General features: G+C 43.4%; 1 protein-coding gene across 1 annotated transcript; it reads right to left on the bottom strand.

The window, feature by feature from the left end:
- Positions 1-36054: 36054 nt before the first annotated feature.
- Positions 36055-39804, bottom strand: LOC127312317 (tyrosine-sulfated glycopeptide receptor 1). The gene has a single exon (XM_051342852.2). It carries the CDS (start codon positions 39622-39624, stop codon positions 36442-36444), a length of 3183 nt encoding a protein of 1060 aa, XP_051198812.1. The 5' UTR covers positions 39625-39804; the 3' UTR covers positions 36055-36441.
- Positions 39805-72089: the final 32285 nt, after the last annotated feature.

Raw genomic sequence — 72089 nt, 5'->3', positions numbered from 1 at the left:
AAAACTACTTCTAACTCCAGGCACATGCACTCGTGCAGAAATCGTGTAATCTCCTGTATGGCTGTATCAGATACAGAGAGGCCAGAGATTATCTGCTGTCGCCCACTGCATTCATCATCAATCCCAACTGTTTCAGCAGTTCAGCCGAGTCTGTTTCCGCGACCAGTGGGTGGTTCCTCCATCGGAGCAAAGAGCTATGCCCTCCACGAGTGCAGCTAGCTCGGCATGTCCATTCCTCGACAGTGAGGAACCGGCGCCGTTGGCAGCGAAGATCCTGCTAGTCTCCAAGGACGTACCTTCTTATCAGTTGTGCACGGGAGACCACGTTGAACTCGGTATCTTCTTTCGCCCCAAGCTCGCGCCGGCGTTCTTGAAGGGCTTCTTCTCGCCGCCGACCCGCATCCGCTGCCCCGTCTTGTGCGTGGAGGGCGGCGACACCAGCAGCCGCCGAGCTGGTCGGTGCTGCCTGCCACTCGCGCCATCGCCCAACTCCGCGCACGCCGCCAACGAAGACGGCGATCTGCTCAGCAACAGAAGCAGTAGCAGAAGAAGTGCTGGCAAAGCAACAGGACGGCACGTACACGTGCTGGAAGGACCCATCTCGGGCGCCGGGCCGTCTGGCAAACTCTGGTGGTCGGAGTGGTTTGTTCTTCTGGGACAGTGTGCAGACGACGAAGAAGCTAGGTGGGTGAAGGCGTGGATCAGAGGTGAGCAGGGATCGAGCAGAGGTGGTGGTGTTAACGTGGGCTTTGCGGAGGGTTTTATTCCCAGATCGACGGCAGTGGCAGAGTGGCTAGGAGGAGTATTAGTTAGTAATTTTTTGAAACACTGTCACAATTGTACTACTAGTATAATCGATCGCTATGGCACCAACTACAACTAGCTAGCGGCGATCCGCGAGTTGAGCGCGCGGGTTGGATCTAGGATCCCGGAGTGCACGACCCATGTTCTTCGGTTTTTCATAATCCAAATTCAAATTTGAGATCCATAAAGCAAATCACAAATTGTAACGGCTTCGGTACTTCCGCGCGCCCCAGAAAGTATGATGCAGATTTATCTAAAGTCGGATGTATATCTTCGACCATTTGACGGAGAAAATGTGGTAATGTTGTCAGTTCTTGAACTTATGCATTTTTTTCCCTGCTAGCGAACCGTCATTCAAAACTAAAACAGGTTCGGAATGTTACTGAATACTGATATAGGGAAATGGATTTCAACCCGATCGATATGCACGGTGAGTAACCAAGATAGCATCAAGCCGGTGGGAACAGCTCGATCATGTCATGTGCTAACCAATTATCTAATCTGCATCACATCGGGAGAAGTCAGGGACTGTATGTCATCGCTGTCATGTGCGTGCTACGCCTTTGACTGTACTGCTAAACATTTTCCTGCTTTGGACCGAGAGTGTGACTAGCGTAGTGTTTAGCGCTTGGTTCCATCCAGGGACCGGCTTATTAAAACCCGCAATCATGTCTAGGGATGGCACCCGCAGGGTATGGGTACGGGTAGATCCATCCCATACCCGTACCCATCGTCTTCAATCTTACCCATCACCCGTACCCATACCCGCCAACGGGTACAAGTTTTTCCCATACCCGTCACCCGACAGGGTTAATGGGTACCCGTGGGTAAAAATACCCATGCTTAAAACATATCAAATTAATCAAAAAATATGACATGAGGTGAAGTGATCATAATAGGGATCTAATCATCACTAACCTACCAACGATTGTGACCCTGAGAAGCGTGAGCTTCAACCCTAGCAACATGAAGGGTGATTAGGAGTAAAATTAAGCACTTCAGAATATTACATCAGCTCACTTGTGAAATTTAGATGGGTAAATAGGTACGTGGGTATGGGTTCTACGATCCCATACCCATACCCGCTCTACCCGATGAGTATAATATTTTCCCATTTACTAACCCATGGATAATATTTTATCCCATACCCGTACTCCTATTGGGTTTTTACCCGGCGGGTACGCGGGTGATGGGTACCGATTCATGTCCGATTTGCCGGGATCACGTGATACAGGAACGTGACGCCTCGAAACTAAACATGGTCGATCGGTGCTAGCTGTGTTTGTTTACTTTTACCGATCCAACCAACGGAGTGTCAAAATATGTTTTCTGCAGCTTCTTCTTCCACAGAAGAAGATGGTGGTTGATGTTCTTCACTTTGTTAATTGCCGCCGTGATAGTGCGTAATTAGTCACCCACGATTCCACGAAAAACAGTTGCATCTTCACATAGTCGTAGTGTGGCATCTAAAAATAAACAAGGTAGGAAAGGATCGGATCTGTGGCCTGTGGGAGGATCTTCATTCTTCAGGGAGTGACTGAAGTTTGTTGGTTAAATGTAGCCCATGTTCGTCGGGTTGCAACTTGCAAACAGTTGAAGAAACTAGTAACCCTGTGTGAAACACTGACGAATGTCAGTGCATTTGCATAGGGTTGGAGCCGGCCGGGCGGTCTCAGGGCAGCGGATCCTAGGAAGGATGTCCTCTTGGTCTTGGTTCTGCTTAGTTTGTTTACTCAATTAAACTCCCGCATTTGAAAGTTTTGCAATTGCAAGTCTTTATTTTTTTGTGAGGTAATCATGTCCTCAATCTTAGTAAGTATGCATTGCTATGCAGAGGTCGGGGTAATCCTCTTTTCTCCATGTTAGGGTCATCTTTGTATGTTGTATTGTTGTGTATACTAACCCCAAGGTGGCTGACCCGAAGACCCATAGTAGATTTTCATATAAAACCTCGCCGCCTCCCCAAAATCAAATTGAAGATAGCGACGAGATGGACATCAATGAGGATCAGCCACCGAATACCGGTAAAGTGGACTTAGTTATCCTACCCCTTGTCATGTTGTTGATGCTTTTCCTTCTTCTAATTCGGCCATGCTTATCGTTGATTCAAATGTTTGGTTGGGTTATTGTGGTTTATTCCACATATGTCATGAATGTTGGAAGTCAACTTTTTAATTTTTCTTGCATCAGTAGTAGCATTGCATTTTTCAATAAAATCATCATCAAGTTCCACATAATCTTCATCAAGATCATCACTAGAATATTCAACAGACTCAGGTGAATTAACAGGTGTAGCAGCATTTTCATTAGGAGTTTCAGTATTTTCAATTTGTCTAGACTTAGCAATTGTAGCATCTAGAAAAGATCCTAATGAACCATCATTATCAAGCACAGCAGAAGCATCATCAAAATTATAAGAGGAATTTTCAGATTCAGCAGAAGTATCAGCATTTGAAGCATGTGGTGGTGAAACAAGTTTACTTATCACAGATGGTGAATCAAGAGCAGCAGAGGTACTCAGAGTTGTACCTTTTCTTGTAGTGGATGGTAATATGGCGACTTTAGTATCGCGAGGTTTACCCATGATGGAGAATTTGCAGCGAACAATATCAATCCAAGTGAACTTCCAAATAAAGCTATGCTCCCCGGCAACGGCGCCAGAAAACAGTCTTGATGACCCACAAGTATAGGGGATCGCAGCAGTCTTCGCGGGTAGTAAAACCCAATTTATTGATTCGACACAAGGGGAGATAAAGAATACTTGAAAGCCTTAACAACGGAGTTGTCAATTCAGCTGCACCTGGAAACAGACTTGCTCGCAAGAGTTTATCAGTAGTAACAGTTTTATAGCGATGTGATAGTGAAATAACGGCGACGAGTAACAGAGACAGCAGTAGTGATTATAGTAAACAGCAGGATTAAAATACTGTAGGCACAGGGACGGATGAACGGGCGTTGCATGGATGAGAGAAACTCATGTAACAATCGAAGCAGGGGCATTTGCAGATAATAATAAAACGGTATCCAAGTACTAATCAATCAATAGGCATGTGTTCCATATATAGTCGTACGTGCTCGCAATGAGAAACTTGCACAACATCTTTTGTCCTACCAGCCGGTGGCAGCCGGGCCTCTAGGGAAACTACTGGATATTAAGGTACTCCTTTTAATAGAATACCGGAGCAAAGCATTAACACTCCGTGAACACATGTGATCCTCATATCACTACCATTCCCTCCGGTTGTCCCGATTTCTGTCACTTCGGGGCCATTGGTTCCGGACAGCGACATGTGTATACAACTTGCAGGTAAGATCATAAACAACGAATATCTTCATGAATCAATAACATGTTCAGATCTGAGATCATGGCACTCGGGCCCTAGTGACAAGCATTAAGCATAACAAGTTGCAACAATATCATAAAAGTAACATCTACGGATACTAGGCACCATGCCCTAACAATCTTATGACTATTACATGACCAATCTCATCCAATCCCTACCATCCCCTTCAGCCTACAGCGGGGGAATTACTCACACATGGATGGGGGAAACATGGCTGGTCGATGGAGAGGCGTCGGTGATGATGATGGCGATGATCTCCTCCAATTCCCCGTCCCGGCGAGGTGCCAGAACGGAGACTTCTGGTCCCCGAGATGGAGTTTCGCGATGTGGCGGCGTACTGGATGGTTTCTGGCAACTTCGACTTCCTCCCGTGCGTTTTTAGGTCGAAGGCAATAAGTAGTCCGAAGGAGGGCGTCGGGGGCCAGCCGAGGCCACCACACACTAGGGCCGCGCGGGCCCCTCCTGGGCCGCGCCGGCCTAGTGTGTGGGGCCCTCGTGCCCCCACCTAGCTTGCCCTTCTGGCTCCGCCAATATTCTGGGAAAATAGGACCTTCTGCATAAATTCCGAGGATTTTCCTGAAAGTTGGATTTCTGCACAAAAACGAGACACCAGAACAGTTCTGCTGAAAACAGCGTTAGTCCGTGTTAGTTGCATCCAAAATACACAAATTAGAGGCAAAACAATAGCAAAAGTGTTCGAGAAAGTAGATACGTTTTGGACGTATCAACTCCCCCCAAGCTTAGCTTATTGCTTGTCCTCAAGCAATTCAGTTAACGACTGAGCGATAAAAGAACTTTCACGAACACATTTGTTCATATGATGTAAATATTCTCATGCTATGGCTAATACTTAGGCAGTTCATAATAAGATACATGCAAATAAGATCATCTAATAGCTATGTCAATCATGGAAAGGAACCAACAATTAATAATAAGCATCATGAATCATGTATATAAGCAGGATTGCAATGTTCATAAAAGAGTATGATAGAGTGGTATCTCGCTTGCCCATATTTGATCAGCAAAACATAAATGCTCAGGCACCTCTGAAGTTCATAGAAAGACTAGAAATAGTGATTGTCAAAGATAAAAGCATCAAAGTTATACCACAATCAATCATATTTTGAGACAAGCATATTACACTAAGAATGACAGTTGTGCTCTCAAGAAAGTACTCAAAGAAAGGATGGAGACTCAATGTAAAAGTAAAAGATTGACCCTTCGCAGAGGGAAGCGAGGGGATTAACATGCGCTAGAGCTTTTCATTTTTATAAAGACAGAAGTAAAATGGTTTTGAGAGGTGTTTGTTGTTGTCAACGAATGGTAATGGGCACTCTAACTACCTCATCAACCGGACTTTCAAGAGCGGCTCCCATGAAATTTTATTTTTGGGTGGCACTCCTTCCAACCTTGCTTTCACAAACCATGGCTAACCGAATCCTCGGGTGCCTGCCAACAATCTCATACCATGAAGGAGTGCATTTTTATTTTAGTTTTATTTAGATGACACTCCTCCCCACCTTTGCTTTCTCAAGCCATGGCTAACCGAATCCTCGGGTGCCGACCAACAATCATATACCATGGAGGAGTGTCTATTTGTAAATTTATGAAAGTTAGTTAATTGGGGCTGGGAACCCCGTTGCCAGCTCTTTTTGCAAATTTATTGGATAAGTGGATGTGCCACTAGTCCATTGGTGAAAGTCCGTCCGGAGTAAATGACAAGATCGAAAGATAAACACCACATACTTCCTCATGAGCTATAAAACGTTAACACAAATTGAGAAGCATTTTGAAGGGTTTTAAAGGTAGCACATGAGAATTTACTTGGAATGGTTTGAAATGCCATGCATAGGTATTTATGGTGGACACTCTGGAATAACTTGGTTTTCATGTGTTTGGAGGCACGAGCAGCGTTCCCGCTCAGTACAAGTGAAGGCTAGCAAAAGACTAGGGAGCGACAAATCAAGAGAGCAGTAACTGTCATAATCATGCTTGCGGCAAAATAAATTAACAGAGGCATAAAAGTGATACAAGGACTCTGAAGCAATGTAAATCATTGAGGCTTAATTGACTTTTGTTCAGTCATATGCATGCGTGAGCATGTGCCAAGTTAATTCAAACGAATTATTCAGAGGAGGATACCACAATATCATATCTATTTATGAATAAAACAATGCAAGCAAACATCCATGACATGCTACTCATATTAATAAATTGGAGCTTAACATGAGAGATCATGAACTACTAGACTTTCTTAAGTGACATATACCTCACATGAACCAACCAAGCATGCTCACATGGATGAGTATATGTACAAAAATGAAAACAAATAGAGTTCATACCAGCCTCTCACCACAATTAGATTGTCGTAGATCGTCATTATTGCCTTTTCACTTGTGTAGCTTGAATGATATGGAATGAAAACCACGCTCCAGCCACCGAAGACCATTGAATTCATAAAGAACTTTACAAAACCAAAGAAGAACAGCAAATATTTTTGGTATTTTCGAATTTGAAACAAGAACAAAAGGAAACAAGCAAACAAAGCAAAATCTTTTTGGGTTTTCTTATAGCAAACTAACGATAGCAAATAAAGCAAAATGAAAGCAAGAAACCAAAATAACAAATGGTAAAGAGAAACAACAGAAATATTTTTGGTCTTTTTGTGTTTTAGGAAAGAAACAAAACAAAAACAAGAGAATGAAGACTAGAAGAAACACATAAAAGCAGGATGACAGAAATCTGCCAAAACCTGACAGCAGTACAGAAATCGATTTTTACAAAAATCTTCCGTAGCTCAGATCGAAAAGTGTTCAACTAATGAAAGTTAGATAACAACCTGGGGAACATGCACAAAAATTGGCAGCTCAAAATAACGTTCTGGCTGTGCGCACGAAGTTTTCTAGTAACAGTCCAGAATCTGTTTTCAGGCAGCACCTCCCCAAATATCATCTCCCTCTCATTAGAAAACCACTCAAAGAAACTAAACAAGTATATACAAGTATCCAGCAACCATAATATACAAAGAATGAGTGATGCCGGTATACCTCCCCCCAAGCTTAGGCTTTTGCCTAAGTGGAGATCAATCCCATGGTGCCCATGAAGTAGCACCTTCGTAGTACGACGAAGATGGATCATATTCCGGGTATGTGCTGGAAGAAGCACCCGGATACGTGACGGTGTAGTTATAAGAGGGCTCGGCATCCTCGGAGTCATGCTGCTGGTGGAAGCCTTGTATCTTCAATTGCTCATCCACCTCCTCCTTAGAGCGCGACCATGGTTTCCTGTCAATACTGAACAAATCTGGCTGCGGCAAAAGGATTTCCCTTTCTTCCCCATCAGCAAACAATATTCTATAGACAATGTTATCTAAACTAGAGTCGGCCGTAACAAATTGGTGACTCTTCATAGCAGCAATATCGAGCCTCACAGGGGTTATTTTTACATCAGTAGGGTCAAGAGGAAGCTCTAAATATGCTAAAATGCGCGAAGCAATAATTCCTCCAAATATAGGCCCCTTGTTAGACAAGCGGCGAGCAACAAGAGCACCAAGATAATAAGGTGTGTCCCCAGTCAGTGCAGCAATTAAGAAACCAAGGTGATAGCTAGATATGTTACTAGTGTTCTCCCTACCAAGGATGCTAGTGCCAATGTAATAAGCAAAATACTTAATGGCGGGGAGTTGAATGTTTCTTATCTTGCCGCGCTGAATGGTGCGAAAGTCATCATTGGTGATCCCTCGATAGAGCTCCAGCAATTCCTTGGGGTTGTCCTCGATCCTCCTTGCTGTACCTACAGGGACAATACCTAATGCAGCACAAAAAATTTCCAACTTCATAGTAATAGGTTTACCATAGATCTTGAATGAAACTGCCGGGTGAAAGTGCTTATTGTTGAACTTGAAGCTCTCCACAAAGATTTTAGTGAGCGTGTAGTATTGCTCACTCTCATCTCCCACATAGGTGGTTAAACCTGCCTTACCGACAAGGGTCAAGAAATCCTCCAACAAACCTGCATTTCTCAAAAAGTCATAACATGGGAAGGATGAAGTATTAGGGACTCCATTGTCCTCCTCGGGTGCGAAGCTTGGTGCGATGAGATCCTCATTGTAGGATTGCCTGAATCGGGTGGATGACCTCGAGGGCCTCCCCGTGCTTGTTGTCTCCCCTTGGAACACTTCTCCAAAGTTAAAGTTGTCCATCCCCCTTTTCTGAAATTTTTCAACAAACAATATAAAATCTGATTTGGTGACATATAATTGAGGGAAACTACCATAGGAACTTGCTAGAGTACTAATCATGCATCAAAACTAGTTTATATCATTTAGAACAAGCATGCAAGCTCACTAAACATGTTACCTACAGCAGCAAAATATTCAAGATATACTCCACCAAATAAAATTCTACTTGGATAATTGAAGGAGTCACATACCGGAGAGCAAATGTGCCAAATTTCAGACATAAATCTGGGCTGAGCAAAGAGATCAAGAAATCTGGAGCTCTTGAGCAAAAACGCGAGTGAGAGGAACCTGGTGCGAGTTTTTTCGGGAGAGAGAAGAAAGTGGGAGGAAGGGATGATGAAGTGGGGCAAAGGGGGACCCACACACCAGGGTGGCGCGCCCCCCTTGCTGGCCGCGCCGGTCTGTGGGGTGCCACCCTGGGGTGCCCCACTGGTCATCCCCAGGTGTTCCCAGGTGCCTCATCGAAAAATAGGACTACTGGTATAAGTTTTGTGAATTTTTGAAAACTTTGAAAAATGCATATTTCTGGGTGTTAAATTTATTATTACTGGGCAGAAAAAGATTTTGAAAACTCTAATTAACTAAAGAACTTTGCAAAACAAAAGTGCTACAGCAAGTAGATCAAGTGGAGGAAGAAAGAAATGTTGTTTAGCTCTCCTATGCATATAAAATGTACTTGTTAACAAGGTTGATCAAGTCTTGCCACCAAATAATTTTACATGTCATAAGAAGAAACAAACCTCAAATCAATCATATTAACTTATATTGTATTGATATGGATCCAATCATAATAGTTTGATATCCCTCTTTGAGATCATATATAGGACAATCAATAACTCCCACTTTGACGGTTCTTGAACTGGAAATTGTATTAACTCCACATATTTTATCAGTCTTCTTGGGGAAATAGACAGTATGTTCCTTGTCATCAACATTAAAAGTGACTTTTCCTTTATTGCAATCAATAATAGCCCCTGCAGTATTAAGAAAGGGTCTCCCAAGAATAATAGACATATTATCATCTTCAGGCATTTCCAACACAACAAAATCGGTTAATATCAAGCAGTTTTGAGTAACTTGAACAGGAGCATCCTCACATACACCAACAGGAATAGCAGTAGATTTATCAACCATTTGCAAAGATATATCAGTAGGTATCAACTTATCTAAGTAAAGTCTCTTATAAAGAGAAAAAGGCATCACACTAACTCCCGCTCCCAAATCACATAGAGCAGTTCTAACATAATTATTCTTGATGGAACAAGGAATAGTTGGTATACCTGGGTTGCCAAGCTTCTTTGGAACCTTACCGTTAAAAGAGTAATTAGCAAGCATAGTGGAAATCTCCTCGTTAGGAATTTTCCTTTTGTTAGACACAATATCTTTCATATACTTTGAATAAGGAGGCAATTTAATAGCATCAGTCAAAGGGATTTGCAAGAATAAAGGTTTCATCCAATCACAAAATTTATTATAGTGTTCCTCTTCCTTTGATTTTAGTTTCTTAGCAGGAAAAGTCATTTGCTTTTGAACCCAAGGTTCCCTTTCATTACCATGTTTCTTAGCAATAAAATCTTCTTTAGTATACTTTTTATTTTTAGCATGCTTTTCAGGTTCTTCTTCAACCTCTTCTTTATCAGGAGTATCATTCTTATCATTATCTTTATCATGTTCATTACCACTTTCAGTTTCAGCATCAGAAATAGAAATACTATTAGGATCATTAACAGGTTCAGAGGATTCTACAACATTCTTATGTTTCTTTTTCTTTTTCTTAGATGGAGTACTAGTTTTAGTTCGTTGAGAATCTTGTTCAACTCTTTTGGGATGCCCTTCAGGATATAGAGGATCCTGGGTAGAAACACCACCTCTAGTTGTTACTTCATAAGCATGTTTTTCTTTAGAATTATTTTCCAACAAGTCATTTTGCACTTTAGTGAGTTGATCAATTTGAGTTTGAACCATATGAAAATGTTTAACAAGCATCTTAACATCATTGGAGGTTCTCTCCACAATATCATGCAATTCACTAATAGCTCGAGAATTTTCCATTAAATGATTCTCTATTCTCATATTAAAATTATTTTGCTTCACAATATAATTATCAAACTCATCTAGGCATTGTGCAGGAGGTTTTGAATACGGAATATCTTCCCTAGTAAAGCGTTGAAGAGAGTGTACCTCAATCATGGATGAAGGGGGAGTTATCTTATATAAATCTTCTATAGGAGGCAAATTTTTCACATCTTCAGGTTTAATACCCTTCTCCTTAAGAGACTTCTTGGCTTCCCTCATATCTTCATCATTTAATTTAATCATACCCCTCTTCTTCAATATCGGTGTCGGGGTTGGTTCAGGTGTAGTCCAATCATCATGATTCCGGCCTATTTTAGCCAATAATTCTTCAGCGTCGTCTGGAGTTCTTTTCCTGAAAACACAACCAGCACAACTATCCAGGTATGCCCTAGACTCAATGGTTAGTCCACTATAAAATATATCAAGTAAATCATGCTTTTCCAAATCATGTTCAGGCCGAGCTCTAATAAGAGAGCAAAATCTCGCCCAAGCCTCAGGCAATTTCTCTCCATCTTCCTGGTCAAAATTATAAATTCTCTGCAAAGCAATATGTTGAGCACTAGCAGGAAAGTATTTCCGGAAGAAAACATCAAGCAATTCTTTTGGACTTTTAATAGAATCAGGTGGCAAACTATTATACCAAGTTTTAGTGTCATCCTTTAATGAGAATGGAAAGATTTTAGCAACAAAGTAAGTACGCTTCTTTACATCATCAGAAAACAAGCTACTCAGAGTAGATAACTCAATCATGTGTTCAACAGCACTTTCTTTTTCAGTACCACAAAAGGGTGTTTTCTCAACAATAGCTATATGAGATAGATCAAGAGAAAAATCATAATCCTTATCCTTAATGTTTATAGGAGATGTGGCAAATTTAGGATCAGGAGACAGTTTATATTTAACAGCATGTTCTGCAAGCAACTTTTTAATTTTTCTTGCGTCAGTAGTAGCATTGCATTTTTCAATAAAATCATCATCAAGTTCCACATAATCTTCATCAAGATCATCACTAGAATATTCAACAGACTCAGGTGAATTAACAGGTGTAGCAGCATTTTCATTAGGAGTTTCAGTATTTTCAATTTGTCTAGACTTAGCAATTGTAGCATCTAGAAAAGATCCTAACGAACCATCATTATCAAGCACAGCAGAAGCATCATCAAAATTATAAGAGGAATTTTCAGATTCAGTAGATGTATCAGCATTTGAAGCATGTGGTGGTGAAACAAGTTTACTTATCACAGATGGTGAATCAAGAGCAGCAGAGGTACTCAGAGTTGTACCTTTTCTTGTAGTGGATGGTAATATGGCGACTTTAGTATCGCGAGGTTTACCCATGATGGAGAATTTGCAGCGAACAATATCAATCCAAGTGAACTTCCAAATAAAGCTATGCTCCCCGGCAACGGCGCTTGAAAAACAGTCTTGATGACCCACAAGTATAGGGGATCGCAGCAGTCTTCGCGGGTAGTAAAACCCAATTTATTGATTCGACACAAGGGGAGACAAAGAATACTTGAAAGCCTTAACAGCGGAGTTGTCAATTCAGCTGCACCTGGAAACAGACTTGCTCGCAAGAGTTTATCGATAATGTAACAGTTTTATAGCGATGCTTGATAGTGAAATAACGCAGCAGAGTAACAGAGACAGCAGTAGTGATTATAGTAAACAGCAGGATTAAAATACTGTAGGCACAGGGACGGATGAACGGGCGTTGCATGGATGAGAGAAACTCATGTAACAATCAAAGCAGGGGCATTTGCAGATAATAATAAAACGGTATCCAAGTACTAATCAATCAATAGGCATGTGTTCCATATATAGTCGTACGTGCTCGCAATGAGAAACTTGCACAACATCTTTTGTCCTACCAGCCGGTGGCAGCCGGGCCTCTAGGGAAACTACTGGATATTAAGGTACTCCTTTTAATAGAATACCGGAGCAAAGCATTAACACTCCGTGAACACATGTGATCCTCACATCACTACCATTCCCTCCGGTTGTCCCGATTTCTGTCACTTCGGGGCCATTGGTTCCGGACAGCGACATGTGTATACAACTTGCAGGTAAGATCATAAACAATGAATATCTTCATGAATCAATAACATGTTCAGATCTGAGATCATGGCACTCGGGCCCTAGTGACAAGCATTAAGCATAACAAGTTGCAACAATATCATAAAAGTAACATCTACGGATACTAGGCACCATGCCCTAACAATCTTATGACTATTACATGACCAATCTCATCCAATCCCTACCATCCCCTTCAGCCTACAGCGGGGGAATTACTCACACATGGATGGGGGAAACATGGCTGGTCGATGGAGAGGCGTCGGTGATGATGATGGCGATGATCTCCTCCAATTCCCCGTCCCGGCGAGGTGCCAGAACGGAGACTTCTGGTCCCCGAGACGGAGTTTCGCGATGTGGCGGCGTACTGGATGGTTTCTGGCGACTTCGACTTCCTCCCGTGCGTTTTTAGGTCGAAGGCAATAAGTAGTCCGAAGGAAGGCGTCGGGGGCCAGCCGAGGCCACCACACACTAGGGCCACGCGGGCCCCTCCTGGGCCGCGCCGGCCTAATGTGTGGGGCCCTCGTGCCCCCACCTGGCTTGCCCTTCTTGCTCCGCCAATATTCTGGGAAAATAGGACCTTCTGCATAAATTCTGAGGATTTTCCTGAAAGTTGGATTTCTGCACAAAAACGAGACACCAGAACAGTTCTGCTGAAAACAGCGTTAGTCCGTGTTAGTTGCATCCAAAATACACAAATTAGAGGCAAAACAATAGCAAAAGTGTTCGGGAAAGTAGATACGTTTTGGACGTATCATTGTGCCAAGTAAAGTCTTTGATAGTAATGTTGATACTAGATTTGGATTACTGCGCAGAAACAGATTTCTTACTGTCACGAAATTGAGCAGCCCCTTCTGTAGGAAATTTAGAAAAATCTGCCAATTTACGTGCGTGATCCTCAGATATGTACGCAACTTTCATTCAATTTGAGCTTTTTCATCTGAGTAAGTTAAGTGCCCCAGAAAAATTCGTCTTTACGGACTGTTTTGCTATGCTTGATGGATTTCTTTGTTCCATTAACTTTCAGTAGCTTTGTGCAATGTTCAGAAGTGTTAAGAATGATTATGTCACCTCTGAATCTATGAATTTTCAATTATGCACTAACCCTCTAATAAGTTTGTTTCGAGTTTGGTGTGGAGGAAGTTTTCAAGGGTCAAGAGAGGAGGATGATACAATATGATCAAGAAGAGTGAAAAGTCTAAGCTTGGGGATGCCCCCGTGGTTCATCCCTGCATATTTCAAGAAGACTCAAGCATCTAAGCTTGGGGATGCCCAAGGCATCCCCTTCTTCATCGACAACTTATCAGGTCACCTCTAGTGAAACTATATTTTTATTCAGTCACATCTTATGTGCTTTACTTGGAGCGTCGGTTTGCTTTTGTTTTTGTTTTTGTTTGAATAAAATCGGATCCTAGCATTCTTTGTATGGGAGAGAGACACGCTCCGCTGTTTCGTACGAACACATATGTTCTTAGCTTTATTCTTAATGTTCATGGCGAAGGTTGAACTACTTCGTTCATTGATATATGGTTGGAAACAGAAAATGCTGCATGTGGTAATTGGTATAATGTCTTGAATAATTTGATACTTGGCAATTGTTGTGCTCATATAGATCATGTTTAAGCTCTTGCATCATGTACTTTGCACCTATTAATGAAGAACTACATAGAGCTTGTTAAAATTTGGTTTGCATGATTGGTCTCTAGAGTCTAGATATTTTCTGGTTAAGGTGTTTGAACAACAAGGAGACGATGTAAAGTCTTATAATGCTTACAATATGTTCATATGTGAGTCTTGCTGCACCGTTTTATACTTGAGTTTGCTTGAAACAACCTTGCTAGCCTAGCCTTGTATTGAGAGGGAATTCTTCTCGTGCATCCAAATCCTTGAGCCAAAAACTATGCCATTTGTGTCCACCATACCTACCTACCACATGGTATTTCTCTGCCATTTCAAAGTACATTACTTGAGTGCTACCTTTAAAATTCTATTCTTTGCCTTTACAATATATAGCTCATGGGAAAATAGCCTTAAAAACTATTATCGTGAAGAATATGTACTTATGTATCTTATTTCTTAATAAGTTGCTTGTTGAGCGGTAATCATGTTTCTAGGGACGCCATCAACTTTTACACCTTTGTTGAATATCATGTGAGTTGCTATGCATGTTCGTCTTGTCTGAAGTAAGGGCGATTTTCATGATCAAATGGTTTGAGTGTGCATATTGTTAGAGAAGAACATTGGGCCGCTAACTAAAGCCATGATTCATGGTGGAAGTTTCAGTTTGGACATAAAACCTCAATCTCTTATGAGAATATTACCTGTTGTTGAATGCTTAAGCATTAAAAGAGGAGTCCATTATCTGTTGTCTATGTTGTCCCGGTATGGGTGTCTAAGTTGAGAATGATCAAAAGCGAGAAATCCAATGCGAACCTTCTCCTTAGACCCTTGTACAGGCGGCATAGAGGTACCCCTTTGTGACACTTGGTTGAAACATATGCCATGCAATGATAATCCGTGTTAATCCAAGCTAATTAGGACAAGGTGCGAGCACTATTAGTATACTATGCATGAGGCTTGCAACTTATAGGATATCTTATACATAACTCATATGATTTATTACTACCGTTGACAAAATTGTTTCTATGTTTTCAAAATAAAAAGCTCTAGCACAAAAATAGTAATCCATGCTTCCCTCTGCGAAGAGCCATTCTTCTACTTTATTGTTGAGTCAGTTTACCTATTCTTTCTATCTCAGAAGCAAACACTTGTGTAAACTGTGTGCATTGATTCTTACATGTTTACCTATTGCACTTGTTATATTGCTTTATGTCGACAATTATCCATGAGATATACATGTTGAAGTTGAAAGCAACCGCTGAAACTTATATCTTCCTTTGTGTTGTTTCAAAGCTTTCTACTAAGAATTTATTGCTTATGAGTTAACTCTTATGCAAGTCTTATTGATGCTTGTCTTCAAAGTATTATTCATGAAAAGTCTTTGCTATATGATTCAGTTGTTTACTCATTGTCTTCATCATTGCTTCGACTCGCTGCATTCATCTCATATGCTTTACAATAGTATTGATCAAGATTATGATAGCATGTCACTTCAGAAATTATCTTTGTTATCGTTTACCTACTCGAGGGCGAGTAGGAACTAAGCTTGGGGATGCTTGATACGTCTCAAACGTATCTATAATTTCTTATGTTCCATGCTACTTTTATGATGATACTCACATGTTTTATACACATTATATGTCATTATTATGCATTTTTCGGCACTAACCTATTGACGAGATGTCGAAGAGCCAGTTGCTATTTTCTGCTGTTTTTGGTTTCAGAAATCCTACAAAGGAAATATTCTCGGAATTGGATGAAATCAACGCCCAGGGTCTTATTTTTCCACGAAGCTTCCAGAAGACCGAAAGGATTACGAAGTGGGGCGACGAGGCGCTGCCACACCAGGGCCGTGCGGCCAAGGGTGGGGCCGCGCCGCCCTAGCGTGTGGGCCCCTCGTGCCGCCCCTAAACCTACCCTTCCGCCTACTTAAAGCCTTCGTCGCGAAACCCCCAGTACCGAGAGCCACGATACGGAAAACCTTCCAGAGACGCAGCCGCCACCAATCCCATCTCGGGGGATTCAGGAGATAGCCTCCGGCACCCTGCCGGAGAGGGGAATCATCTCCCGGAGGTCTCTTCATCGCCATGATCGCCTCCGGATCAATGTGTGAGTAGTTCACCCCTGGACTATGGGTCCATAGCAGTAGCTAGATGGTTGTCTTCTCCTCATTGTGCTATCATGTTAGATCTTGTGAGCTGCCTATCATGATCAAGATCATCTATTTGTAATGCTACATGTTGTGTTTGTTGGGATCCGATGAATATGGAATACTATGTCAAGTTGATTATCAATCTATCATATATGTTGTTTATATTCTTGCATGCTCTCCGTTGCTAATAGAGGCTCTGGCCAAGTTGATACTTGTAACTCCAAGAGGGAGTATTTATGCTCGATAGTGGGTTCATGCCTCCATTGAATCTGGGACAGTGACAGAAAGTTCTAAGGTTGTGGATGTGCTGTTGCCACTAGGGATAAAACATCAATGCTTTGTCTAAGGATATTTGTGTTGATTACATTACGCACCATACTTAATGCAATTGTCTGTTGTTTGCAACTTAATACTGGAAGGGGTTCGGATGATAACCTGAAAGTGGACTTTTTAGGCATAGATGCATGCTGGATAGCGGTCTATGTACTTTGTCGTAATGCCCTGATTAAATCTCATAGTACTCATCATGATATATGTATGTGCATTGTTATGCCTTCTTTATTTGTCAATTGCCCAACTGTAATTTGTTCACCCAACATGCTATTTATCTTATGGGAGAGACACCACTAGTGAACTGTGGACCCCGGTCCATTCTTTACATCTGAAATACAATCTACTGCAATACTTGTTCTTTACTGTTTTTCGCAAACAAACATCATCTTTCACACTATACGGTTAATCCTTTGTTTTCAGCAAGCCGGTGAGATTGACAACCTCACTGTTACGTTGGGGCAAAGTACTTTGATTGTGTTGTACAGGTTCCACGTTGGCGCCGGAATCCCTGGTGTTGCGCCGCACTACACTCCGTCACCAACGACCTTCACGTGATCCTTGACTCCTACTGGTTCGATAAACCTTGGTTTCTTACTGAGGGAAAACTTGCTACTGTACGCATCACACCTTCCTCTTGGGGTTCCCAACGGACGTGTGTTAACTGCACACATCAGTGTTCTCGTTAAGTTTCGCGATAAACCAATATTTTGTGTGGTATATGCAAAAAAGAGAAAATTTATCTTCTGAAAAGCCTTATTTGTAGCATTGAATTGTGTTTTTTTACACACGCCACATGACAAGTCGATTTTTCATGAAACGACTTTGTGAGCGTGTAGCACGTCAAGATGTATGTGTGAATTTTTGTTTCAATTTAAAAAAAATTCAAAATATGTGTAACCTGCATTATCTCAAGAGTCGAGAGCCTATGATGCACACCGTCGTTCTCCAAGAGTTACAAAAAATAGCATAGGTTCTCGGCAAGACAGTTTGTTGTCGCATTATCTCACTACCTCATATTACGCCTTTGAGGTAACATGAGGTAGTGAGATAATGTGGGATCAGAAAAAACAAGATCATAGAAATTGAATCCTTGATACACTATGGTATACAAGTCATTGTTGATGAACATTTTGTGTAAATTAGAGTTGATGGACATGAGATAACTAGCTAATACTATCAGAATCAAAGTTAGTGAAATGTACACATAACAGTAAATAAATGAAATGACATTTATTCCCTTGATCTTTATCCGAGGAGAATTACATCTTGTTTACATGTTACCTGTGTTGACAAATAACCATATAACTATGACCTACATTTTGAATGAAAAATCATACAAAATATACTTTTCTGGAATTTATTTCCATTATGGTGTATGTGGTACAAATAAGAGAAGATAAAAATATCCATTTGTGTTTTTTGGCCTTCTCTTAGTAAAACTAACTCTTGGAGGAGCCCCGATTTCTAATATTGAAATATCAAATTATATATAGACTAATATAAAAACTAAATAGATACAAAGCATTGCACAAATACTATATAATAGCTCGCTTTCTCTCTTGATCAACAATACATGGTTATAACTATGTAGTAGAGGGTTTGATGGATAATGTGGATTGATGCCATTGATTTCTCATTGTTTAGAAAGAGTGGGACTCAGCAATGAGTCAGAAAATGATTTTTTGTGTTCTTCATGTGTTTGACATATTCTTATCAGTCAATTTTTGTGTGTGTAAAAACATACTGAACACACAACTTATGCACGTGGATTAAACGAGGCACCTATTACACAAGAGAGATATGTCAAATATTTTAAAACGCAAAAAATAACCACAATACAACAAGATACTATTAATTAGTGGCTACTTATCCTTACCCAATACCATTTCACTCTTCTATAGCGAGCACAATTTCACAAGCTTATTTTATAGTGAATTTCTCATGGCACATGTGGGGGAAGGTGTTCTATTCGTATTGCTATCCAAGGTCAAGACCGTTGGATTGGCGCCACATGGAAACTACCCCAAGGCATATGACTACAACAACTCTTCTCTAGAATTTGTTTCATTAAGTAGCTATGTCTAGATAGTTCCTATTTATCACAAATGATATTTTCTTATGCATTTTATTTGAAAATATATATTCATCTGTTTCTCTCATTTTTTAACATGGTAAATAGTGTATTAAAGAACCTTCATGGTCGATTAGTCTCTTGCAAACTTTCAAACATCCGCAAAGCTTAGCAAGTGTGAAACACACGCTATATTATGTTGGAAGTTGATGCGTCCAAATCTCATTGTGTTTTTCGTCCACCACATATGTCTAACCGATTTGTGTTTAGTACTGCCTATATTTTCTAAATGTTACTTTCAATGTACTTATTCCTTTTATCTGTTGTTTTGCAAGGTTACTAGGTGTTTTTAATCTCATGCGAACACTCAACTTGGAATAGGCTTTCGGGTTAAACCGAAAATCATGTTCTCTGATTTCATGTTTTGGACAATTTTGGTTACGCGAATAACAATAAAAACCATTTTTTTCATAAAACATAAATTTTGTTAAGAGGGGATTTGGGTTATCAAATGTAATCGGGGATTGAAGGGACTGACGACACTTGTATGCATCTGTGCGACATCGCAGGACGAAAGAGCCAAAATTGCTCCACGGCCGGGCGATGGAGGGAGTGGTGAAGCTCCATCGATCCACACAGCTGTTAGCCTCGTGCACGCGTGATAAAATAACTGAATTCAATTAAGCAGATCGATCAGATGGCATGCATGAAGAGACATCCATCGTCTCGTCGGTTGCCTGTGTAACGTGAAGCTTTATGTACGGCGCCGTGCCATCGCCACACGCGGCCCCCAAGCATGGGACACGCGAGCGGACACGCACACGGCTCGATCGGTCGCCGCGCTACGCCTTTTTCAGCAAAAGCAAAAGCCGGTGAACTTTCCAGCAAGTTCCCAGCTGACGAATGGAAATGAACGTAGCAGTTCGATCCTCTGTTTTTGCTATTCTTGTTGTTGCGTAACCTTGTGAGTTGTGACGGTGTGCGGGTGGCAATGCGTAGCTCGACATATCGATCGATTTGAAGATAATAGAGAGCGCGGCGTAGCCTACAAGAAGAGAGCCCTCTCTGGAAGCAAATTTGGTGCACATGAGCACCAGTGCTCCTGGTTTTTAAAATACTAGCACAAATGCCCGTGCGTTGCAACAGGAGACAAAAAATGCATCGCCGTTCAGACCCGGCGCCACTACTTCATTTGCATGCCGCACCAATATTTTGTATTATAACGTGGCACTAAATCAGGAACCCCCTATGATAATTTTGACTATTTTATATTAAATTTTGAACCTCTAAATAATTCAGATACATGATTTATTGATTTGAAATAGAAATATAAAAAAAGAGACCAAGACTTACCTGTTTCGCCCTAAAAGTATCCGGCGAGCTAAAACCCATGAAATAAAAAAATCCAATATCCGACACTAAATTCTCCTTGCAGCGTGATCGACATGAAACGAAGTACTCAGGGTGAGCATGTAATAGGCAATTAGGCACCATTTACTAATCATAACATCGGATGGCATCTGTCTTTTCTTTCAGAGTAGCTTAATTAATTTTTTCTAAGAATGTCTGCATTCATGAAAAATAATGGTATTACAGCAAAGCTCGGCATAAGCTCGGCATTCTTGAGGTTGTATTGCATGATATCCCACTCCTGAAACAAAAGACGTACAAATACAGCTATTGTTGACCATGTTCCATTGCTCAATTATGTTGGTCTCTATTGTAGGTATGCTTCCATCCTAACATCATAATCTCATATTGAGTAACACAGTTTGTTCATGTTTGAAAGCTTCAAGGACACCCAAAGATTGTGAGCTGGGTAATACAGAACGGTTATAAGCCCACTTGTGTGATGCAGTTAGCATTATCTACAAACCAGCTTTCCAATTTCAGTAAGTGCAGATAGCCTTGGCCTCATTCCATCTGCAAATAATCGACACAAACACCAACATTAACTTGACTGGGTGCTCCTGGAGGAAGAAAAAAGTGCTTTTGAACTGATGGTCAGTTGAAACACACTGACCCTGTTAAAAAAAAACACACCGACCTACAAGCAGGATTCTCAGTGTATATTAGCAAGTAGTACATTGCTGAATTCAATTGAAGAAGCTCGAGTTCTTGGATACCATCTGAGGTGCAGGTGCATTGGCTGAAGGTAAATTTTGATGCCACTCTAAACCTGAGAAATTCAGTTAGCATCAACTACAAATCATTCCAAATTAATAGCTACCAGCAGCACCAAAATTCAGTTATATTATATAAGCATTAAACTTGAGCTATCTGTAATTCCTACTTCATAATAAAGGTCTATTTTTACCCGCAAAAAAAAAAAAAAAACTTGACCAGCAAAACATAGCAGTGAGCAGGAGCACGCGAGCATCCCAGTCCCACACGCGACCACATCTAGCAGTAGCATCAGCCAGAACACAACATCTCTATGTTCTTCTCTATCTATCCAAAAATTCATCACCCTAATATCGACACGCGTGAGAAGCCGAGCCCCAATCCTGTAGGAAATATGTGTCCTGCAACTTTATTCAAACTACTTGGTATTATCAATATTTGGAAAACCTTATATGGAATCGTACGTGTGTTAGCACATGGAACTGCTTTTGTTGTTTGGCATGGAATTAAATATATACTTGCTGGAATATACTTAGTGTATTATATACCTAAGGAAGCTGGTCGATTATCAATGGAATACAATGTATCCGCGTATACATTGGAAAGAATACCCGGGTACATTGATAATTGGAAGGAACTATGTCATGGTTAGATTACAGCCCTAATGTCGACTTACATGATTACTGGAATTATTACATGATCATGACACATTGCTCACAAGTGCGTGTTCCTGGGACTAAACGGGTAGAATCCGTTAACAGACAAATTATATCGTGGTTGGTAGTTTGATCTGGACTCTATCCCGGAAACTAGTTTAAACAACTAGGAATCTTATCTGGAAACACAGTATAAGAAGGTCCCTACCCCCTAGCCTCGGATATGCGAATTGTGAGCGGCACCACGGATAAGCGCAGAGGAATAGGGGGTAGACCACAAATCTATTCTCTTCTACATTGGTATCAGAGCGCACGGTTTTAGGGTTAATGGCGATTAACCGGAATTTGGTACGGTTAGTTTAGCCGTGAGCTCGTTTCCGATCTGAGGGAAAATTCCGCTGCAACTCTGCATGTCCACCGCACACAGGAAGGGAAGCCACCGTCTCGCTGAACCACAGGGTCTCGATCGATTCCAGATCGATCTAAATCCCGTGACTCCAGATTCCGCCGTTGACTCCAGGAAAAGCTCCTCGCGCCGTCACCTTCACCGCGCTGGTCGTCGACCCAAGGTTCTCCCACGCCGCCCCGCCGATCGCCGCGGAACCACGCTGCCCTGCCAGCCGCCGCTGAACCACGCCGCCCCGCCGGTCGCCGCGGAACCACGCCGCCCTGCCAGCCGCCGCTGAACAACGCTGCCCCGCCGGTCGCCGCGGGATCACGCCGCCCCCAAGGCATCAGCAGCACCTGCGCCACCGACACCAGACCGTTCTCCATCGATCTCGTCGTCCTGCTGTGCCTCGAAGGCAAAACCTCCACAGTACGATCAGGTAGCGCCCAAGTACTCTGTCTCCAACAAGCTGGTTGCTTGGAATCCGAAGGTCAAGCCTGTTTTGCTGCTACTGTTCTGTGGTGTTCTCTGCTGTTACGGGGATAGTCTCCAATGGCTTCAAATAGCGTTTTTGCTGAGTTGCTTAGATCGTACAAGCTGGATGGCACGAATTTCACTGTTTGGAAGAGGAAACTCATGTTCCTGTTAACTGCTGAAAATTTGGACTACATAGTTGGGAAGCCTGCACCAAAGGAACCAGCCAATGATGCAGACGATGAGACAAAGGAAGATTATCAGGAAGAGATGAAAGAGTGGACAAAGGACAATAAGAAGGCTAGGATTTTCATACTTGGTTCAATGTCTGATTCTTTGGCTAGTGAATATGAATCGGAGGTAACTGCATACAAAATTATGAGCAGATTGGAGCAGGATTATGGAGAAGTTTCATTGGTGAGGGTGCTCAGTTTGGTCAATAGAGTTTTAAATACTAAGATGACAGAAGGTGGGTCTGTTAATGAACACTTAAACAAGTTGTGTGTAGTAAATGAGGAATTGAGGATTGCTGGATATCCTTTCTCTGAAGAAGTGCAAGTTATGATTGCGCTCAACTCTTTGCCGCACACTTGGGAACAATTCAAGATGTCATTCTGTCATTCAGAGAGAGTAATTAACATGCGCAATTTGAGGTATCATTTGCACATGGAAGAAGATAGGAAGTCTTCACAAGGGAAAGATAAACACTCACAAAATCATGAGTTACACCTTGGTGAAGAAAGGAGGCGTTGGCAGAAAGGGCGTCAAGGTGGTGATCAGAGGGACAAGATCAATAGGAAGAGGGGCTGGGATGATCATACAAATAAAGGAGCCAACTCTGATTTTGATAAGAGGAATTTTAGATGCCATGGTTGTGGAGATTCTGGGCATTTTCGCAAAGACTGCCCAAAGAAGAAAAAGGTATACAAGCCAAATGAGAAGCCTAGGATGCATCATCAAGACAAGCGTCATGATAGGAAGAAGGACAATTCTTCCCCTGATGGTACGTGTGATTTATTTGTGTGTTCAGAATCATTATTTACTACTTCTGCTTCAGACCATTGGGTAGTAGATTCTGGTTCCACTTCGCATATTGCACGGAATAGTGATTGTTTCACTTCTTTAACACCTATACCAAAAGGCACTAGATTTATTTATCTAGGAACAACTGCAAAAGCTGATATACTGGGCATAGGTGATTATGTTCTTAAACTCCCAAAAGGAGGAAAATTAATATTGAAAGACACAGTCTATTCCCCTAGCATGAGAAAGAATCTAATCTCTGTTTCTAGACTGGAATCAATTGGATTTAAAGTTTTATTTGGAGATTGCAAGGTTAAAATACTGATGGACGGAATTTAGTTCAATCAGGAAATAGATTTGATGGTCTTTATTATATTGAGGATTTCCTAGATATTGATAAAATGGACTGCATGGTCACCGAACAAAATTCCGTACTGAGGAATATAAATGGTGATAATAATTGTTCGGAGTCATACCTTTGGCATCTTCGGTTGGGTCATATCTCAAAGAACAGAATTAAAAGGTTAATTAGTTCTGGAATTTTAAACTTCAAGTGGGAAGACTACGGCATTTGTGAGGCATGTGTCGTAGGAAAAATGACTAGAGCACCCTTTCCCAAGGCCTCAAGGTCAAGTGAACCACTTGATATAATTCATTCAGATATTTGTGGGGAAATGTCTACACCCACAATAGGACAGAAACTCTACTTCATTACATTTATAGATGATTACTCAAGGTACGGTTATGTTTATCTCATTAAGCATAAATCGGAAGGTTTTGGCATGTTCAAGATTTTTAAAGCTGAAGTAGAGAATCAACTCAATAAAAAGATTAAAGTGCTAAGAACTGATCGTGGTGGTGAATACACATCAGGAATTATGGATGATTTTTGCAAGGAAAATGGAATTGTTCATCACTATACTTTACCTTACACTCCGCAGCAAAATGGTGTGGCTGAAAGGAGGAATAGAACCTTAATGGACATGGTTAGGTCTATGATGGCATACTCTGATCTTCCTTTATCTTTTTGGGGAGAGGCGCTTCATACAGCTATTTACTTGCTTAATCATTCACCTTCTAAGTCTGTTAGCTCTACTCCTTATGAATTTTGGAAAGGGAGGAAACCTACATTGCTGAACTTAGCTGTGTGGGGCTATAATGCCCAAATTAGAGTTCCTAGTCAACTGAGAACTAAACTGGAACCTAAGATTTTTCCAGGAATATTTATTGGCTATGCTTCTGGTTCAAAAGGTTATAGATTTTATGATGCTGAAAAGAAAAGGCTAATAGAAAGTAGAGATGCAGTTTTTCTGGACCAGGATACACCTCGCCGTGCTAAACGTGCGAGAGTGGAATTGTTAGCAACCCCAGAGGATGCAAGTGAACTAAATACTGAAACTGATTCTAATAATCGGGAAACTCCATCTACCGTTGAAATTAATGGTGGCACTCCCTCAACTAGTTTACCTAGGAGAAGTGGGAGGAATGTAGCTGCACCGTCATATCTTGATGATTATTATGTTTTTATGGGGGAAGTGCACTCTAAAACTTGTAGTTTAGAGGAAGAACCAAAATCTTTTAAACATGCCATGTCTTGTCCTGAATCTAAATTATGGATGGAAGCCATGCGTGAGGAACTAGACTCCATGGAAAGAAATAAGGTTTGGGAATTGGTTGATCTACCTAATAACCGGAAACCAATTGGGTCTAAGTGGATTTTTAAAAGGAAATTGAATGCTTCTGGTGATATTGAAAAATATAAAGCTAGACTGGTTGCTAAGGGGTACACACAAAGGGAAGGCATTGACTTTGTGGAAACTTTCTCCCCTGTAGCTAAATTTACTTCTATTCGAATATTGGGTGCATTGACTGCATACTTTGATCTAGAATTGCATCAGATGGATGTTAAAACTGCTTTTCTCAATGGCCATTTAGATGAGGAAATTTATATGTTGCAACCTGATGGTTTTATTGAAAAGGGAAATCAGGGAAAGGTATGCAAGCTAAATAGATCAATTTATGGTCTTAAACAAGCTTCGCGACAATGGAATATCTTGTTTGATAATGCTATAACATCATATGGGTTTACTATGATGGAAGGAGATCATTGTATATATTTTAAAATAGTGGGAGGAAATTTTACACTCTTATCGCTGTATGTTGATGATATACTTATTGCTTCTAGTAATAAGGAAATGTTGGTAGAAGTTAAAACATGGCTTTCTTCTGCATTTGATATGAAAGATATGGGAAACGCTTCTTATGTTTTAGGAGTGGAAATACTTAGAGATCGGAATAAAGGAACTTTGGGTTTGACTCAAAGGAATTATCTAAAATCTGTATTAAAACGATTCTCTATGGAAGACTGCAATCATGCTTTTGTGCCATTAACGGCAGGAATAAAACTCAGTGAGGAAATGTGTCCTAAAACTCCTGAGGAAAGGAAGAGAATGGAAAATACTCCATATGCTTCTGCCTTGGGATCTCTGATGTATGCCATGTTATTCACACGTCCTGACTTGTGCTATGCTGTTGGACTTTTAAGTAGATATCAAAAGAATCCAGGAATTGAACATTGGAAACAAATAAAACATGCTCTTCGTTATGTTAAAGCGACACTGGATTATTCTCTTTGTTTTAACTTGAAGGATTTACAGCTGCAGGGTTATACTGATGCCGATTGGCAGGGTGATCCGGACGACCGAAAATCGACTTCTGCATATCTATTTATACTTGCGGGTGGTGTAATATCTTGGAGAAGCAAGAAGCAAGATTCAGTGGCAGTGTCTTCCATGGAGGCGGAGTATATTGCCGCGTCTGAAGCTGTGAAGGAGGCTGTCTGGTTGAAGGAGTTTCTCTCAACTTTGAAGATCATTGAAAGCGCAAGAAAACCTGTGGTGGTGTATTGTGATAATCAGGCTGCGATTAGGGTTGCCAGAGATCCCAAGTATCATAGCAAAAGCAAACATATTGAGGGAAGGTATCACTACATACGTGATGCTATTAATAGACTTAAGTCAGTGTGTTTAGAATTTTTACCTGGTGTTAATATGGTTGCTGATCCCTTGACTAAGCCGCTTAGTCAGGAGATATTTGGTAAACATGTTAAGGCTATGGGTTTACGGATTTTTGAATAATCGTTTTGGACAAGTGGGAGATGTAGGAAATATGTGTCCTGCAACTTTATTCAAACTACTTGGTATTATCAATATTTGGAAAACCTTATATGGAATCGTACGTGTGTTAGCACATGGAACTGCTTTTGTTGTTTGGCATGGAATTAAATATATACTTGTTGGAATATACTTAGTGTATTATATACCTAAGGAAGCTGGTCGATTATCAATGGAATACAATGTATCCGCGTATACATTGGAAAGACTACCCGGGTACATTGATAATTGGAAGGAACTATGTCATGGTTAGATTACAGCCCTAATGTCGACTTACATGATTACTGGAATTATTACATGATCATGACGCATTGCTCACAAGTGCGTGTTCCTGGGACTAAACGGGTAGAATCCGTTAACAGACAAATTATATCGTGGTTGGTAGTTTGATCTGGACTCTATCCCGGAAACTAGTTTAAACAACTAGGAATCTTATCTGGAAACACAGTATAAGAAGGTCCCTACCCCCTAGCCTCGGATATGCGAATTGTGAGCGGCACCACGGATAAGCGCAGAGGAATAGGGGGTAGACCACAAATCTATTCTCTTCTACAAATCCTCCCTCAGGTCAGCACCAGAATGAGCATGCCAGCCCCATCACCCCTCCACCACGCGCAGCTGCTAGAGACGCACGCCTGTGCTCGCCGGCGACAGAGCATGGGCAGGAGAACGCGTCCTCTGCTCAGAAGACAGGGCGGTGCATCCACTGCTCCACCTCACCCTCCGGCTTTGCATGACATCTGGTCCCGATTTCTGAACCATATCCTCCACCATTCCTGCTCTCTCTCTCGTTCTGGTTCGGCCGTAATTTGAAGGAGGTTGCTGCAGTCGGCGCTTGGCGCGGGGCTGGCTGCCGGCCTCCAGGAGGGAGGGTGGGGTGCAGCGCACGGGCAGGAGACATACGCGTCCTCTGCTCAACAGAAAGCAACGGCCTGATACCTCGCCAATAGTCCTATCCCGGGCGCAAGGCCATGGGCAATTGCAGCCGACAATAATAACCAGGCGCGCGGGCACCAGCCAGTGACGTCGGCGGAGCCTCTCCTCTCGCGCTAATCAGAGTGGCCAACTCTCATCGGCTTCGCTTCCGCCCCCTTCTTGCGGGAAGAGAGGCGGGGAGAATGGGAATTTGTCGGCGATAGGTGGGCTGCGCCGTCCAGTGGAGCGCAGAGAAGCAGCGAAGCAGCCCACGATTAGTTGGAAGAGAAGCAGCGACGCAGGAAACAAACAAACAGCGAAACATTATTTTGATGGCATTGGTGCGTAATATGCGATTTGGTGGGAGGGCAAAACGGTCTAAAAAAAAGTTGGACGAAAATTTTGGCAGAAACCTTAGCTCCTTTATTATTAGGTATAGATTTAAAAACTGTATATTTATGTTTCAAAAAATTGTCACATTTATTCCGTGAATACATACATATGTCATGAATACTCGTGCAAAGTTTCGTTAGAGATTGCATTGTATTTTGAGCTACAGGAAAAAAACAAATTTGTTGCTACGTATAGTGGCATATATTTGTCAGAAATTTGTCTTTTTTGTATAGCTCGAAATACAACATATTTTTCTACAAAATTCACACCGTATCTTCGAAATGTTTATATGTATGTGAGTATTTAATATCAATTTTTTTGGAGTTCGAAAAATATGATTTTTAGAAAACAAGAGCACTGGTGCTCATGTGCCAAAGACACTTTCCGGCCCTCTCCATCCTAAAAGACAAATCTTATGGAAGGATGGCTACTCTCTCTTACATGTTCTCACTCTTGATAACGAGATGGGACTAAAAATCACTGGCAATGATTCGTATCTAGTGACATGTATTCAGAGCGGTGGTTCACCAATGACGAATCTAATTAAGTATACGCCACAATGAGTGAGGTAGCCAGGTACTGTAAGTACGTAATTCCTTTCTGTTAAGTTTTCCTTGCTGTTGAAAGATTAAAAAATCTTTTGAAGTGGCATGTTACCTGCATGCACCGTCACCACCGATGTCAACATTACTGAATGTCAAAGTGTCCTGCACGGAGCACGGCGCCGCGCATGCTGAACAGGTTCGGTCCTCGTTACACACGGGCACAGTCACCGCCTGCCCTCCGCCGCCGCGCCGCCATGTTCCTCTTAGCGTGGTCGGTGCGGCCGGCCACGACAAAGGCGACCAAAAACTAAAAAAAAGGCCGAATTGATTTGCGGTCAGATTTTACAGTAGTCTGGGCTATTCCCAGCCCGCGTTCCCGCTCGGGCCCAACAGTCCGCACGGCCCAAGCTCGGTCGAACATGCCGCAACATCGCTCACAGGACCCGCCGGTGCCCGCCTCGTCCGCCGCCACCCACTCTGTCTCACAGCTGTGGCAGGCAGGTTTAGAGCATGTCTAACGGACCCCCTAAATTTCTGCCCCGTATAACATGAGTAGAGGGCCCTGTATTCGATTTCGATCAGCCGAAAACTCGTTCGAGCTAGCAGACCCCGTATCCCGAAACTGTAAAAGAGTATATTCTTAAAATATGCCAAATTATTTTTTTCTTTTTTTTCTCATCTTCCTCCTCTCTTTCTTCCTCCTCTGGGCACTGCACGCCACGGCCCAAATCGGGCGACGCCCCCGCCCCCGCCCGACACGGCCTGGCCTCCGGCCGCCCCGTCCCGCACCGGCCTCCGGCCGCCCGCCGCCACTCCCCGTCGCGCGACGGCCTGCTCCCGCCCGCCACGGCCTCTCCGGCGGCCCCCGCCCCGCACCGAACTCCGGCCGCCCCGCCCGCCACGGCCCCGTCGCGCGACGCCCCACCCCGCCCGCCACGGCCCGGCCTCCGGCCGCCCAGCCCACCACGGCCAGGTCTTCGGCCACCCCGCCCCCAGCGGCCACGGCCGGCCTCGAGGCGCCGCCGCCACGGCTGCTGCTGCTCGTCGCGCCCTCCGGCCTGCTATTGCTCGTCGCGCCATGCCCTGCACGGCCTCCGGCCACCATGGCCCTGTCGCGCGACGCCACCCCGGCCGCAACCGACGCGAGGCACGAACGATTTCCTGGAAAAAAAAAGCCCGCCACGAGTGGGGGGTTCGCCCTGTATTCAGCCTCCCACCCTGTACTTGTAAGGGGCGAGGAGCCGCCCCGTAGCCAAAACTGTAAAAATTCGATACCGGGGGCTGATTTACGGGGTCTGTTAGACGGCCGGGTAGAGCTCTACCCCGTATATTGGCGGTTATTTTACGGGGTTGGGGCTTTTAAGGGGTCTGTTAGACATGCTCTTAGGTGGAACGCCTAGGTGGCGTGGTCAGGGTGTGGGACGTGCCACCCACAGGCTTTCTGCATTCCGGGATCCGTTTGCATGATTTCAAAGCTTCATATCATCAATCTTTGTAAAAATATTGATTCCCCAAAAAATCCCAGATCCATTTGACTACGTATAGGTCTCTAAAGTAAAAAAAACCAGTAAATTGCTGTTATGCAGAGTTATAACTAAAATAAAGGGATCATTGAAAAATCCCCAATAACAATATAAAAAATTGATATAACCTTATATGAGATACAAATATGAAGAAATATGTGGCAATAAACTACAAAGTTCATGTATGCAGTTTAGATGCATTAGTGTGTGTTCATGTTGTTCGGGTCTCTGTTAGGTTTGGCTCTAGATGTTTGTGGCGTGCTAGATATTTCATTTTGAAAAAAGCGAATCTACGGAAAAAAGGGAAAACTGACACAACCCAGCTCTTTTCTCTCTTCCCTCCTCTCCACCTTGCTTCCCCCTGCGACACGTGGCGAGCAAGGAGACTACTTCCTAGAGATTTTCTGGCACCACAACGCACCACTTGTCGCATACGGAGCGAGTTGTCTTCCCTTCACGAAGGTCGGCCTTTTTTTAACGATTTCGCTAAGGTAGCTCTTGTGAACGATTAATGACAAGCAGTTTACTGCTGTGTTTGGTAACAAATTGCAATAATGGGCCACTTTTTCTCGTAAGTGAACATTGAGCATCAAAGTGTGTAATATGAGATAGTCAGAGAATGCGGGATTGGCAAAACAAAAAAAATGCAAATTTAATGCTTAATACACTATGGTATACAAGTCAAATACACAAGTCACTGTTGATGGAACATTTCATGACAATTAGAGTTGATGGACATGCGATAACTAGCTAATAATATAATATAACAACCAAAGTTAGTGAAATGTACACAAAAGTGTAAAAAGATACAATGACATTTATCTGTGATGTTTAGACATAGAGGAGAATGACAGCTTCTTTTGATGTAAACAAATGCTAACACATTACCATATCATCCTGCCATTGTTATATATGGACAATGAGAAACATCAATTTTTTCTAATAGTGAAATATCAAATCATCTATATACTAATATAAAAACTAAATAGTTGCAAATCATTGCACAACTGTTAAATAATAGCTTGCTTCTCTCTGGATCAACAATACAACCTTATAACTATCTAGTAAAGGGTCTGAAGGATATCGTTGATTGATGTAATTGATTGCTCATTGTTTAGAAAGAGTGGGACTATGCGATGAGTCGGGAAATGACTTTTGTGTTCTTCATGTGTTTGACATATTCCAATCACTCAAATATTTTTGTATAAAAATGTATTAAATACATCACATAAGTATGCGGATTAAAGGAGACACCTATTATACAAGATACATATGTTGAGTATTTCAAAAGGCATAAAATAAGATCGGTACAACAAGAGACTCTTAGTGGCTACTTATCCTTATCCAATACCAAGTCACTCTTCTACAGCGAGCACAAGTTCATAAGCTTACTTTATAGTGAATTTCTCGTGGTACATATGGGGGAAGACGCCCCATTTTTAGGGTTATCCAAGGTCAAGATCGTTGGATAGGTGCCACATGGAAATCTCTCCAAAGCGTATACGACTACAACAACTCTACTCTGGAATTTATTTCATTAAGTACCTTTGTCTAGATAATTCCTATTTATCGCAAATGATATTTTCTTACACATTCTATTTGAAAACATATTCTTCTGTTTCTCACATTTTTTAACATGGTAAATAGTGTACTAAATAACCTTCATGTTTGATTAGTCGCTTGCGTACTTCAAATATTCACAGAAGCTTAGCAAGTGTGAATCACACGATGTATTATGTTGGAAGTTGATGTGTCCGAATCGCATCGTGTTTTTCGTACACCACATGTGTCTAACCGAATTTTATTTATTATTGTCTGTATTTTCTAAATGTTGCTTTCAATATGCTTAGATCTTTTATTTGTTGTTTTGCAAGGTTATTAGGTGTTTTAAATCTCATGCGAACACTTGAATTGGAATATAGGCTTTGGGGTTAAACCGAAAATCATGTTCTCGGATTTCATTTTTTGGGAAATTTTGAACACTGAAAAAACAATGTAAACCAAGTTTTTTCATGAACCATAATTTTTGTTAAGTGGGGATTTGGGTCATCGAATGTAAGCGGGGATGGAAGAGACTGACGACACCTCTTTGCATTTGTGAGCGAGATGGCAGGGCGAAAGAGCCAAAAGAGCTCGGGCGATGGAGGGAGGGAGTGAAGCTCTCCATCGATCCACACAGCTGTTAGCCCGTGCACGTGTGATAAAATAACTGAATTAACTTAAGCAGATCGATCAGATTCAGATGGTAATGGTATGAATGAATCGTGAACTTTTTCGTGTGATTCAGATCCATCGTCTCGTCGGTCGCCTGTGGCCGCGGGAGGGTGCATGGATCGTGAACATTTTCGTACGGCGCCGTGCCGTCGCCACGCGCGCCCCAACTCCCAAGCCCCCAAGCATGGGACATGGCTCGATCGCCGCGCTTTGCCTTACAAGGAAAGCAAAAGCTGATGAACTTTCTAGCAAGTTCCCAGCTGACGGCGATTTACACAAAAATAATCTTTTGTTGAAAAAACGCACAAAATGACCTTCCGGACAAACTATTTCACGCCTCTAACCTTTTTTTGTGGCGCCCTTGCGAAGGGCGCCACACCTGTCTATGTGGCGCCCGTGGGAGCGGCGCCACACATTGTCGGCAGACAAGCTCGAGCCGTCACGTATGACAGAATGTGTGGCGCCCTTGCGAAGGAAACCGTGGCGCCCTTGCGAAAGGCGCCACATAGAAGGGTGTGGCGCCCCTGCGAAGGGAGCCACATAAAAAGGTTAGAAACGCGAAATAGTTTGGCTGGAGGGTCATTTTATGCTATTCTTACCCAAAAGGGTTATTTCTGTGTAAATCGCCCCAGCTGACGGATGGAAAGAAACGTTGGAGATCGACGCTCTGTTTATGCTAATCTTTGTTACAGTACGTAACCGTGTGAGAGTGGCAGAAAGGGCGCGGCCACATGGAGCGCACTGGAAGTCGAGGCCGAACATGCATGCATGAGTAAGGAAGGGTGCAAGTCCAATTTTGTTTACCCTTTGCGAAATGGATTCAGAGAGCTAGTGCACAATGAGCTAGCTAGTTGTGCTACTCATTTGTTTTGTGCATTGTTAGTTCTCCGCATTTGGTTGATGGGTTTGCCTGTGATTCGCAGATCTCTGAGACCAAAGATGAGCCAAAAAAAGGAAGTATTTTAGATGGCATCTATAGCAAGGTTAATGCGACTGGCAGATCTCTGAGGCCAATATTACAAATTAAGTAATTCTACATGGCAGTCGGTTGCTATCCATGCCATCAATACCAGTACAGGACATAAACAAAAGAAATTCTACTCCCACGTCTTGGTCTAAATTTAAATGTATCTAGACATGACTTGATATACATTCAAATTTATGCAAATCTACCACATATTTATGGGAGAGAGGAAATATTAAGTTATTTTGTGATTGATAGATTAGAAAAAAAAATCTAAGTGTCAGCCTCTCAAGAAACCAAGCATCGCCTCCGTCTCCATATCCACCTCCTCGATAGATTAGTTCATCCTCCTTTGGCTGGCCACACCACCATTGAGGGAGGTGGAGAACCCGATCTGTGTGCAGTTTTCAATCAAAACATTGATTTTAATAGATAATGATATAGCTTTGGTAGCCATTTTCTTGTTGGCCTTCACCTCAATGGAGATATCATCGTCTATAACAAGTGATCTTCGGCTATTTGTTCGACGACAAGATCTCATTCCCAACATTGTGTTGGAAAATTAAATTTCTCTAGGTGCGGCCCTTCAGATCTCGTTTCGTCATATCGATTTTAAATTCTTTCTCATGGTTGTTGCGAGGAGGATTATCCTTACAATATTTGTCCCGGTTGCTATGCCTTCCACAATAGTAATATCGTTCTCTTAGCTCCCATCAACATTAACCAGGCTATTTGGTTACTTTTCTCTAGCATACGGGTGGTTGATGTTGATTAACTATTTTAATGGCTGCGTGGGTGCACGCAACCTTGAGTAAAATTACGGGAGAACATTCTTTAGGTGTGGTTCGGTTTTCATTGTCTAGCTTTATAAAAAAAAAAATTTATCATGGAAGAGAAGGAAGAGTTTAAAGATACAGTAAAAAAAGAGTTTAAAGATCTCGAAAAAAATTTATTTATATTTTCTTTTGCAATCGCACGAGACAACTTATACATCTCTACCATTACGATAGTAGTACTATAAGTATATGTTATACATATGCATGCATGGTATTGTATTCACTGTAACGAAAAAGTGTCCCGCCTATGTGTTGCATGCATGCGCCACCACCACCAATGTCAACGTGTATAGCACGGAGCACGGCGCCGTGCTTGTTGAACAGGTTCGGTCGTCGTTACAGACGGACAAGGTCACCGCCTGCCCCTCCGCCGTCGCGCCGCCATGTTTCTCCTAGCGTGGTCGGTGCGGGGAAACCTATACACCGACCAGGTCGGTGGCTACCGGCCACCGCACACCCCCTGATCGGGTATGGGCCAGGCCCAATTCGCTGTCTTTTTTTGGTTTTCTGTTTCTTTTTTCGTTTTTTTATTTTTTTCCTTTTTTCCTTTTTCTTTTCTGTTTTCTTTCTTATTTTTGTTTTTCTTTCTTCTTTTTTTTCAAAATAAAAAAATATTCAAATTAAAAAAATGTTCAAAGTCAAAAAGTGTGCAAATTCGAAAATGTTCAAATTTGAAAATTGTTCAAATTCGAAATTTGTGCAAATTCAAAAATCGTTCAATTTTCGAAATTTGTTCAAATTCAAAAACCGTTCAATTTCAAAATTTGTTCAAATTCGAAAATCGTTCAATTTTCAAAATTTGTTCAAATTCGAAAATCGTTCAATTTCAAAATTTGTTCAAACTCGAAAAATTGTTCAATTTTTGAAATTTGTTCAAATTCGAAAATCGTTCAATTCGAATTTTGTTCAAATTTAAAACTGTTCAGATTTAAAACAGAGAAAAAATGAGAAAAGAAAAAGAAAAACAAACTTGGGCCGGCCCATCCGGAGCGAATCACAGCAAACAGTCTCAGCAAATCGTGGGCCGGCCCAACAAAGATCTAGGGGGGTGGTCGGTGGCTGCTATACACCGACCAGGTCGGTGTAAAGCAGCTCCCGGTCGGTGCGGCCGACCACCGAAAGCGCCCAAAACAAAAAAAGGCCGAATTGATTTGCGGTCAGATTTTACAGTAGTCTGGGCTATTCCCAGCCCGCGTCCCAAGCTCGGGCCCAACAGTCTACACGGCCCAAGCTCGGTCGAACTTGCCCCAGCATCGCTCGCAGGACCCGACTGGGCCGGCCGTGCTTCCCCGCCGCCTCGTCCGCCGCCGCCAACTCCGGCTCACGGCTGTCACCGGCAGGCTCCGGTTCCGCCCCAGATTATGCGTGACGAGACCACGGCCGGCGGCGAGCTACCGAGGTAAGGTTCAGTATGGCCACCGCTATACACCCCAGGCATTGGTTCGGTTGGTGACGCGCATTAATTTTCGAGTTCTTGTCCGTTGGGTAAACCTGCTCTAGATGCCATTGTTCATCGCGTTCCACGAAATCGGTAGTAGTATTTTTTTGCGGCTAAAATCGTTAGGATTTGCTGGAATGCCTTGCGTGCGTCGCGCTGTGTTGGCCCCATTTACTCGAATCAGATCGTTGGGGGCTTCAACTTCAAGTAGCCTGCACAATATGATTATACGGCCTGCATCCACCCTGATACACTCGCACTCTGAATATCTAGTGGTGATTCATAATAGGAATACGTTGGAAGGGGATAGATGAAAATCCCAACCGAATTGCATCGTGCTGATGAAGGTTTGTGGAGTTTGAACAAATTCTGAATGTTTAGTGGCTGAACTGAGGACGGTTTGCGTCTCTTACCTTCTTCAGATCAATCGAAATCCTGATATTGTGTACCACATGGCCTCACCGGTTTTCGCGTGATTCTTCTTAGAAGTTAGCCCCACAACTGAAAATGACACCTCTTAACCTGTTCTCTGTAACAGTTAGCAAGGAAGCAAGACCACGGAGATAAATTATGTATCATAGGGAATAGCAGAAACTCTAATTAAACAGTGCTGTATGAGAAGATGCTTCTGAATATAGTGCATAGCACTGTAGTGACAACTAGATGCCGTAGTGCTGAATGAAGGGATGTTCCATCTCTTGTATTTCTGTCTCTGAGCAATCAAGTAAATCTGCGGTCTTACCTGAGATTCTATACCCACATCCCACATCATGTCTGGCTGGATTACGTTGGGAAGTATACTGAACAGCTTAATAACTGCAGATAGATTTTACAGCAACTTTGAACCAACTTTTCTCTAATTATGAAACTGAGTTTGGAGCTGCAATGTTTACACACACAAAATAACAAAATTAAACAGGGGGGCTTGTAACCCTGGGCCTTTTTCTTTGAGATGTACACTAAACACACGGCTGTACGATATGTTAGAAAGCAACGCTTCTACTCAATCTACACCTACTCTAGCGAAGTACAAGCTTGCCACCTATTTCTGTTCTTCTTTAACTACATCTCCACCTGCAGGTTTGCATCTGCAGTGTCCAGGCAGGACGCTACCTCTTGGATGGTTGGCCTCAGGCAAGGATTATGGTTGATACACTTGCAAGCAACGTCAAGCACCTTCAGCATTTGCTCTTCATGTCCTCTTCCTTTCAGCGCTGGATCCAAGACATCAGTATGCTTTCCCTGGGACCTCATCTCCCGTACCCATTGGACAAGTTCCTTCGACTTGGACAACACCTCGACAGGCCTTTTCCCCGTGAGCAGCTCAAGCAACACCACTCCAAAACTGTACATATCTCCCCTCAGTGTAGCGACCCATGCATGTCCGTACTCGGGAGGAATATAACCCAGAGTGCCAACTAGCTCAGTTGAGACATGTGTATCAAAGGGACGGATCAATCTTGCAAGGCCAAAATCTGCAACATAAGCTCTGAATTCTCTATCAAGAAGGATATTGCTGGACTTGATATCACGATGTACAATGTGAGGCTTGCAGATATTGTGGATGTAAGAAAGGCCCTGGCTTGCTCCTTGTGCAATCTTGAGCCTTGTTGGCCAGTCAAGCAATGACTTGGCGCTGTCCCTGTTGTGAAGCCAATCATCCAGGCTCCCATTCTCCATGTAAGAATATATGAGGAGCCTTGAGTTTCCCTGGATGTAGTAACCCCATAGAGGCACGAGATTGTCATGTTGTGCCACGGTGAGTGCTTCAACCTCCGCAGTGAATTCTCTTTCCATCAGACACATTTCGCCGTTGAGCTTCTTGATGGCAAGCTTGGGTCCGTTGGGTAGCTCTGCCTTATAGACTAGGCCATTACCTCCGCATCCAATAATGTTCTGCTGGTTAAAGTTATTTGTGGCTTTTAAGATATCTTTGAGGGTGATTTTGTCTGTTTCTCCCTTGCCTTGTGGTACCATAAACAAAATGGTCCCTTTGATCATGTTACACAAGTCATCCGAAGAAGAAGTGCATGTAGTTGCTTCTATGTCGCCGCTATTGCTACTCTTGTTTTGGTGGACAGAGTGTGATCTTCTGAAGGACATAAGAACACGTCCCAGCAAAAACAGGACTGCAAGCCCTCCAAAGAACACACCTAATGCAAGCGCAGCAATAATCTTCTTGTTCCTCCGCTTCGCGGAGAATGAAGATTCTCTTGAGCTGCAGTTATTGCTGAGCATTGGGCCGCATAGTTTTGGATTTCCACTGTAGCTTGAATTTGAAAAGGAATCAAACTGTCCTCCTCTTGGAACTGGTCCTTCTAGCTTGTTGTTGGAAACATCAAATCTAGAAAGGAAGTGCATATTACTCAATGCAGATGGTATTGCACCTGTGAGCTGGTTGCCTGACAGATCAAGGGTTTGCAGGTTTGTGAGGTTGCAGATCTGTTCTGGTATTTCACCAGTTAAGCTGTTGGAGCTTAAATTGACTACGTCGAGCATTTTTAGCTGACCAATCTCAGGGGGAATTACACCAGTGAAATTATTGCAGGCTAGACTCAAACTGATGGGGAAAGCACTGACCATTCTGTATTGACGTGATGGTGTCCAAAATACAGGCAACTCAAGGAAGCTCGTGTCCAACTTGGCAGCATTCTTCTCTGACATTAGCATCGGCATATTTGTCAATGCAGCTGGTATGTTCCCTGACAGTTTGTTGCTTGATAGGTCTAGAAAGAATAGAAAGCCCAGACCATCAATCCAGGGTGGTATTGGTCCGGTGAGGTTATTGACTGATAGATCTAGCATCTCCAATTTTGCAAGCTTTGATATCCAAGGAGGTATTTTTCCAACCAATGGGCAAGCATCTATTGTCAGTACCTGAAGCTTCTCAAAACCATCAATTTTGTCATCCTGTGGCATGGTTTCACCCTTGAAATTGGTTCCAATAAGCAGGGCGGTGAGGTTCTCACATTTCTTGAGCACCTGAAGTGCATTTGTGATATTTGTAAAGGAGTTGTTGGTAATCGAAAAGAAGGAGAGGGACCTGAGATTGGCAATGCTTGGTGAGAGCTGGCCTTGGAACTTATTGAAAGCCAGGCGCAATGCAACTAGGTTGGTGCATGTGTAGATACTTTCAGGAATTGCACCAGTGAAGAGGTTCATTGAAAAATCAGCTATCCTCAGATCCAACATGGTGAAATCGACTTTGCTAAGAACCCCGGTAAAACTGTTGTTTCTGAGGGTAATATATCTGAGATTTGTGCAGTTACCTAGTGCTGATGGCAGCTCACCAGACATATTGTTGTTGTCCAAGTAGAGATCCTTCAATATTCTTAACTGGCCTATAGAATCTGGAATTTTTCCAATGATTCCATTCGATCCAAGATTAAGGACAGCCAGACTGCTTAACTTGACTATGAGGGCACCATCAAGAACTCCTTGCAATGCATTGTTTGGTAGAGAGAGTTCCTCCAGTGATGTAGCATTGAAGAGTTCGTCAGGGAGAGCTCCAGCAAGGTCATTGTGGCCTGCCTTGAGCACTTTCAGCATGGAGCAACTTCCAAGTCCCGGGGAAATATTGCCGCTGAATTGGTTGTAACATAGGTCAAGCATGGCAAATGATGGGGCGTTGATGCAGATAGAATATGGTATTTGTCCTGTAAAGCTGTTGTTGCTAGCATTAAGAGCAACCAGGTTCTTCATGGCTTCCCATATTGTGGATGGAAACTGTCCTGTAAACAAGTTGCTTGAGATATTCAGCACCTGGAGAGGAAGGCCCGGATTTGAGGCTTGATGCTCTTGCAGATGACCATTGAGGTGGTTGAAGCTGACGTCGAGGACAACAATGCTTCTGGAGAACACCAATTCGGTTGGCAGGCTGCCTCCCAGTGAATTACGGGACAGGTTGAGGCGCAACATGCCAGTAAGATTGCCGAGGGATGGTGAGATGACCCCTTTGAGACCTCTGGAAGCCAGCAGGACATCTGTGACTGTCCCATCGCGGCCGCAGATGACCCCGTCCCAGTTGCAGCAGTCTGTGCCATTCACCCATGACACGTTGAGACCGCCGTTGCCTCCTGGCACGAGCCCGCCCAGGAAGCCGATAAGGGAGCTTCTCTCCTGCTCTGTGCAGGAGCTTGCTGGACAGGTGAAGGAGAGCAGAACAGCAACAGCAAGTCCAAAGAGAGGCACGGATGATCTGGTGTATCGGCTGCTACTACTGGATGATGAACCGAGCGGCTGCATGGCTCTGTCCTGAAACTAGCCTGCTGCAGCCTGCAGGGATGATCTATTTGGATTCTGGCTACCTAAAGAACCATGGGGTTGTTCTGCAAAGCAGCATGTGGGGAAGAAGCTGCCTGCTGTGTTTTCCTGTTCTTTCTTGGTCGACCTCCCTCAAGGAAGATGGCACAGGTGAGAGATGCTATAGACACATCCTAATCAGCCTTTTTTTTGCACGTTTGCCACTAACGTATTTTCAATCCACAGAGGAAAACAAATACTTCTGTGGCCCATTTCACATGTTTGACCTTTTGCTTGGGCAGTCTAGTTCTACGCTAAAGTCCAACTTTCCTATGCAATACGTTAGTTGTTATCCTTTTTCAGATCGTCACCAAACTTTGGAAGTTGGTGTGGAATACTGCACCACGCCCATATAATTCACAAGTATTTAGGCAGATATCTTCCGATTCAATGATACGACTGTAATGGTCAGGAAATCAAAATCATCAACAACCTGACTACTGGGTAAATTCTGCCTAGTATTTGCTTGACACGGGCGAAACCCGAGAACTGTTGACCTGATTGCCGTTCATAAGTTCTCACGGCGAGCTAACAGTACATCAGGGAAAAAGAAAATTACTGAAAATAAACAGCTCGTTTTTCCCCGATTCTGTCCTTACACGTGTAACCTCTTTGCAGAGAAGGCTTCTGTTGAACAGGAGAAAAAGGCAGGCGTGAAAGGAACCGGTGCTGAAGATTCCAGCGTTTGCAAGGCACTTCCTTTTCCGCTAGTGGTAGGTGCATGTAGAGGCACTTAGAACTTATCTAAATCAATGATTAACGTCGTCGTCGATGCGTATGTGAGCGTGGTTGATTGAGGAGCAAGTGGAACCTCGCGAGATCTGGTGGCAGGTCTGAGTTATTTTCGGCGCGAATTTAGGTTCCTATTTGTTAGTTAAAAGCTAGAAAAGCGATATCTTCCGCTAGCTTAAGAAAATTCTTTGCTTGATACGCAGTTCTTTTTCTCGATGTTTCATGAAATAAGAATTTGTTGGAGGATGACAGGGTGGGTGGGCACTCTGTTATTGACCCCGAGGCGTTTACTTTTGGAGCTGCAGGAAGCTTTTCCGGTTAGTTCTCCTTTGGCCCTACGGCGTATGTATGAGTCTGACCTATGCTATGCATGGATCACGACAAGGAACGGAAAATCAACGCTTGGGACTGCGTGGCGATCGAGCTCGGCGTTGGATCCAAGATACATGGTCAGGTCAACAAAGTCACATCGTAAGCTGTAGCCACGGAGTTTTGCGATGTAGGCTACTGGCAGAAATTGGTATCCATTCCATGTGCCTGCCCGAGATAAGCTAAAATTATTTCCAATCAGCAGTGATGGATCGATTGAGATATGGATCAGATTGCTAATCGCAATCCACTACCTCAAAGTAATGATTCCTCAAAAAACAAAGTGCTGATTCCTCAAAATAAATGAACATCTCAAGTGGTAGGCATAAAATGTGGTTCTCCACTAGCATGTTCTGCTGGATTCGATCTGAGATAGTTCCATGCCCGTCGCGACTGGTTCGTCACATACTCACATTTAGAGGTACTACACCTCGCGTGGCCATCTCTGTCGGAAAAGGCGGCCTGTTCTAAATCAAAGAGTGCAATTCAGACCTCCACTTCCTTATTTTTTTGCAGGAAATTCAGACTTAGGCCTCATTTAATTCAAAGAATTTGTATATGATTTTACCCGCAAAAAAAAAAAAGAATTTGTATATGATTTGTGTAGATTTGGATCATATGAAAAATGTTCTACACGAGCCGTTTGATTTATAGGAACATATCCCGTAGGAAAGATTCCTATAGAACTCTTGTAGTGTAAATTTTATAGTAAAAAAAGAATTAGATCATATATCATGGAAATTTTTTTTGCCACAATCAAAAACACTTCGTCTACCCATAGGATCAATGTAGACATGACATCCAAATCCTATGGCTTTCCTATTTCTATATTTTTTTCTATCCCATGATTCAAATGAGCCCTTAGACTTTGTAACTATGCAATACGATGGGGAACCTTACCCCGCCTACTTTTTATTTAGGGGCTACTATTGCACTACGCTCATATTGACCCATAAAATGTTTAGCATAAGAAACACAACGCTCATATTGCACTACGCTCACTATATGCAGTAGGTATACAAATATAACAAAAGTATGAAGATATGTATAGTGAATAGTGCACTTTCCAAAACTATAACTTTTAAAGATTTTATTTTTATATTTGTGTAGCCTAGAATAAAAAAGAATTTCACATTGTGTTTTTGCACATTTGTAGGATACATCATTCACTACATTCAAGATTTTTTCAAAATAAACTTGTAAATATGATCTTCGGATTTAAGAAAATGAAGAGGTACATGTAACTCGGGTCTCTATTTGTCGACACAACCTATCTTGATAATGAAAATGTTGATATGTCTTTCTAGAAAAATACTTTTCCACAAAAAATTATTGGGCTCTGAAATGCCTTTGGTTCCGGCGACGTTGATCGCGCACACGGAGATCGAAACAAGAAGGTTGACGAAAGAGTAGGTGGCCGTGCAAGACCGGTTGACATGATCGCTGATTCAAGTATTGGTTGGGGAACGCGACGCGAGTCCATCGTCGTCGTTCCGGCCGGCGTGTGAGCATCGAAAGGGTAACCAAAAGAGAGATACTGTTAGGTTGTTGGTCCTAGTAGTCCTAGGTAGTAGTGCATGATGCCGGCCATCGGAAGATCTTGCTCTCAACTCAACCACATGTAATACACTAATACGCATCCCTCAATTCTATTTTTGAGTACTTCCCGCACGAGCTTCTTTGCAGAAACAAAATATTAAAATCTTCCTGCTTGAACTTGGGCTCGTTCGTACCTACTGTCAACATCTTTTTTGGTGAAAGATTATTCAGTTGTTTTTTCCCTACTAGTTGGTACGTACTACGTCGGATTAGGTGGGGTGGTTTTGAGTTTTGCGATTGTCTTATTGACTAGGCCATACTCAGCTAGTATTAGCTTAACAACATGTTTCTTTCATTGACTTATCCTGAAGTGACAATTGATCTAACAAATACTTCCATTTCTTACCAGCTTTTGTAAGACGTGTCATATATATTTGTATTGTGAGATGGCAGGGATACTAGCTAGTATTGTGCAATCTTTAAACATGCGTGGAAAGAAACATAGTACTCCCTCTCTTACAGTTTATTAGGCTTACGCGTATCCCTAGGTCGTAAATTTGATCAAGTTAGCATTAGTTATATGTTATAAAAGTTATATCATTAGAAAGTTTAGATGTTCTATTTTCTAATGATACAATTTTTGCATTATATAATTTAAATTATATAGGTTAAATTAGCGAACTAGGGATACGGGGAAAACTAGTAAACTGACACGGAGGGAGCACTGTGGAATCTTTAATCAAGGATACGGTGAGCTATAGGTATTTGCTAGCTTGGCTATATGGTTTGTTAAAGAGGATGGCGGTGACCGTGTCAACCATTGCCACGTTGAAACGCGTGAGTGCTTTCGTGTGATGTGCATCTACCTTATTCTGCCCTTTGGTAGTTAAGAGAAATTCCGTAGACCAAAGGGCACCTGAACCAGAAAATCCGTGCAATGGGAGGACATAATTTCTATACCTAGGAAATATACGATTTTGTAATTGTGCGGTAGTGTGTATGCATGTTGTATGTTGTACCTCCGGACATAACCGTATCGACTGTAATGTACCACCTACCATGATGAGGTCTAAGACCTAGATTGTGGCCCAATCTTGCGAATTCGACCCGAAATTGAAAGGGGAAATGAAGAACGGGATGAACACGAAGAACAAACACACACCACAACCCAATACAAACCAATTATACTCCCTTGGTTGGTTAGACCAAACCAATAAAATCAATCCTTGGAGACACCCTAAGGTTGAATCCAAGAAGAGAGAGATTGGAGGAGGAGATTCAACTAGAACTTGGATGAGAGAGGGGGAAGCCTTGAATCATCCATGAATGAATCATCCATGAAGAGTAGAAATCCCTCAAGAGTGCCTTGATACAAAGAACATAGTTCTAGGGAGACAAAGCTCTAACTAGTCTAAGCCAAATCTTGTCTAACCTTAGCAAAGAGGAGTACGGGAGATACATATAGGCCTAATTCAAGCAGGGGCAGTTTGGGTATTACAAGGCATAAAAGAGGGACGTCCAGATTAGATCGAACGGTTCAGATCTGGGCTGTTTTCGGCTGAGCGGTACCTCGGGCGGAGGTACCGGCCGTGGTACCGGAAAAACACCAAAAGATGGCCGAAACGTCCAGGGTACTCGGACCCCCAAGCAGTACCTTGGCCGGTACCAAGGGCGGAGGTACCGGACGGCCACGGGCGGTAGTATCGGCCATGCATGGCCGGTAGTACCGGTCTTAGGCACACGCGCGGGAGGGCCTGGGGGAGGCGCCTGGACTCCAGCTGGAGGTGCCGGCCACCCATGGCCGGAGGTACCGGCCCTCCTTGGCCGGAGGCTCCACCTCCTCTTCCCTTTCTCCTTCTTTCTTTCTTCTTCCCTTCTCTTCTCTTCTCCTTTCTTCTTCTTTCTTCTTCCCTTCTCTTCTCCTTTCTTCTTCTCTCTTCCTTGCACCATGGGAGTTCCTCCTCTATTGGTCCTTGTTGACGTTTGCACCTAATGACACAACACATATGGGCGTGAGGTAGCATACCATTCAAGTGTGTGTTGAGATCGACCACAGAGAGGATAGAGTTCACCTTGTCATGTATAGCTTTTAGTCGGACTCGTGTCATCGGTCCACTTGGGGGACCCCTTGGCCATGGTGTAGTGTCGTCGTTAGGCGGGGCTACATAATCTCCCCCCCTTGGGGAAGAGTCGTCCTCGACTCTTGTTCCTCCTCATCTCCATGATAGGGTGAGAGATCCGAGATGTTGAATGTGTTGGTCACCAAGTATTTAGAATCTTTGTTGTCGATGATGTAGGCGTTGATCCTTGTAGCTTGGCGAGAACATGTTCGTGTATGGTTGCCCTTGTATCCTTAGGGATGTTCGTCGTGTTGCGGGCGTCCTTGTTGAAGTCCATGACGGTTCTCCCATGAAGTGGTGGAGGGAGAAAGTCGTGGTCAAAGAAAAACTTGGGGAAAAGCAACTTGCGAATAGAAAGCTTGGGTATGCCAAATTTGTTATCGGTGAATAATAAGCTCTCATGCAAATACGAAGCATCAAGTCCTTTCTCAAAGGGACACTTGGCAAAAATAGGGACATAAGGCGTGTCGGTGTAGTCAAAATTTGGTAAAGCGAAGGGTGTTTCATGTGCAAAATTCTTTTGAAAGTTGTCAAAAATGTGTTGTGTAGCGTTGTCCCAAACAAATGGAACATTCAAAATGCAAGTAATGGTGGACAAATTTTGGTCAAAATTGCTATGTTCAATGGCAAAGTTATGGAAACTGCTAGCTTGGGTAATTATGGTTGGCGTGAGCCGAGTATGAGTATCCTCAAGTTTCAAAGAATCCATTTTAATTGCCATAGATGAAATGATAAATCCAAAGGAGAGCAACTTTTTGTGTGACAAGTGGCACAAGATGCATAAGGTGTCTCTCAAATGTATGACATGGTCCTTGAGATTCTCAGAGTGTATGATGATATCATCAAGACATACAACTGTTGGAGATATGCCCAAGAGGCAATAATAAAAGTAGTTATTATATATCTTTATGTTTATGATAAATATTTATATACCATGCTATAATTGTATTAACCGAAACATTGATACATGTGTGATATGTAAACAACAAAGAGTCCCTACTAAGCCTCTTAACTAGCTTGTTGATTAATAGATGATTAGTTTCATAATCATGAACATTGGATGTTATTAATAAACAAGATTATATCATTATATGAATGATGTAATGGACACACCCAATTAAGCGTAGCATAAGATCACGTCATTAAGTTATTTGCTATAAGCTTTTGATACATAGTTACCTAGTCCTTTCGACCATGAGATCATGTAAATCACTTATACCGGAAAGGTACTTTGATTACATCAAACGCCACTGCGTAAATGGGTGGTTATAAAGGTGGGATTAAGTATCCGGAAAGTATGAGTTGAGGCATATGGATTAACAGTGGGATTTGTCCATCCCGATGACGGATAGATATACTCTGGGCCCTCTCGGTGGAATGTCGTCTAAATGTCTTGAAAGCATATGAATAAGTTCATAAGAGACCACATACCACGGTGCGAGTAAAGAGTACTTGTCAGGAGACGAGGTTGAACAAGGTATAGAGTGATACCGATGATCAAACCTCGGACAAGTAAAAATATCGCGTGACAAAGGGAATTGGTATCGTATGTGAATGATTCATTCGATCACTAAGTCATCGTTGAATATGTTGGAGCCATTATGGATCTCCAGATCCCGCTATTGATTATTGGTCGGAGAGAGATCTCAACCATGTCTACATAGTTCACGAACCGTAGGGTGACACACTTAAGGGTTGATGTTGTAATAGTAGAACTTGAATATGGAATGGAGTTCGAATATTTGTTCGAAGTCCCGGATGAGATCCCGGACATCACGAGGAGTTCCGGAATGGTCCGGAGAATAAGATTCATATATAGGAAGTCATTTTATGTGTTTGAAAATGATCCGGTGCATTTATGGAAGGTTCTAGAAGGTTCTAGAATATTTCGGAAGAAAGTCACTTTGGAAGGCGGAGTCCCGAAGGGACTCCACCACCATGGCCGGCCAACCCTAAGGGGTGGAGTCCCAGGTGGACTCCACCTAAGGTGGCCGGCCACCCCCTCCCAAGGGAAGGTGGGAATCCCACCTCTAGTGGGAGTCCTAGCTTGGGTAGGTTTCATGTCATATGGAAGGTTTTGGTTTGGGGTCTTATTCGAAGACTTGTAGACCAACTCTTGGGTGTTCCACCTATATAATGAGGGCCAAGGGGAGGGGGCCGGCCACCCCAACACAACAAGGTGGCCGCACCACCTAGATGGCCGGCGCCCCCCTCTCCCCAAACCCTAGCCGCCCCACTCCTCCTTCTTCCTCGCACGCTTAGCGAAGCTCTGCCGGGATTCTCCATCGCCACCGACACCACGCCGTCGTGCTGTCAGATTCAAGAGGAGCTACTACTTCCGCTGCCCGCTGGAACGGGGAGGTGGACGTCGTCTTCATCAACAACCGAACGTGTGACCGAGTACGGAGGTGCTGCCCGTTCGTGGCACCGTAATCAAGATCTTCTACGCGCTTTTGCAAGCGGCAAGTGAACGTCTACCGCAGCAACAAGAGCCTCATCTTGTAGGCTTTGGAAATCTTCAAGGGTGAGTCTCGACCATCCCTTCGTTGCTACCGTCTTCTAGATTCCATCTTGGCTTGGATTGCGTGTTCGCGGTAGGAAATTTTTTGTTTTCTATGCAACGTTATCCTATAGTGGTATCAGAGCCGTGTCTATGCATAGATGGTTGCACGAGTAGAACACAATGGTTTTGTGGGCGTTGATGCTTTTGTTGTCTTTAGTTTGAGTACTTTGCATCTTTGTGGCATAGTGGGATGAAGCGGCTCGGGCTAACTTTACATGACCGCGTTCATGAGATTTGCTCCACGCTCGACATGCAACTTGTATTGCATAAGTGGCTTTGCGGGTGTCTGTCTCTCCTACTATAGTGAAGATTCAATTTACTCTTCTATTGACAACACTAGTATCACCGTTGTGGTTCATGTTCGTAGGTAGATCGGATCTCACTCGAAAACCCTAAACCACGTAAAATATGCAAACCAAATTAGAGAACGTCTAACTTGTTTTTGCAGGGTTTGGTGATGTGATATGGCCATAATGTGATGATGACTATGTATGAGATGATCATTATTGTATTGTGGCAACCGGCAGGAGCCTTATGGTTGTCCTTAAATTTCATGTTGAGTAGTATTTCAAAGTAGTTGTAATAGTTGCTACATGAGGTGAACAATCATGAAGACGGCGCCATGGACCTTGACGCTACGCCGACGATGATGGAGATCATGCCCGTTGATGATGGAGATCATGTTCGTGCTTTGGAGATGAAGATCGAAGGCACAAAGACTAAAGGGCCATATCATATCACATATGAATTGCATGTGATGTTAATCCTTTATGCATCTTATTTTGCTTAGAACGCGACGGTAGCATTATAAGATGATCCCTCACATTAATATCAAGATAATAAAGTGTTCTCCCCTCGTATGCACCGTTGCACAGTTCGTCGTTTCGAAGCATCTCGTGATGATCGGATGTGATAGACTCAACGTTCACATACAACGGGTGTAAGCCATGTTGCACACGCGGAATACTTGGGTTTGCTTGACGAGCCTAGCATGTACAGACATGGCCTCGGGACAACGGAAACCGAAAGGTTGAACACGAGTCATATGGATGATATGATCAACATGTTGATGTTCACCATTGAAGCTACATCATCTCACGTGATGATCGGTTTTGGTGTAGTGGATGTGGATCGTGTACCACTTAACAACTATGAGGGATGTTGTATTAAGTGGGAGTTCATTAGTAATTAGATTAAAACATGAACTAATTATCATAAACATAGTCTGAGTAGTATTTTGAATTAATTTGTAGTATTGGCATCCGTTTTCTACCAAGCGCTAGTCTTGTAATTGAGATAGAAATACTGTTAAAATCTGACAAGAAACTTTACGGACTGGTACCGTATTGTTAAAGAATCAAGAAATGATTAAGTCCTATTGCAAACTTTTAGTAAACCTCACATTGTTGATTCAAAGAGCTATGGTTTCAATTAGTACCTAAAGTTATCTTGTCTCCGTGAAACTTGAAGTTCAAATCTGTTTGAAAAGTAAGGAGCTGAAAATTTTGTTTTCAGAAATAATCAAGGTATGAGATATATGTGATATCTAAGACCTTATTGCAAGATGATAGAATATAATTTGGTGAGACTATATAAACTCATAAGTTTTATGGGAATGTAGGAAGGTTGAAGACGCAAGGCGTCCCAATCCTCCAACTATTGGGGGCACTAACGATATTCGCATATCCATGAAGTAATCGTCCTTAGTATGCACCGTTGCTAAGACTCGTCGTTTCGTAGCATCACGTGATGATCGGGTGTTATAGATTCTACGTGTGCATACAACGGGTGCAAGCCAGATTTGCACATGCGAATACTGAGGTTAAACTTTACGAGCCTAGCATGTACAGACATGGTCTCGGAAAAGTCGTCATGATATGATGGATAAAATTATGAGTGAAATTGTTCATCATATTACAAAGTTACTAATAGTGAAATCTGAAACACTTGTCATATGATGATCAACTTCAAAGTAAGAACCTCAAGGTTATTGGTATTTGACCAACAAACCTAGAAGTTATTGAAGGTGAAGTATTTTCTGAATAATGAGGAAAGCTAAAAGAGAAACTACAAAAGATATTTTGGCAGAAAGAAAAGAGAAGACTAGAAAGTCTAGCTCAGGTGTATATACATGATATACATGTTATGGTTGTATTCCTAGTTTGGTCACACAATGAAATTCTTGGGTATTAGTACCATATTGGTTGGTATGAAATGTCATACAAAACAACGCAATACAAGAATACAATGGCCTAAGTGACTGACAAGGAATATGATAGGAATGCATACGGAACAAAAATAAAGTGTTATTATGTTCGTCGTTGGCATCCTATCTAGCCCTTAGAATTTATAATAAAGAACTTAATAATTGTTATTTTGCTCTGGTCAAATGAAAACAATGAGTTGTTAAAATTATGACATTACTCCATGTACGATGGATAAGTTATTATAAATCTTAATGGTGAAACACACATACATAATACTGACGCTAAAATGCCATAAGGCAAATGATTTGAATTCTACTTATTTGTGGAACCGCAATTTAGGTCATATTAGAAAGGAACGCATGAAGGAACTCCATGCAAATGGATTTTTGGAGTCATTCGATTTTTGAATCGTTTGGCGCTTGCAAATCTTTTCTAAAGAGAATGACTGAAATACCGTTCATAGGCCAAGAGTTGAACGGGCAACTAACTTAGTGGAAAAATACATGATGATGTATGTGGTTCACTGGGCGTAGGTTGTGCGGGAGATTCTTCTACTTCAAAACTTCCAACAATGAATTGAGTATATATATGTGGATATATTCGATAAGGAAGAAATTTGAAACATTTGAATGGATTCAAATAAATTTCAGCATGAGGTGGAAATCATCGTAATAGAAAAGTCAAATATCTATGATTGGATCATAGTGGAAATATTTGAATTACGAGTTTTAGCGAACATCTAAGAGAGTTATGAAATTGTTCTACAACTCACGTTTCTTGGAGTATCATAGTGATGATGGAGTATCCGAGAGATGTATCCAAACCTTGTTGGGTCAATGATGAGATAAAATATTGATGCTATTATATTTTTGTGGATTATGCTTTAGTGACTACCGCTTTTACACTAAATAGAGCATCATCATGATCCGTTGAAATGACACCATACGAGTTATGGCATGGGTATGAACCCTAATAGTCCTTTCTTAAATTTTGGAATGCATAGCATAAAGTAAATAAGTTTACAACCAAAATCGGATGAATGTCTTTGTTGGTTATCCCACAGAATTGATTGGGAATTCTTTCCACTATGGAGACAAAGACAAAAGTGTTTGTCGATGTTTCTTACTTATTTCCAAGAAATTGTTTTTAGCGAAGTATTTGAGTGGGAGGACAATAAAACTTGATAAGGTTTATGAACCTGAGCATAATGATCAGAGTAGCACAGCATCGGAATTGGTTCCGGAAGCGGTCACGACGATCATGGCTCCCATGTCTACAAAATGTTATAGTCATGGAGATCGAAGTACTTATTGAACCTTGTAGGTATGGTTTACTTTGTGATCAAATAAATGATTTGTGAACAAAGGATTGTTTTTGAAAAATGATAAACCAACTACATACAAAGAAGTTATGATGGGCCCTGACTCCGTTAAAATGGCTATACGTCATGAAATCCAAGATAGATGAATACTTTTTGAAAGTAAACAGATCTATAAAATTGATGGACTTGGATGGAATATCCTTGAATAAGCTCGACTTGTCGAAAAGTTGTTTACGACAAAGTTCAAAGAGTTGACTACGATAAGATTAGATCTTCCGTAGCAATGCTTATAGTCTATGTGGATTATTCTAGTAATCGCTACATATTTCTTTCATGAGATATGATAGTAGGATGGCAAAATACATTACTTAACAGAAGTGTGTATTTGTTGCGGTCAGAAACCCACCGGCGAGCAACGACGGGCAACACAGGAGAGCCGGGAGCAACTTAGGGCTGCGGCTGGCCCTGGTCCCTCCGAGCGACGGCCCGCAAAGACTCCGGCACGCACGTCCGATGCTGGTGCAAGGGCGTGCCACCTGACCTATACCTGGTTAGGAAGGTGATGGAGATGCCTCGCTTAGTTTCCTGCATGGCATACACGTAAACATTAAATACGAGCCTCGATCGGCTCTCAGGTTGTCCTGTGAATCGGCTCAAAGAGCCGATCCACCCATGATTCGCACGAGGTGTACGAATATATGGTGGTCCTGCTTGATCAAGATAAAGCTAAAATGATCTACGACAATTTAGGGTTTTCACCGCATAATCGGAACATCCTACTCGTGATTGAGCCTCGCGGCCGCGCACGGTGATCGTAAGCCAATCCTAGACAAGGCCTAAAAACCAACACGAAGTTGATCCCCGGAACATCCTGTCTAGGGCTAGCAAACTACACCCTGCGCGCCGCTGGATCCTTCAACCCTTTGTAAGGCCTAACTATGCAGATATTAAACTAATCCTTGAAGAACAAGGAGCAACCATAACGGATCGGATCTACTAAATAATGATCAAGCGGGGTGCCGCCCCTACGCCTAAGATAGGTGTAAGGGCGGCTAGATGTCTAAGGGTTGCACGACGATAGCATATGATACGAAGAACAATGCTAACCCTAACACATCTAAGATAACTACGTTGCTCGCCATCAAAAAGGCTTCAGTACGAGCAACGCATGAACAACGAATAAACTTGTACTGCCTAGATCGCAAGATGCGATCTAGGCAGCATGATGCTTACCCGGAAGAAACCCTCGAGACAAGGGAGTTGGCGATGCGCCTAGATTGGTTTGTGGTGAACGTGATTGTTGTTTATTTCATAAACCCTAGATACATATTTATAGTCCGTAGACTTTCTAACATGGGAATAATCCCAACCGTGCGCGAGTCAAACTCTAACTAACCGACACGTATCCTACTAAATTACAGATACACGGGCAAACTAGCCCAAACTTTGCATAACAGACCGATTCACGTATTTCTTCCATGTATATTCTTCAAGTCCATCTTGATCGCGGCCCACCTCTGATCCGGTCAAATTCTGGTGATAACACATGCCCCCCTGGTTTTGGAATTGATAATTCCAAAATTACTCTGCTTTTTCTTCGTCGGGTCATGTCGTGGCAGAACAGAACCGCCGCAGTATTCTTCATCATGATGCCTTGCCTTCTCAACTTCTCTGCAAAATTTGATAAATTTAGCATCACTTCCTCGGAAACTGCAATGGCATTAACTCTCCACTAGGCTTCCCCTTTATTTAACTGTGCCGATTGATTAGCCTTTTCATCCCCTTCCTCTGTTCTAGCTATCGGCACCGAAAAGCCCTCTTTCCCTGTAGCAATGTCTTCTTCTTCCTCCGTCTCCTCCGGCCTCTCTTTCCAATCTTCTTCCTCGAGTGAGCTGATGTCAGAGCCAGAGTGGGACTTCGACTTCATGTCAGATGGTCCACCAGAAGCCCTTGTCGGATCAGATGGCGACATGCCCCTGACTGATGGGGAGGGCGACCTCCAGTTCCTCATTGAAGGGGAACTGGAGAGCGAGAGCGAGGATGACCTCCACTCCTGGAGGAACCCCACTTCCTCCGATAAGGAGGAGGAAGAGGAAGACGAGGAGGAAGAGGAGGAACAGGAAGAAGAGGAGGAAGACGACTCCTCCTCCTCCGCTGGGTACCCGCCGGCGAAGCGCTTCCGCGCTTGGGCGGACAGTGAAGATGACGATGATGACGAAGAGGAAGAAGCTCCGGCCGAAGGCTGGGGCAGCAGTGACGAGGAGTTCTCTGGAAGCAGCGCCGGCGGCAGCTACGACGCCGATGACGAGGGCAGCGAGGATTAGTAAAGTAGGATCAGTAGTACGCGAGCAATCGGCTCTTCTTTTGTTCCCCCTTTCTTGAGCAATCGGCTCTTCATTGTAAAAAACCCTCCTTTTAGTAATGAAGAAGTATTTCCAGTCAACTTTTTGCCGATAGTCAAAGTCAAACGATCCCCCAAAAGAGCCGATGGCATCGCATTGGTCTCTACCATAAAAACACGAGTAAGGTCGACCTAGCTGCCCCTCAAAACGGTAACCTGCGACCTCCGTCTGAGAAAGCAAACTCAGATCCCCAAATCGCCGCCTGAGCAGTTCCAACTCACGGCCACCTGCATCCCAGATCTCGACCGCGCCGCCCCCAACTCTACAGCGCATCCAATGGCGGAATCATCCAATACCAACGCCATGGTCTCCGGTCTGAAGGTAATCCTTAACCTCCTCTCGCCATTCGAATCGACGTTAGGATTAATAGCAAACACCTGAATTAATGTTTTGTTCCGCTATTAATTTAGGTCTCAGACATCCTACTGCCACATCCTTCTCTCGCAAATTCTATGTGCCTCGGTCCTCGTTCTTCCGAGAGTCCCGCCCTCTTAATTTCATGCGAAGCTAACAGAATCCCCTTCGTGAATCAGAACTTAGATCTGACTTCCTGGGCCGACTGCCTGCGAGCCTGGCCTAATCCTCCTGAGGGTTATAGGGATAGCCGATGCCTTGTCATTATCATTGTCTCCCCTTGAGAAGAATGAAAATATTCTGAAAACCATCGGCTACTTCTGGTCTGATGCACTGAACTGCTTCATGTTTGGCCATGGCCCTATGACACCAACTCTGCTGGATGTGGCCACGATCACAGGCCTAGACATTGCATCCCCAAGCCCTTCTGCATTCAAACTGCCGAAAGTCCCTTTCACCCTTTCCTCTAAAAAAGAGTGTACCAGCTGGGGTGCCTACCTCAATCGTTATATGAAAACCAAAGGCCCTGTGACAGAGAGAGAACACACAGCCTTCCTGAACTTCTGGTTGGAGCACTTCATATTCTGTGGCCCGTCACTTGCCCCTACCAAGAATTACCTTTCCCTGGCCTATGAACTTGCCAAAGGCACCCAACTTGGCCTAGGTAAACTGTTTCTTGGAGAGGTCTATCGATCTCTTCAACTGATGTCTGTCAAACTGTTCTCTCAAAAGACAGTTAAAACTGGCGGCCCCTGGTGGTTTATTCAGTTATGGGCTCAGCTATACTTTCAGAACCAGATCCCAGACTTCGCACCTTTGGCCACCTGCACCTTTCCGAATGCTAATGGAAAGGAGATCCGATGCACCAGCTATGGCCAAGCTTTGTATGGTCTCCCAGGCAGCAGGCTGATCCCTAAGGAGGCAGCAGGGTGGTTCAAGGTTTTCTTCCAAGGTTTGGACAACCCCCTGTTCTTTCCTTATACTGAATCGGAGAACTTTGAGAACCTAGTCTCCTTTCGATTGGATAACTTTGCCGATGACGCTAGCACCCAGCATCTGTATTCTATCATGATTCGTCCTTGCTTCCTCCCCGTTGGCATGAGTACCTCGAACCGGATCATCAAGCCTGGTTATGAGTCTTACCAACCGGTAGTGGTAGCCCGACAGCTTGGCCTCGGGCAGGTGCCTCCACACTTCTTCCTACACCACCTGACAGCAAGCAGAGCTGAACTGCCTGACATCCTTACTGGCCAAAGGTGTTATACCTTCTTTGATGCTTTGGCCATTCCAATTCCCCACAACCTCCATTTCTCCTTCACTACCGATGGTTTCGAGACTTGGTGGTCCATGTGGAAGACCCATGTCTTCAGAAGGGCTCTAGGACCGCTGCTGAGACAGCTTGATGCCGAGTATGACGTTCCTGCAGACCAGGTATCATTACTTAAACATTTCTTGCAATGGCTCATGGTGATTGTCTGTAACCTGACTCCATCTCCTGGCAGCAACAAGATGGCCCAGCTCCCACGCAAGCCGATGGCTCCCCCTTCGCATTCCTTCCTCCGGCCCCAGTGGTTCTCTTACGCGAGCTCGCCACCCCTGAAGAAAGTCATAATGCAGAGTCAGCCGATTTCACCGAAATCGGCTCCCAAGAGTAAAGCATCTTCGGGGCCAGTTGCCCCCCGAGCCTCGACTCAGGCGAGGACGGCAGTGAGGAAGGTGGCTGCTAGGAAGACCCTGAAGCGCAAAGCTCCTGCCCAAGAAAGCTTGCACGTAAGTTGATTTGTGCCCTGTCCACATTTATCCGCTTTCCCAGTCTTTTGCAACACGCTCGTATTCTTTTCTACAGACTTCCACCGAAGAAACCTCCAGCGGGGCCGCAGAATCCAGCCAGAGGGATTCGAGCTCGGGCAATTCCGAGAGGTCCACCACCCAGAGCCAGACGGCTTCGCCAGCGTCGGCTTCTAAGAAAAGGTCGATTCCCGAGCCTCCTGCTCCCCAAGCCCCGACAAAATCGGGGTCACGCGTGAAGCGTCGATGCGTCAAAAGGGCTCGTAAAAACCCACGAGCTTCTCCATCAAGCCAGGAGGTCTCAAATGTAATTATCTCCCTGGTTTACACTTCATGCTAACCCATTGCCATTTGGATCGGCTAACCACTTCCTTTTGCAGACCAAAGAAACCTCTAGCGGAGACGTAGAGGAGGTACTGATGCCGTCCGCCACGCTAGACCTAGCCACCTCGACGATCGCGGCTGACCAAGTGGCTGACCTAGCCAAGTCCACGGAAAAGCCGATTATCACCACATCGGCTGCTCCTCCTATCTTGGGAGAGGTACACCCCCTTTCCTTGGCTCTATCACTTTCTTCGTTGTATGCTAAACCCACTTTCTTTGCCTTCTCAGGGTTGTGATCTCTCGAGCTTGCTGACGTTCGATCCAGAATCCATCGAACCAACTACTTCCAAGGTAAGTGGAGAGCCCAGTCCTAGCACGGTCCATGGTCCACTCCAGCGTCTCAAGGATTTGCTCTCTTCCTCAATTGAGACCCTGATTGAAAATTCCGAGGAAGTCAAAGGCATCCTCGAAGATATCCAGCCCCATCTCCCTATGACACTGCAAGTGAAGCTCTGGCCAGTTGTTACTCTATCGGTCTTCAAGTCAAGGGTGCAATCGGCTCGACAAAGGATTACTCTTCGCCACACCCAGCTTCCATTGAGAGCCGATATTGCAGACAAGTGTCAACGGCTCAACGAGAAGAAGGCTGCTTTAGACGCCAAAACTGACACTTCTGCTCACAGTGCCGAACTCGGAACCCTGCGCAAGGAACTGGAGAACCTTGAAGAGAGGGTCAGGGTGACCAAGCAGCTTATCCAAGACAAGGAAGCCCTTATTGCCCGCTCTCAAGAGGAAGCACAGGGCCTCACAGCCGACCTGAAGACCGATCTGGCTGAAATTCGTACCCTGAGCAGTCAGCTGGTGACGGGCAAAGATGAGGACGACGAGGCTGAGATCGCCGAGGTGGATCGCATCCATGCTGATGCCCTTCACGCCCTCAGCGTGTTTCTTCGGTAGAGCCCTTAGAGATCGATGTTTTACTGAACTTGGCCTTTCGATGACTCCGCTTCGGCTGTACTGATTGTTTTTCCATCGGTCCCTAATATTTTATTGCCCATGTATCGCACATGTTCATAGCGTCTGTCTATCTGATTATGTGCCCCCCCGAGCCGAATCTGTCAGGTTACTGCAGATATCGGCTCTGCAGTTATCGATAGGACTATACCTGAACATCGGCTCTGCAGTCATGACCAAAGCCGATTTCCACGAGCTCGCAAGCCGATGTAAGCCCATACCCTAACTTTCCGTCACCTGTTAGATCGACGCTGAACACAGGCGAAGCATATGGCAAGGATAATACGGGGCGATTGCTGGAATTGGCCCCTATCTTGATTTTATTGCTCAAAGAGGCTCACATCTCGTTTGTGCCAGCCGATGTCTCATCACCGGCTTTCCTTCGTTTGGGGCGCCATACTTTCCTTTGTGGTCGACCCTCTTCGTCCAGGGTTCGTTGAACTTTCGCGGCCAGATTAGGCCGCACCTTCCTTAGCGCGTGCAGGTACAACCTTTCGGCTTCCTCCAAGCCACGCAGTCGCTGAACCCTACGCCTTCGAAAACGGCTGAGTCCATCAGGGCACCACCTTGGCCGGTGGCATCTGTCCTCTTCTCCTTCACGGTCATCTTCTAACCCCTCGAGGTCTTCTTCCTGAGAGGAGTCAGTTTGCTTGTTCTTAGATGGAAGAGACCCAAGCCGTTTAGTAGATACCATGTGGGCGGGTTCTGTGAAAAGAGCCGATGAGGTCGGCTTCGAGGATTGCTTTGACCTCGTCATACTTCTTCTTGAGCTCCTCGGTCAGATCCTCGTACGTGACTGGAGTGCCGTCCGCCATCTCAGATGTAGATGGTGATGTGGTTGATGTCGAAGATTGTCCCACCGGGCGTGCCAGAATGTGTTGCGGTCAGAAACCCACCGGCGAGCAACGACGGGCAACACAGGAGAGCCGGGAGCAACTTAGGGCTGCGGCTGGCCCTGGTCCCTCCGAGCGACGGCCCGCAAAGACTCCGACACGCACGTCCGATGCTGGTGCAAGGGCGTGCCACCTGACCTATACCTGGTCAGGAAGGTGATGGAGATGCCTCGCTTAGTTTCCTGCATGGCATACACGTAAACATTAAATACGAGCCTCGATCGGCTCTCAGGTTGTCCTGTGAATCGGCTCAAAGAGCCGATCCACCCATGATTCACACGAGGTGTACGAATATATGGTGGTCCTGCTTGATCAAGATAAAGCTAAAACGATCTACGATGATTTAGGGTTTTCACCGCATAATCGGAACATCCTACTCGTGATTGAGCCTCGCGGCCGCGCACGGTGATCGTAAGCCGATCCTAGACAAGGCCTAAAAACCAACACGAAGTTGATCCCCGGAACATCCTGTCTAGGGCTAGCAAACTACACCCTGCGCGCCGCTGGATCCTTCAACCCTTTGTAAGGCCTAACTATGCAGATATTAAACTAATCCTTGAAGAACAAGGAGCAACCATAACGGATCGGATCTACTAAATAATGATCAAGCGGGGTGCCGCCCCTACGCCTAAGATAGGCGTAAGGGTGGCTAGATGTCTAAGGGTTGCACGACGATAGCATATGATACGAAGAACAATGCTAACCCTAACACATCTAAGATAACTACGTTGCTCGCCATCAAAAAGGCTTCAATACGAGCAACGCATGAACAACGAATAAACTTGTACTGCCTAGATTGCAAGATGCGATCTAGGCAGCATGATGCTTACCCGGAAGAAACCCTCGAGACAAGGGAGTTGGCGATGCGCCTAGATTGGTTTGTGGTGAACGTGATTGTTGTTTATTTCATAAACCCTAGATACATATTTATAGTCCGTAGACTTTCTAACATGGGAATAATCCCAACCGTGCGCGAGTCAAACTCTAACTAACCGACACGTATCCTACTAAATTACAGATACACGGGCAAACTAGCCCAAACTTTGCATAACAGGCCGATTCACGTATTTCTTCCATGTATATTCTTCAAGTCCATCTTGATCGCGGCCCACCTCTGATCCGGTCAAATTCTGGTGATAATAGTATTAAAGGTGTATACAAGATACAACCAATTGTTTTGCTAGTCCGTGGAATAATAGATAGGTAAACGAACTTCAATTGGATGAAGTGAGTATCACGGAGTTGGAATCTTCATCGGATGAAATAGTCAAAAAGTTTTTGATTTCATCAGAAACGATGAAGAGGCTTGCATTTGCAAGAAATTAAGTGGGAGCGCTGAGACATATTTATAATACTTTATGTAGATACATATAGTTGGTTATAAATGATGTAATTATATACTTGATTATAAAAGGTTTCATTGAGAATTAACTTCAATGAAAGGATATGGACTGAAACATATTTAGTGTCAAGATCTATGAAGATAGATTGAAACACATAATAAGTTTAAGTCAAAGTACATAGAAAGGATATTGAAGTAGTTCAATATAAAAATATTAAGAAAATATTCTTGTCATGTGAAGTTTTAACAAAACTTGAGTGTATCTGACACTCAATGAGTAAAAACACATGAGTGATTTAGATCACAATTAATATGTACACAATCAGATGTCCTGTGCTCTAAAAAGTTAGGAGCATATACCAGAATAATTCATGTGATGATCATTGGACAAACAGTAAGAATATCCCTGTGTACTTTAGAAGAACCAAGGATATATAAATAGTTTTGTATGGAGAAATGACAAACAAATCGCTGTAAGGTGTTGCACCGATATTGGTTTTGTCACATATAAAAATAAAATTTCAATCTCAAAATTAGGCTAAGTGTTGTTTAAAAGGTAGCACAATGCTAGATTTAGAAGAGTTCTAAATGTTGTGACGGATTCTACAAACGAAGGCAGAATATGTCATTGTTTTGACAATGACTGAGGATGTTAAGTCAAGAGGTTCTTTGAGAACTTGGTGTAGTTCCGATAGTGTCAGAACTTTGAAGCTATATTGTGCATGACAATATTAGTGACATATTTCAGACCGCGAAATTAAGGTTCCACCAGAAGACCAAACATATTTAATGCCGACTCATTTGGAAAATGATTGATGCATGAAGATGCAAATGAATTGCAAAATACATACGTTTCTGAGTGTGTCAGAACCGTTGACTAAAGCTCTCCCTAGGGCAAAGTATGACCAACACCAGAATGCCATGGGTGTTAAGTACCTTACAATGTAATCTAGATTATTGACTCTAGTGCAAGTGGGAGACTGTTGGAGATATGCCCAAGAGGCAATAATAAAAGTAGTTATTATATATCTTTATGTTTATGATAAATGTTTATATACCATGCTATAACTGTATTAACCGAAACATTGATACATGTGTGATATGTAAACAACAAAGAGTCCCTAGTAAGCCTCTTAACTAGCTTGTTGATTAATAGATGATTAGTTTCATAATCATGAACATTGGATGTTATTAATAAACAAGATTATATCATTATATGAATGATGTAATGGACACACCCAATTAAGCGTAGCATAAGATCACGTCATTAAGTTATTTTCTATAAGCTTTTGATACATAGTTACCTAGTCCTTTCGACCATGAGATCATGTAAATCACTTATACCGGAAAGGTACTTTGATTACATCAAACGCCACTGCGTAAATGGGTGGTTATAAAGGTGGGATTAAGTATCCGGAAAGTATGAGTTGAGGCATATGGATTAACAGTGGGATTTGTCCATCCCGATGACGGATAGATATACTCTGGGCCCTCTCGGTGGAATGTCGTCTAAATGTCAGCATATGAATAAGTTCATAAGAGACCACATACCACGGTACGAGTAAAGAGTACTTGTCAGGAGATGAGGTTGAACAAGGTATAGAGTGATACCGATGATCAAACCTCGGACAAGTAAAAATATCGCGTGACAAAGGGAATTGGTATCGTATGTGAATGGTTCATTCGATCACTAAGTCATCGTTGAATATGTGGGAGCCATTATGGATCTCCAGATCCCGCTATTGGTTATTGGTCAGAGAGAGATCTCAACCATGTCTACATAGTTCACGAATCGTAGGGTGACACACTTAAGGTTTGATGTTGTAATAGTAGAACTTGAATATGGAATGGAGTTCGAATATTTGTTCGAAGTCCCGGATGAGATCCCGGACATCACGAGGAGTTCCGGAATGGTCCGGAGAATAAGATTCATATATAGGAAGTCATTTTATGTGTTTGAAAATGATCCGGTGCATTTATGGAAGGTTCTAGAAGGTTCTAGAATATTCCGGAAGAAAGTCACTTTGGAAGGCGGAGTCCCGAAGGGACTCCACCACCATGGCCGGCCAACCCTAAGGGGTGGAGTCCCAGGTGGACTCCACCTAAGGTGGCCGGCCACCCCCCTCCCAAGGGAAGGTGGGAATCCCACCTCTAGTGGGAGTCCTAGCTTGGGTAGGTTTCATGTCATATGGAAGGTTTTGGTTTGGGGTCTTATTCGAAGACTTGTAGACCAACTCTTGGGTGTTCCACCTATATAATGAGGGCCAAGGGGAGGGGGCCGGCCACCCCAACACAACAAGGTGGCCGCACCACCTAGATGGCCGGCGCCCCCCTCTCCCCAAACCCTAGCCGCCCCACTCCTCCTTCTTCCCCGCACGCTTAGCGAAGCTCTGCCGGGATTCACCACCGCCACCGACACCACGCCGTCGTGCTGTCGGATTCAAGAGGAGCTACTACTTCCGCTGCCCGCTGGAACGGGGAGGTGGACGTCGTCTTCATCAACAACCGAACGTGTGATCGAGTACGGAGGTGCTGCCCGTTCGTGGCGCCGTAATCAAGATCTTCTACGCGTTTTTGCAAGCGGCAAGTGAACGTCTACCGCAGCAACAAGAGCCTCATCTTGTAGGCTTTGGAAATCTTCAAGGGTGAGTCTCGACCATCCCCTTGTTGCTACCGTCTTCTAGATTGCATCTTGGCTTAGATTGCGTGTTCACGGTAGGAAATTTTTGTTTTCTATGCAACGTTATCCTACAACAACAACCATTGTACCAACAAGATGTTTCAAGATATGTTGCATAAGATGCAAAAAGGGTGAGGAAGTATTGGAACAAACTGAAAGCTTGACAAGAATTGTCGGAAACACACGGGGGCGAAGGCTTTTATGAACATACCCGTGGGCATGAATATCATGAGGTGGATGATGCCTCTCGTCCTTCCTGTCGGGTTTGGTACGGTGAGCGGTCTTCTTGTAGAGATCCTTGTTGAGGTAGCTCTCTAGCGCTCGTTTCGTTAGCTCATGCTCCGTGAAGGTTGAGATTGTCGTTCTTGTACCTATACACACAATAGGACAAACAAAAAGCGTGTGTGCATGGTAGATGAACACATCATCCATCATGATGTGCCATGTCTTGTGCACATCACCATTAGTGTCAATCAAGGTTCTATGAAATGCATGGTGAGTGTGCATATGGCATGATGGTGCATTTGTGGTATGTGGTAACTTGGAGTCATCAAAAATTGAGAAGGCTATGGGGGCCATCTCATGAACAATGAAATAAGCATTCTTGCATACCAAGCATAAGAAAGAACAATTGTTCACAATCTTGGATGCAAGGATCATGGAAGAGTGCAAACATTTTGGGCAAAGCATGCGAAAGCTAATGTCATCATTGTCAACAACACATGTGAAAGAGCAAGTTGTCCTCATATTGCAAGCAAGAGGAAATAATTCATCATTTTGCATGTCCACTCGTGGGATCATGGTCTCATCAATACCTTTAGTGTTACCTTTGTAGTCCGACTCATTTGATGTAGGTATTGTGGTAGTTGTATGATCCACATGGTTGACGTCGGCATCGTCATCGAAGCATGGTGTGATGTGATCTTTTTGCACCATGTACATCTTCTTGTCCATCATCGGCGCTCTAACATCCATGGAACCTAGTGCAACACGAGGAAACACAAAAGAGGGAGAGGTTAATGTGTTAAAAAATACGATGGCCTCCATGGAACTATCAACTACCTCTCTCAACTCACTCGGTGGCTCACTCATGTCCTCCAGATGGAAGCACTCAATCTCGCATATGAGGTGGAAGTCACTCAACTCACTATCTCTCTCACTCAAGTGGGTTAAGTCGTGCTCATGCTCACATGGGATTGGTACCAACTCATCATGCACGTATCTAGGAGTAGGCTCGACTTTCTCATCTCCATGCGCCTCCTTGGTTGAAGGGAAATTCCCATGCTCAACCATCTCAACTCCATCGCCTCCCAAGTCGTCCTCAAGCGGTGGCACCATAGTGTCGTTGAGAGCTAGGCTCGGATCAACTTAACCCTTGAGTTGACCTTGTTGATCTTCATCTTGAAGTGTGGGCGCCATAGGCTTCTTGGTGGCTTGGGCTTGTAGCTCATCGAAGTGGAGCATGTCGGCGCTTGTCGTTGTGCATTTCCACGACATGTGACCCTTGGCCTTGCACACATCACATAGGAGATTGGGACATTCCTGTGGAAGGTGACCTTGTTGCTTGCACTTGTAGCATCGGAGTCCATAGGCATATGACGAGGTAGGGGCCATTGTGGTGGTGGCACAAGAGGTGGAAGTCACCTTATGAGGAAGGTGGGCTTGATGTGCACTTGCCATCCTTGGAGTGGTAGACACCCTATGATGGTGTTTGTCGCCGTCATGTTGAGGCTCTCGTCTTCGCGCATCATCACCATGGCTTGAGGGGTGTCGTCGAAGATCCTTGGGAGATGTTGGTCGATGGCGATCATGATGTGGCTTGTGGCGGCGAAGATCATGTGGGGACGTATGTCGATGGAGACCATGAGGTGGTAGTGGTCGACGATTTAGATGGTTTTTGTCGATGACGGTCCTCGGCATGCCTAGGAGATGGCTCACGTGCCTTGGCATGTTGTTGTTGGCGCATTGTTGAGTTCGGAGAGGAGTGTCGACGAAGATCGTGTTGGGGACGCTCTTGATGATCCATGTGACGAGCTCGATGTAGATGATCATGTGCATAAGCACTCTCGTGGTGGCGCCATCTTGAAGATCCTCTATCTTCATATGTAGCTCCATTGGCCAAGCGGGGGTACTTGGGAGCAACGGTAGTGTTCATGGTGTAGTCGAGGTGAGGCTCCATGATGACGCGTAAAGCACACGCTCGTTGGGAACCCCAAGTGGAAGGTGTGATGCGTACAGCAGCAAGTTTCCCTCAGTAAGAAACCAAGGTTTATCGAACCAGTAGGAGTCAAGAAGCACGTTGAAGGTTGATGGCGGCGAGATGTAGTGCGGCGCAACACCAGGGATTCCGGCGCCAACGTGGAACCTGCACAACACAACCAAAGTACTTTGCCCCAACGAAACAGTGAGGTTGTCAATCTCACCGGCTTGCTGTAACAAAGGATTAACCATATTGTGTGGAAGATGATTGTTTGCAGAAAACAGTAGAACAGTATTGCAGTAGATTGTATTTCAGTAAAGAGAATTGGACCGGGGTCCACAGTTCACTAGAGGTGTCTCTCCCATAAGATAAACAGCATGTTGGGTGAACAAATTACAGTTGGGCAATTGACAAATAAAGAGAGCATGACCATGCACATACATATCATGATGAGTATAGTGAGATTTAATTGGGCATTACGACAAAGTACATAGACCGCCATCCAGCATGCATCTATGCCTAAAAAGTCCACCTTCAGGTTATCATCCGAACCCCCTCCAGTATTAAGTTGCTAACAACAGACAATTGCATTAAGTATTGCGCGTAATGTAACTAGTGACTACATCCTTGAACATAGCACCAATGTTTTATCCCTAGTGGCAACAGCACATCCATAACCTTAGAGGTTCTTGTCACCCCTCAGTTCACGGAGACATGAACCCACTATCGAGCATAAATACTCCCTCTTGGAGTTACTAGCATCAACTTGGCCAGAGCATCTACTAATAACGGAGAGCATGCAAGATCATAAACAACACATAGACATAGCTTTGATAATCAACATAACAAGTATTCTCTATTCATCGGATCCCAACAAACGCAACATATAGAATTACAGATAGATGATCTTGATCATGTTAGGCAGCTCACAAGATCCGACAATGATAGCACAATGGGGAGAAGACAACCATCTAGCTACTGCTATGGACCCATAGTCCAGGGGTAGACTACTCACACATCACTCCGGAGGCGACTATGGCGGCGTAGAGTCCTCCGGGAGATGAATCCCCTCTCCGGCAGGGTGCCGGAGGCGATCTCCTGGATCCCCCGAGATGGGATCGGCAGCGGCGGCGTCTCAGTAAGGTTTTCCGTATCGTGGCTCTCGGTACTGGGGGTTTCGTCACGGAGGCTTTAAGTAGGCGGAAGGGCAAGTCAGGAGGGGGCACAGGGGCCCCACACCATAGGTCGGCGCGGCCAGGGGGTGGGCCGCGCCGCCCTAGGGTTTGGCCACCCTGTGGCCCCACCGTTCGTCTTCGGACTTACGGAAGCTTCGTGGAAAAATAGGCCCCTGGGCGTTGATTTCGTCCAATTCCGAGAATATTTCGTTACTAGGATTTCTGAAACCAAAAACAGCAGAAAACACAGCGGCACTTCGGCATCTTGTTAATAGGTTAGTTCCAGAAAATGCACGAATATGACATAAAGTGTGCATAAAACATGTAGATAACATCAATAATGTGGCATGGAACATAAGAAATTATCGATACGTCGGAGACGTATCAGCATCCCCAAGCTTAGTTCTACTCGTCCCGAGCAGGTAAAACGATAACACAGATAATTTCTGGAGTGACATGCCATCATAATCTTGATCATACTATTTGTAAAGCATATGTAGTGAATGCAGCAATCAAAACAATGTATATGACATGGGTAAACAAGTGAATCATATAGCAAAGACTTTTCATGAATAGCACTTCAAGACAAGCATCAATAAGTCTTGCATAAGAGTTAACTCATAAAGCAATAATTCAAAGTAAAAGCATTGAAGCAACACAAAAGAAGATTAAGTTTCAGCGGTTGCTTTCAACTTGTAACATGTATATCTCATGGATATTGTCAACATAGAGTAATATAATAAGTGCAATAAGCAAGTATGTAGGAATCAATGCATAGTTCACACAAGTGTTTGCTTCTTGAGGTGGAGAGAAATAGGTGAACTGACTCAACATTGAAAGTAAAAGGATTGTCCTCCATAGAGGAAAAGCATCGATTGCTATATTTGTGCTAGAGCTTTGATTTTGAAAACATGAAACAATTTTGTCAACGGTAGTAATAAAGTATATGCATCATGTAAATTATATCTTATAAGTTGCAAGCCTCATGCATAGTGTACTAATAGTGCCCGCACCTTGTCCTAATTAGCTTGGACTACCGGATCATCACAATGCACATGTTTTTACCAAGTGTCACAAAGGGGTACCTCTATGCCGCCTGTACAAAGGTCTAAGGAGAAAGCTCGCATTGGATTTCTCGCTATTGATTATTCTTCAACTTAGACATCCATACCGGGACAACATAGACAACAGATAATGGACTCCTCTTTTATGCATAAGCATGTAATCAACAATTAATAATTTTCTCATTTGAGATTGAGGATATTTGTCCAAAACTGAAACTTCCACCATGGATCATGGCTTTAGTTAGCGGCCCAATGTTCTTCTCTAACAATATGCATGCTTAACCATAAGGTGGTAGATCGCTCTTACTTCAGACAAGATGAACATGCATAGAAACTCACATGAAATTCAACAATGAATAGTTGATGGCGTCCCCAGTGAACATGGTTATCGCGCAACAAGCAACTTAATAAGAGATAAAGTGCATAATTACATATTCAATACCACAATAGTTTTTAAGCTATTTGTCCCATGAGCTATATATTGCAAAGGTGAATAATGGAATTTTAAAGGTAGCACTCAAGCAATTTACTTTGGAATGGTGGAGAAATACCATGTAGTAGGTTGGCTCAAGTATTTTGGATGCATGAAAAGTATTCCCTCTCGATACAAGGTTTAGGCTAGCAAGGCTTATTTGAAACAAACACAAGGATGAACCGGTGCAACAAAACTCACATAAAAGACATATTGACAACATTATAAGACTCTACACCGTCTTCCTTGTTGTTCAAACTCAATACTAGAAATTATCTAGACCTTAGAGAAACCAAATATGCAAACCAAATTTTAGCATGCTCTATGTATTTCTTCATTAATGGGTGCAAAGCATATGATGCAAGAGCTTAATCATGAGCACAACAATTGCCAAGTATCATATTACCCAAGACATTTATAGCAATTACTACATGTATCATATTCCAATTCCAACCATATAACAATTTAACGAAGAAGAAACTTCGCCATGAATACTATGAGTAGAAACTAAGGACATACTTGTCCATATGCTACAGCGGAGCGTGTCTCTCTCCCATAAAGTGAATGCTAGGATCCATTTTATTCAAACAAAACAAAAACAAAAACAAACCGACGCTCCAAGAAAAAGCACATAAGATGTGATGGAATAAAAATATAGTTTCAGGGGAGGAACCTGATAATGTTGTCGATGAAGAAGGGGATGCCCAAGGCATCCCCAAGCTTAGACGCTTGAGTCTTCTTGATATATGCAGGGGTGAACCACCGGGGCATCCCCAAGCTTAGAGCTTTCACTCTCCTTGATCATGTTGCATCATACTCCTCTCTTGATCCTTGAAAACTTCCTCCACACCAAACTCGAAACAACTCATTAGAGGGTTAGTGCACAATAAAAATTAACATATTCAGAGGTGACACAATCATTCTTAACACTTCTGGACATTGCATAATGCTACTGGACATTAGTGGATCAAAGAAATTCATCCAACATAGCAAAAGAGGCAATGCGAAATAAAAGGCAGAATCTGTCAAAACAGAACAGTTCGTATTGACGAATTTTAAAATGGCACCAGACTTGCTCAAATGAAAATGCTCAAATTGAATGAAAGTTGCGTACATATCTGAGGATCATGCACGTAAATTGGCTTAATTTTCTGAGCTACCTACAGGGAGGTAGACCCAGATTCGTGACAGCAAAGAAATCTGGAACTGCGCAGTAATCCAAATCTAGTACTTACTTTTCTATCAACGGCTTAACTTGGCACAACAAAACACTAAACTAAGATAAGGAGAGGTTGCTACAGTAGTAAACAACTTCCAAGACACAAAATAAAAACAAAGTACTGTAGGTAAAACATGGGTTGTCTCCCATAAGCGCTTTTCTTTAACGCCTTTCAGCTAGGCGCAGAAAGTATGTATCAAGTATTATCGAAGGGTGGTGTGTTCTCAGCGGGGTGTGAATCGTTCTCAACTAGGCATAGTATATTTGATACATAAGTTTTAGCATCTCCCTTTTCATTAGTCTTAGGCGTGCTACTCTCATCAAACAAATTTTCAGGAACAAGCCAAGCATAGTTATTTTCTAGTGCATCATTCATAGCTAAGAGTTTACATGGTATTGGTGCTTTGATCTCCCCACCATCATCAATATTATTAGTGTATCTTATTCTATCCATGTCCATCTTTTCAAGGAGACTGACAAAATTAGTATGAGAACCAAGCATATTAAATTTAGCAAAGACCTTTCTAGCTTCTCTTGCTAGACCACCAAATTCTCTAAGAAGGGTTTCTAAAACAAAATCTTTCTTTTCCCCTTCTTCCATATCACCAAGTGTGAGAAACATGTGTTGGATTATAGGATTAAGATTAACAAATTTAGTCTCCAACAGGCGAACTAAATGCGCGGCAGCAATTTCATAAGTAGGCGCAAGGTCTACCAAGTGTCTATCTTCAAAATTTTCAATGGTACTAACATGATTGAAAAATTCTTCAATATTATTTCTCCCAACTATAGACCCACGTCCTACCGGTATGTCTTTTGTGGTAAAATTAAAAGGAAACATGATGAAATAAGAAAAGTAAATGCAAGTAAACTAATTTTTTTGTGTTTTTGATATAGCAAACAAGATAGCAAATAAAGTAAAACTAGCAACTAATTTTTTTGTATTTTGATTTAGTGCAGCAAACAAAGTAATAAATAAAACTAAGCAAGACAAAAACAAAGTAAAGAGATTGAGAAGTGGAGACTCCCCTTGCAGCGTGTCTTGATCTCCCCGGCAACGGCGCCAGAAATTTAGCTTGATGACGCGTAAAGCACACACTCGTTGGGAACCCCAAGTGGAAGGTGTGATGCGTACAGCAGCAAGTTTCTCTCAGTAAGAAACCAAGGTTTATCGAACCAGTAGGAGTCAAGAAGCACGTTGAAGGTTGATGGCGGCGAGATGTAGTGCGGCGCAACACCAGGGATTCCGGCGCCAACGTGGAACCTGCACAACACAACCAAAGTACTTTGCCCCAACGAAACAGTGAGGTTGTCAATCTCACCGGCTTGCTGTAACAAAGGATTAACCGTATTGTGTGGAAGATGATTGTTTGCAGAAAACAGTAGAACAGTATTGCAGTAGATTGTATTTCAGTAAATAGAATTGGACCGGGGTCTACAGTTCACTAGAGGTGTCTCTCCCATAAGATAAACAGCATGTTGGGTGAACAAATTACAGTTGGGCAATTGACAAATAAAGAGAGCATGACCATGCACATACATATCATGATGAGTATAGTGAGATTTAATTGGGCATTACGACAAAGTACATAGACCGCCATCCAGCATGCATCTATGCCTAAAAAGTCCACCTTCAGGTTATCATCCGAACCCCCTCCAGTATTAAGTTGCTAACAACAGACAATTGCATTAAGTATTACACGTAATGTAACTAGTGACTACATCCTTGAACATAGCACCAATGTTTTATCCCTAGTGGCAACAGCACATCCATAACCTTAGAGGTTCTTGTCACCCCTCCAGATTCACGGAGACATGAACCCACTATCGAGCATAAATACTCCCTCTTGGAGTTACTAGCATCAACTTGGCCAGAGCATCTACTAATAACGGAGAGCATGCAAGATCATAAACAACACATAGACATAGCTTTGATAATCAACATAACAAGTATTCTCTATTCATCGGATCCCAACAAACGCAACATATAGAATTACAGATAGATGATCTTGATCATGTTAGGCAGCTCACAAGATCCGACAATGATAGCACAATGGGGAGAAGACAACCATCTAGCTACTGCTATGGACCCATAGTCCAGGGGTAGACTACTCACACATCACTCCGGAGGCGACCATGGCGGCGTAGAGTCCTCCGGGAGATGAATCCCCTCTCCGGCAGGGTGCCGGAGGTGATCTCCTGGATCCCCCGAGATGGGATCGGCGGCAGCGGCGTCTCAGTAAGGTTTTCCGTATCGTGGCTCTCGGTACTGGGGGTTTCGTCACGGAGGCTTTAAGTAGGCGGAAGGGCAAGTCAGGAGGGGGCACAGGGGCCCCACACCATAGGTCGGCGCGGCCAGGGGGTGGGCCGCGCCGCCCTAGGGTTTGGCCACCCTGTGGCCCCACTTCGTTTCGTCTTCGGACTTCTGGAAGCTTCGTGGAAAAATAGGCCCCTGGGCGTTGATTTCGTCCAATTCCGAGAATATTTCGTTACTAGGATTTCTGAAACCAAAAACAGCAGAAAACAGCAACTGGCACTTCGGCATCTTGTTAATAGGTTAGTTCCAGAAAATGCACGAATATGACATAAAGTGTGCATAAAACATGTAGATAACATCAATAATGTGGCATGGAACATAAGAAATTATCGATACGTCGGAGACGTATCACTCCACCATGGTGTCGATGTCGTACTCGTGGTGGTGCTCCACCATGTCGTCCATGCTTTGTGAGAAATTGTCGATGTAGAGCTCCTCGATGTCGGTCATGTCCGCGATGCTTGCGGAGCCATAGTTGGTGTCGAGCTCCACATGCTCCTCCACATCCGCGGTGCTTGCGGAGCCATAGTTGGTGTCGAACTCCACATGCTCTTCCACATCCGCGGTGCTTGCGGAGGTATCATCCTCGAAGTACTCCATGTAGTCTTCCATATCCTCTTCTTCGCTATCCATGTTAGCACAACAAGAGCTATGTGGTGGATGTTAGTGGAAGAAACTACCTTCAAGTCTCACCTTAGAATGATAGAATTGGGTCAACTAACTAAACCAAGAGAAAAACCAATTTGTATTGGGTTACACACGCAACAACACACGCAAAAGCTAGCAAATATGGTGGTAGGTGAGTATGGTGGAAAGTCAAGAGACGAAATCCAAAATCAAGTTTGTTGTTAAGAGTGGGTGAAATCCAAAAATCAGATGTCAAAGTGATGATCACTATAAACACGAAAAAGATGTGGAACTCACACACGAGATGAATGGGGTTAGTGCGACCAAGGAATGAGCGAAATAAGTATAAGAACCCATTAGCAAGGGTGCTCGGTGTCATACTAACACAAGGAGAGGCAAAGCTTTGGTTGCAAACGGAGAGACACCAAGATTTACACGCGGCCTTGATACGTCTCCAACGTATCGATAATTTCTTATGTTCCATGCCACATTATTGATGTTATCTACATGTTTTATGCACACTTTATGTCATATTCGTGCATTTTCTAGAACTAACCTATTAACAAGATGCCGAAGTGCCGATTCTTTGTTTCTGCTGTTTTTGGTTTCAGAAATCCTAGTAACGAAATATTCTCGGAATTGGACGAAATCAACGCTCGGGGTCCTATTTTGCCACGAAGCTTCCGAGAAGTCCGAAGAGGAGACGAAGAGGGGCCACGAGGGGCCACACCCTAGGCGGCGCGGCCCCCCTTGGCCGCGCGGCCCTGTGGTGTGGGGCCCTCGTGCCGCCTCTTGACCTGCCCTTCCGCCTACAAATAGCCTCCGTCGCGAAACCCCGGTGCGAGAGCCACGATACGGAAAACCTTGCGAGACGCCGCCGCCGCCGATCCCATCTCGGGGGATCCAGGAGATCGCCTCCGGCACCCTGCCGGAGAGGGGATTCATCTCCCGGAGGACTCTACGCCGCCATGGTCGCCTCCGGAGTGATGTGTGAGTAGTCTACCCCTGGACTATGGGTCCATAGCAGTAGCTAGATGGTTGTCTTCTCCCCATTGTGCTTCATTGTCGGATCTTGTGAGCTGCCTAACATGATCAAGACCATCTATCTGTAATTCTATATGTTGCGTTTGTTGGGATCCGATGAATAGAGAATACTTGTTATGTTGATTATCAAAGTTATATCTATGTGTTGTTTATGATCTTGCATGCTCTCCGTTACTAGTAGATGCTCTGGCCAAGTAGATGCTTGTAACTCCAAGAGGGAGTATTTATGCTCGATAGTGGGTTCATGCCTGCATTGACACAGACGATGTGACGAAAGTTCTAAGGTTGTGTTGTCTTGTTGCCACTAGGGATAAAACATTGATGCTATGTCTAAGGATGTAGTTGTTGATTACATTACGCACCATACTTAATGCAATTGTCTGTTGCTTTGCAACTTAATACTGGAGGGGGTTCGGATGATAACCTGAAGGTGGACTTTTTAGGCATAGATGCAGTTGGATGTCGGTCTATGTACTTTGTCGTAATGCCCAATTAAATCTCACTATACTCATCATGATATGTATGTGCATGGTCATGCCCTCTTTATTTGTCAATTGCCCAACTGTAATTTGTTCACCCAACATGCTGTTTATCTTATGGGAGAGACACCTCTAGTGAACTGTGGACCCCGGTCCAATTCTC

The sequence above is a fragment of the Lolium perenne genome, chromosome 7 (genome assembly GCF_019359855.2).
Source record: "Lolium perenne isolate Kyuss_39 chromosome 7, Kyuss_2.0, whole genome shotgun sequence".
NCBI lineage: Eukaryota > Viridiplantae > Streptophyta > Magnoliopsida > Poales > Poaceae > Lolium > Lolium perenne.
The sequence above is the reverse complement of the archived record's forward strand: the minus strand, read 5'-3'. Positions and strand labels throughout refer to the sequence as shown.

Excerpts from the sequence above, each read along its gene's own strand:
- LOC127312317 (XM_051342852.2), bottom strand. The coding sequence starts at position 39,624 with ATGCAGCCGCTCGGTTCATCATCCAGTAGTAGCAGCCGATACACCAGA.